Source organism: Mytilus edulis, chromosome 8 (genome assembly GCF_963676685.1).
Source record: "Mytilus edulis chromosome 8, xbMytEdul2.2, whole genome shotgun sequence".
Lineage (NCBI taxonomy): Eukaryota > Metazoa > Mollusca > Bivalvia > Mytilida > Mytilidae > Mytilus > Mytilus edulis.
Window position 1 is genome coordinate 69568679 of NC_092351.1, and position 72089 is coordinate 69640767.

General features: G+C 31.7%; 1 protein-coding gene across 1 annotated transcript; it reads right to left on the reverse strand.

The window, feature by feature from the left end:
• Positions 1-1248: 1248 nt before the first annotated feature.
• Positions 1249-59504, reverse strand: LOC139486134 (sodium-dependent proline transporter-like). Its single transcript, XM_071270855.1, has 15 exons — positions 59336-59504; positions 19037-19160; positions 17693-17824; positions 16710-16934; positions 16259-16418; positions 15334-15472; positions 13271-13405; positions 12552-12655; positions 11798-11922; positions 11388-11503; positions 9327-9458; positions 8337-8436; positions 5053-5162; positions 3864-4016; positions 1249-2915 (listed from the first exon to the last, which is right to left on the reverse strand). The coding sequence occupies exons 1-15, from the start codon at positions 59348-59350 to the stop codon at positions 2721-2723; spliced, it is 1965 nt and encodes a 654-aa protein (XP_071126956.1). The 5' UTR covers positions 59351-59504; the 3' UTR covers positions 1249-2720.
• Positions 59505-72089: the final 12585 nt, after the last annotated feature.

Genomic DNA, 72089 nt, shown 5'->3' on the forward strand with positions numbered 1-72089 from the left:
ATGTATATCTGGCCATATTTAACATTACCCAACAATCCTGACTTTTGACACATGTCTACATCTGTTGTACTGTCAGGGCACTTTTCAGAACCATAAGATAAATCCCCATAAAATGCATCCAAATAATACCTTTGCTGTATGACGACTCCAATATTCCAAACTACCGACTGTTAATCAAGTTCCCCAGGCTCATCTACCTCAAATTTTGTGCAGTCCAAAATCATAACGCAGCCCGGAATTTTTTAAAAAGTATATCAGGTAGACATCATGCTTGTAATTCGTTCTTTGTTGGGTTCATATAAATTTTGAAAATATTTTTTTGACGTGACAGTCCGATGTTAAGGCATGTGACCACTTTTTCCGTAATTTGTTTTTTTGGTATTTTGAACAAAAACGCAAGTTTTGTGAAAACGGCACCTGTCAAATCCATAATATTATACATCTTGTACCAGCTACAGTTACTGGAATGATTTCGATAGAAAAAAAATGGTGTCTCATCGAATTGATTGGGTCATTTGTTGTATCTGTGTCTAACTAGAAACTTTAAATTTATAAGATCGTGTCTTTTATCAATATCTTTTCAAAAATATTAAGTCCTGTTTACTATTTTTCTGTGTGTTTAACATCACCAGCCTCAAGCAATCCGGACCCACTATCTGTCAAGTCTACTGATTGCTTATTTCTTTACGACTATAAATGCATGTGCTGTAAATATACGACTGACATTCCCAATGGGATAATAAAGGGTTATAAAGGTGTGGGCTAAATCCAAAATGTACAATTACTTGAAATTTAGAAATTGAAATGCTACTAAAATTTACTATAGTTTTCTCAATTGCGTTAAGGAAGTATGATATTGACTCTTTCGTCATATTGGATCGCAAATTACTTCAACTTAAATTTATAGTAAAATGAACAAAGTGGTAGATCACAATCCCACGGAGTTGCTAAAATTCTGATAAAAGTTATCTTTTTTGTGCAAGCTGTAGCTTGAAAACAAACGCGATTAACTTTACGCATTATCAATTTTTTTGGAGAAAAAACACAATAAAAACTCTCTTTGACAAAGTAAGAATAATTTTGTTAATCTTTTGTTTATACCTCTATATTACCTTATTGTGTCTATTAACCTTTCTGCATGGTAAAATTATAACGAAAAGAATGCAGTTGATAAAAAAAGGAACTATCTAATGAATGAAAGATACGTATGATGGTTGGTAAAGGGGTGTTAACACAAACTGATTCCAGTTCCATAGGAAATAGTTTTATTAAAAATATGCATGCAACAATATAAAATATAGTGTAATATATAATGTGTAAAATGATTAAGTTAAAAGTCATAATATGCATTTATATTTGACCAACGATCTACATACTAGTATCGGTTCTTAAAAAATACAAATGAAACATTATTTATTTTCCCCAACATTTTTTAACCAAATTAACCAGTTCGGAATTTTTGATGCTGGAATAAAACGCCAAAGAAACACAGTAAATTAAAGGATTAAAACATATAAAAAACGGTATGTTACCTTACATTACAACTTCTGTAACTGTAATATTCAAGCACATGGTTTAGTAAAATATATGTTGCGTTATAAAGATAGCTCTTAATTTAGTTAGAGTATTATGTACTTTTATGTATTTTTTTTTAAAACCTTTTAAATAATTTTACAGAAAAAAGTTGTTGCTAATAATTAAAACCACATATTTTATGGATACAAGGTTCATCAATATATAATACACTAACATAGTTGTTTTCCCTATTAATACCTGAAGGTATACAGAATTATTTGTATACAACGCACGAAATCTTATAAAGGAAATCAGTATACATTGTACTACATCTTTTTTATGTTCTTTGATTTCATGTCGTTGGAAGTCCCTTTTTTGTTTTGAATTTCAGTAATATGTTTAAAAGATCACATCAAATGCCCATAAGTAGAGGTGAATAATTAATCGCATTGCACCAGTCATCATTAAACAGAAACAACTGCTATTAAAGTCGTATATGCTTACTTAAGTGAAAAAGTGCTGATATAGTGCTTCCATGGTTATCTCCAACGATTGCATATCATTACCTATATCACTTTTGGACAAGAAAAAATGATATCATAGTTATTGGTGAATGTCATTCTATTTTGAATTAAATTGTGTACCTTCATAAATGTAAATACATGTATCACAGTTTGATTTTCCACACCTTTTTACTGTTGAAATACTGTTGGAAATGCTCGTCTGGCCAAATTCAAGTGTTGATTTAATAGTTTCCTATGGTTGTTACATTGTCGTTTACATATGTATTTAGGTTGCCGAGTGGTCTAGAGCGCTGGCAATGGTACAGGCGTGTGTTGTCTCGATATCCCAAATAGCATGAGTTCGAAACCCGACAAGGGAAGAATCAAACTTTACTTTCGCAAATTTGCAGATTTAACATTATTGTTATAATATTTAGAGTAATTATTAATATGATATATATATATAGAGGCGAATATTTTTATATCAATTAATCCAACATATTTACAAATATCACAGACGACTACCTTTAGGAAATAATCATTCTGCAAGTAGTTCAGTATTGTTTTTATATTTTTTCCCGAATGTCATTTAAGCGTTTTACTGAGCGTTTATTTATATTCACAAATTGATTATGCATACAGCTATACTTGACACATAGTTAGTGTATATGTATATGTATATGTAAGTGGATTTATTGACATTTACAGTCTAATTTGATCATTAGCAATGTATTTGACTTTTTTATCTCCTACATAAGCCAAGTTGTCTTTTCCGTTTGATGCAACATTTCTGTGTCTTACTGCGTTTATTGGCTCATATCGCTTGCGAGGATCTTCAGCACGGTCCTCGTCAAGAGCAGGTCCCCATTCAGGCTGCTTCCTCAAAGCTCCAGGGAACTAAAATACAAAAGCCTTTTATCATAAATACACAAAAAGTTCTAAAATGCACTATTTATAATGTTATAACATACAAATAATATATAAAAAAAGGTATCTTTATCATGTGTGTAAATTGATGTACTGTTTTAAAGATTTACGATATTAACTGATTAATAGGGAAATCAAGATAACAGGTAGTACCAGAATCAAATGATTTGGCGCAAAGAAAAGAATATGACTTACGTTTTCTTTTGAAAATGCCTGAACCAAGTCAGGAACCTTGCAGTTGTTATACATATTCCGTTGGTAAATAGCGTATATGAATATGTGGCTGTTATATCTTCCTCGTGTATAACTGACTAGAAATTGTTTCAGATAGGTGGGCTGTTCTATCTTCCTCAAGCAAAATTGACAAGAGGTTACTCGACTGTTCAACATTCCTCAGGTAAAATTGGCATTATATAGCTTTTATCTAAATGCTCTCACTTGTTTCTTTGTGAGGATTTTCTTTCTTCTAGTTTAATCTCGGACATATATGTGGTTATTATAGACCTGTGTCGAACACAATTAAGGCTATGCATCATACGTTTTAAGACATTATTTAAAATACAAGAATGGTTTATTTATCTGAAATTGCATGGTTGTGTCTTCATCTGAATTTTGAAACATTTTACACATTTAAAAGTCAATACAATCTTAATTTTACTGCATTATACCATTCCCTGAAATAGCTTAAAGTTATCCTGAAATGAAACACAAAAATATTTCAAAGCGGTTGTCATACAACATTAATGGAAAAATCACCCTGCAAGAATAGAAAATAAAATTAGAGTAAATACCTTTTATGTTATTATTTATAATGTATATATGAAATCTCATTTATCATTTACTTATTAAGAAATATCTTTTGTTTTAGGACTTCAACAGATTTTCCACTTTTCCACTTACAAAAGTTAATATACTTACACCGTATCGGATGCTCTGTACGATGAAGCCTAATACAATGAGTGCTAATGGAGAGCATACCATTAACCAACCAAGAGCTTCGGCGTAGCCAGGGAATACATAATCTCCATAGTAGGCAGGAGCATAATTAACACCAGACATAACCACGATAAACTATAACAGAATTTCAATGTCATGGTTATACAAATAGCAAGATAAGAAAATAAACGTTATCAAAATTTAAAACGTTATAGTGCATTCCCCGAATCTAATTTTTTCGATTCTAAAAAATATTATCAATGAACAGTCAATTTTAGAATTAGTTTTATCGTAGAAATAAAACCCCATAAAAATCATACACAACTGAATTTCCTGATTGTACAAAATTATGGCATACAGTTTGGTATGTTTAAGGTTTTTATGATGTTGTTAATTGCCCCCTGTATCGTTCATGCTCTTTAGCTATTATGGGTTGAGTTAATTAAATATCATCATCACTGTTAAATTTATACAGACTAAAAGATATTTACCAGCCTAGTATTGTGTGATGTTTTATCTTTATTTATCGTAAGAGATGTTGTTTTTTGTCTTTTTGTTTTTTTGTTTTGGTCCTGATATAGTTTTTATAATTGATTTGGTAATCTTAATTGGCATCATATCCCCTTTACACAATATTTTTAAATCATAAAAATATTCTACAACCAGGAACATCAATATAGATATACTATTCACAGTTACAACACTGCTTGAATAAATGATGATTAATTGCCTCCACGCTTAAAAACAGTATTTATTTAGTAATTCACTCTGTAAATTTGTATTTGTTTGTGTTTGCTCATCAGTAACATGCATTGCACACTATAAGTATTTTACAAATATTGATAATTGATATATACCTTAAGCGACTACATTTAATATGAATAGAGCCTTTATAGGATGAGTGCCACTTGCTGACTTAGGAAGCCGACATTTTTGAATTCCGGAAGGTAACGACATGTAATTTCTCCAATATAAATCGAAAAACCGTCACATTTGGCACATAGAAATCTTCTTTTTATCAAATTTTATTATATTCTTAGGCGACCAAGACACAAAAACACCCGGTGTTTATGTTTGACCCCGGAAGCATACCAATGACGTCACCTAGTTTTTAATGTTCAGTACTTTGGTTTATAACTACCACTATGAACATTTCATATTGAATACTTACAATGATGGCCACAGGTGTGATAAACGGCCACGTGATATACCAGTAAATCCAAAAGGCTGGATGCTGTTTGCCAACCATCATCTCAATATCATGTTTGAAATTATTAATGCCTAGAAAAAACATTAAAATATCATAAAAACTAAAAACGAAATGAAGGTAATAATTTTCCCTCAGAAAAAGTCATATCGTGGATCTCGTTGTTTAATACATTTAGCGTATTATTCTGATGATGTCGGGATATGGGTATTTATTCGAATCTTAACAGGAAGGTGTGATAATATTAAAAAACTAACACGGATAAAAATTATAAACAATGGCAAAATGTTCAGGCTTAAATTTTAATCTTTATTATGAGACGTTGATGCAAGCATACGATCTGTATTGTGTGTTGTACTATAAGAGGCAAAGAATGTTTAACGTTTGTATTATACACATGTGTTAACACGTTAATTATGAGCTCGGAAAGTGGAGTAGTTCGTGTATTTTTCTGAATAAGGTTTAAACAATTTTTCAAACAAATATAATTTACTATTGGTTAGCAATTGTTAGCTTTCACTATCCATTAGATTAACAATTAACTGTTGGTTATATTGATAATCTAGAATATCAATTAAAGGTGGAGCACGAATGGTGTGTTGATTAATTCCTTTGATGAGTAGTTTATATATTTAAGAGTGACATCCCTTTGTACTATGTTCACACTGCCAAAAAGTCTATTTAACGATGTGTTAATTGTCTCCCTTAAAAATGTTCATATTTTTTTTTATGTTTACATATAGTGTTTCGATTAGATTTACAATTTCAATAGATTTTTTTTATTGGTTTATTTAAGACATTTATGTATCGATAATTTGTATTCATTTGTTTTGAAACGTTTAAAGTTGTTATATTATCCTGTCATACAGTTTAGTCATTTTAGCGTTATTTTTAACATTCCAATATAAGCGGGAGAGTTGGCATGTCATATAACCAGGTTCAATCAACCATTGTTCTTAAAAAGTCAGGAGTATGGCAGATTTTATCACATAGACCGTTTCTATGAATGTTGGCGTTATATTTTGAAGCACCTCACAGTGTTTCTTTTTTTCCGTTTTTGTTTTTCGCCTCTTATAATTGATGTAAAATAAAATAAAAATGTGTTTTCTTCAGTTTCGGTTTGTGACCCGGATTTGTTTTAGTTAAATCGATTTATGACTATTGAAAACAGCGGTATACTACTATTGCCTTTATTTATATAAGAATATAAAAATCATGTCATAATTTTATAAATATTATTTAGGTACATTAATTTCTAAGTATTAATAATCTCCGACCGTTCAAGACCCTTATGGATAGTCTACGTAGGTTAAAGTGCCTTAATATAGTTGCATTACTTGATTCCACTTGTTTTTTCCTCAATGATAATTAGACTAGTTCAAATTGAGTTACTCTCTTTATTTAGATTTTTTTATGGTGAAACACCCCTAACACAAACACTTATAGGATACACATATGCGCAAACACAAGAACAGAGCACCATATCAACTACTAAATCCAGAAACTTCAAACCTATGGCAACAACTTTAGTGAGAAATCATATTTGGAACCTACACAAAGGATTTACACTTTTTTGAAAAAGACTATATATGAAAACCAAATTATATCATCTCCGTAAAATGAAAAAAATGTTTGGAAAATTAACCAGAGTTATCTTACATTAATCACAATGAGGAGCTTTCATTTTTTTTTTAATTTGAGCTGAATCTACGTAGAACAATTTTCCAATAAAAATAAAAGTGCTTGTACTTTTATTCATTTATCAGGACTTCGTTAGCCAAAGGAGTAGGTTCAGTAAGACCCCTTTTTGGCCCCAAAATATAGCAGTTTTACAAAATTGTTAAAACGTTAACTTTTAGTTGTTCATTAGACAGTAGAATGCTTCTGCTACATAAATATGGGCTGTTTTTGACAATACAATGCAAATTTATCCGGTACTAGCACCATTAAGTCATGCTAAATTACTGAAATCTTCATAATTCTAGCATTTTAGTTAAATTTTAGACGGTTTTCGTGTAAAACGAAAGTGGCCGCATTCGTGTTCATCTATAATAGTAAAACGTAAGTTGTATTTGATGATAATACATAACATATATAAAGGTTGGGGATGAACACGGATGCGCCCACTTTCATTTTTACCAAAAACCAACTGAAAAATGACATTTTTCGGCATATTTGGTAGATTTTTCATATTTGAGCTTGAATCGGATCGTTTTTAATGACTAAATCTGTTAAAATCTTCCACATAAACTAATTAATTCAAATAAAATAGACACTTAAGTGTTTAAAAAGTGATCAAAATCTTTCGTCAGATGAACCTGAAATTTGAGGCCAAAATCGGTCCTTACCATACTCCTTTACTAATTCAGTTTGATATAATGATTTTTTCTGACAATAGATAAACATGGTAATACTCACCCATATTATTATTCATTGCAACAAATACTGTTTGTGCATTTGGGCGAGATTCGGGTCCTTTTGTTTCAGTAAATCATTACTTTTATTTAATTATTTCTTACTGCTGTTTCATTTAATTACTAATAGCGCAGTAATATAACACACAAATGCTTCAGTCTGTAATCATTGCACAAACTGTTTTATTATGTCACCCTGATAGAGGTCGGGTGACATATTGTTATTGTTCCATTCTTTTATAACTTATAATTATAATTATTCCACACTTTTTTTCCCCGACTATTTCTCAGAATTGAATGGACCAATGATAATGGAACTTTACCATAATGTTAACCCCCATGTGCAGATGTGCAATCGGGGGTTGGCACTTTCAAGATGGCTACCGTTGTCATAGAAACAGAAAGAATGTGAAAAATTGGAAAGTCTTCCAAACTGAATGAAACTTTGTGGAAATGTTACTTGGCATAAGAAGACATACCATCCATCTTTGGAATTTTCAAAATAGCCGCCATTGCCATAGAAACGGTACAAATATGAAAATTTTCAAAATGCTTTAAACTATCTGAAAATTAGCAGAATGATGTATATATATCTAGTGTTAAAAAATTTCGAAATGGCTGCCACTTAGTGGCAATTGGTGAACCAGGGTGACATCAGCTATTGCTCGCAATGGCAATTCTAGTTCATATTCCTTTTATGAAAGTTATTTTAAATGCATTTCAAATCCAGCTCATCATTTCTCATACATACAAGTCATGTATCTGCTAAGACAGATAACATTTGGTACAATCTACTCGTTTTGAATCCTTTGTTGTTTGTTATATGTTACTCACCATAAACATAGCATATCCCAACCAGTTCACACAAACTGACAATCATAAGGTTGTAACTTCCCGAATACCAATCTATCAGTGTCAATAGGTATATTCCGCCCTGGAAATGTATTTTTCTATTGTTAGGTATATTTATATCATGAGGTTGGTAATAGTCTATGCTTACATTTAGTGCATATAATACCAATATTTTACAATTAAGGCCAAACATCCCCTTATATATAAATCAAATTTATGAAACAAGCAGTCATCGATTGGTACATAAACAATTAATATACAGGTGAAAGAACTGCTGTAAATGAAAATATGGTAAATCAGTCATATCCATGTGAGACATGCTTGTACAATTAATGAAACACTGGGATAACCATCTTTCCAAAATACCACTTTTACAAGGATCTACACTCCTTGAAATTAATCAAATATTCCACGGTAGATAGACCCACTTTCTGTTGTTACCAAAACCTCTTTACTAAAATAATAATGTATTCGAATCATATGGACATTGGATTATAAAACAATGACTATTTGGTTGATAAATGTCTGTTTTGCATCAAATCGTAATTAAGACAGGTATATTGAGGACTAAAATAGAACTCAATATATACATGTACCACCCTCATTTGTACAAAAGAGACACGCATTGTCGAATTTAAAACGTACTACATCGCTAGGAGAAAATGCAAATATATACTTTTTAAGATAGTAACCTTGATATCTGAATACATTTTTTAATTATTAGATAGTTCTCTTTAAAAATTAATGTATTCTTTGAAACATATACATTGTTTATACAAAAAATCAACTATAATCAAGTTGATCAGGGTTTCATTTAAAAAAAACTCCTACATTGATTATACAACAAAATCAACTATGATCAAGTTCATCAGGGTTTCATTTAAAAAAAAATCCCTGTCTTTTTCTGTCTAGTTCTTCAACAATGTGTGTTACGAGATGTAGAGATATATGAAATATAGATGTTTGACATACCTTGCAAACTTGAGGCATACCCAACAAAAAGCCAATGACACAGAGAATAAAGGTGAACAGTGTCTTCTTAGGTCTGAGGAATGCTGGAAACGCATCAATAAAACCACTTATGACAGTTTCCATCATTGCAAACTATAATAAATATTAAATCTTTTAGTGGGTATTGCTGTAGTGTTGTAATCTTTAACTGCACGTTGATACATATTTCTATTAGGACGTCTCTATAAATAAACCCTCCAAACCATACTTAGACGAAGAAAGCGCATGGATGATACAAATGTATATCTTCCTACTCTCACAGTCTACATTCAACAAAGCAGGTTTAAAAAGTACGGACATAATATGACCGGTCTTCAGTCCTTTTGATAAAATGGTAATGATTTAAAAATTATGTAGAGATTCAATACTGCCAAACACAGATAACAGAAACATGCATTTTTAATTATCAACTAATTTTGCAACACACAGAGCAGAAGTTTAGACAACATAAATTCACAAAAACATAAAGTTTTGATGTAGGTTTAGCTTACCCGGAATTAATCGTATTGCTGTCTTGGTGAAATTTAAATGAATCAAAATAAGACCTGTTTAGGAACGGGAACTGCATTGATGTAATTCTAACATACATATACTGGGTCTATACCGTTATATCATTGGCCCAGTAGGCAGTATTGATTTGGTCCTGACATGATTTCTAACATACTTTTTTAAATTCGACATTGATAAATTAAGAAATTGATAAGAAAATAAAGTTCAAACTCTCTCATGCAAAGTTGACCTTAGATATATTTGGCTATTCCTTCTAGGTCACTTTGAGTAAAAGAGGGACGAAAGATATCAAAGGGACGGTCAAACTCATAGATCTAAAATTAACTGACAACGCCATGGCTAAAAAAAAACAACAAAAAAAACAGACAAATAATAGTACAGAAGACACAACAAAGAAAACTAAAGACTAAGCAATACTGGGGTGATCTCAGGTGCTCCGGAAGGGTAAGCAGATCCTGCTCCACATGTGGCATCCGTCGTGTTGCTTATGTTATTACAAATCCGGTAAATAGTCTAATTCGGTAGGTCACATTCGTGAAAAGGGAAGGGTATTGTAGTTACGACATTAGGAACATATCCGATTTCATCTGTGAAACGGTTATTTCATAACGGTCAACCAACTCGTGATGGCGGCTGTAAAATTCACGAAGGGATGATTTCAACTTCAACTTTTGGTATTCTTGATTTAATAGCTTCCTTAAGAGAAGTAATATATACAGCTCCTGAAGTATTCAAGATTTTATACATCCTATGTTTTTGTTTGGATTTGAGCATTGTGAAGTCTATAACACGTTTCAAAATTTTTAAAATACTATTTTCATCATTTCGCTTTGATGGTACTTTATGAAAACATTTGCAATAAGATTTTATATTTATTTTTTTACTAAAGTCATCGTTTAAACCTTAACACCGCAAAATGATATTCAAAATTATACACCGAATACCTAGTGATGGACACAACTTCTAGATCTATAAGCCTTCTCGATGAAGAAAGAATAACTGAAATGACATGTTGTACTCTATGATCCATATCCGTTTCCGTCATGTTCATTGTCAAGTTGAAGTAAGATAAGTTAAGGAAGTCGCTACTCAGTTTCAAAATAACAAGCTTTTCTAAACACTAGTATATATTGATACGGGATTAGTAAAGGAACAGAAAGAGCAAAAAAATATATAGGTCAATGTGCTTGTTTTCGAGATATTAGCCATTGATATTTTGGCGGGAAAATGTTCTCTCTTGATTTTTATAACTATATCATTGACAAGTTAAAGTTCTCAAAAACTATTAAAAAAACGAATGTTATAAGACTTTTACAGATGGTTTATAATTATACATGTAAAAGATTTATAAAAAGAAAAATGGGGGTCAATGGACAAAATCTTTTAAGGCATTAAAATGGATAAAACCAGAGGATTTCGAAAATCTATCAAAAATTCCATAACATGACAAGCAAACATCATTAAAGAACATTACTTATAGCCATAAGTGTCTTAAATTTAAAGCACACTCACCTGACTGTCAAGTCCTAAAGTGAAAATCATGAAGAAAAACAGGAACGAGAAAAATGCTGGAGCAGCAGGCATCCTAGCAATACCTTCGGGATACGCAATAAACGCCAATCCTGGGCCTTAAATAAATATGTTATTTACTGAAAATAATTTACGAGATTATCTATAAATAAACTAATGTAACTACTTGGTTTGGGGCACATCGATAATGATGCATGCTCTATAATTTGTAATAAAACTACTGTCCTAAAATCATGTTTATTGCTTTCGGTTTATGCACTTTACAAAAATGCTCTTGCTATCACCTAGATGTGATCTTTCTGTACGGTTTTATGAGATATATTTTAGTTAAAACTGATATTAATTAATGTATAATATATGCAGAGAAACTTAAAACCTTTACAAAGTCTTACCAGAATCAACAACATCTTTGACATCCCTGTTTAGCGTATGTGCCATAAATCCAAGTAACGAAAACACGGCGAAACCAGCAAACACACTAGTACAACAGTTTATCAAGGTCACCAAGAAAGCATCTCTGAAAATAAGGTAGATCAGAAAGGGTTAAAATTATTTAAAACCAAAATGAAATAAAATTTGAAGAAACAGTAGTTTTTTTTTCAAACGTCGTAATAACTTTTTATCACACGTATATGTATGTACTAAATAAATAAAAACGGATAATAATCACAAAGAACGTAATGCATTTGTAAATAGTATAATGTAGAAATAACTACGCTAACCACAAGTCCATGTATCAACATTTAACAAAAACCGCCCTTGTGAAAGAACGAATTACCGAAGCATCCCCACACATTAAAAATAAAAATATATGTGTGAACAGTTTCAATAAAATAAAATTAACTTTAATGTATATTGTATAAACCTAAAAACGAACAAGTCCCATATCCCATAAACCTATAATTGACAACAATAGTCAATTTATATTTCCACGAAAGAACAGTATTGAAAACTGTTACCGAGCATCTTTGAAGTATATTTAAGAACCTGATAATGTAAAACGCTTTAAAACACCGTGAACTTTATTTTAAATGATTTACCGTATAGTTGGTTATTTTCGCGGGGTGTAAATTTTCGCTTATTCAATGAAAATCGAGAAATTTTACAACCACGAAAATAACCCGCTACAAGGTATAAAATACACACCTGATGGTATTGTTCTTAAATCTATTGTAGCTCGACATTGTAAGCAAACCTCCAAAAGCCACACCAAGGGAATAAAATATCTGTGTAGCGGCATCACCCCATACCTACAATTATAACATGTGTAGTTGTATAGGTGAAGTGCAAGGACGTGTACCTTTATTATAAGCTAATTCAGTTAGAATGAGCAACTTATTGTTTTATCATTTTATTAAGTGGACGACCTCAAAATTATAAAATTTGCAATCACTAGATTTTTTACCACATTTGAGGAAGGACAATTGTTAGTACTTCTTTCTGTTTTTATACCCACTATAGTGCAAATGCATTATCTTTACACCGGTACTACTTTTTAGACAAATAGAATATTCATAAGCGAATAAAACATATATACATGTAGCTATTATTGTTAAATAACTATTAGACATGCAGCAAGCAGATTGGTCCTTTATGCCATAATTTCTACCTTGTGATTACCGATACATTATGCCAATCAATGAGGTACAATTTGCCAAATGCTTTCATTTTTAACGATTTCTTCTGGTATATTTAAAACCTCAGCATTTTTAAATCTACTATCTAAATTTTAATCCAGTGCAGTGGATGTTAAATACTTAATATTGGAAGGTATTTTCTACGTTATTTTCAAAATTTCAGAAATCGAGTAGTACATGTATTCCCGTTAATGCCTCTTAATTAATTATTTTCCCCTAATAACTTACCTTGGGGTCTTTAAGTTTTTGCCAGTCTGGTATCATGTAAAACTCGATTCCTTTTTCAAATCCTTCTAATGTCAAGCCGCGGATTAACAAAATAACTAAGACAATGTATGGAAAAGTTGCCGTGAAGTAAACAACCTAAAACGAAAGACAAACATGAAGCGTAGTTCTAATTGTAAAAGAATGCTTGTTACTATTTCTAATATGTATAACTGAAAATTGACTTGTCAATTCTGCCAAAAAACGATTTTCTTATTAAGTACTTCATATAAAGCAAACATACACATAAATGATTTAGTAATTGTTCTTATAAATAAATCACGTATGTTTCTATTACAAATAAATTCAAAATTATTTTTAGCCAGTGATAATTTCGTAGTACTTGAATGATTTAAGATGGGCACATTAGTCGTTAATTTTGCCTAGAAAATAAAATTAAAAAAAACCGTAATGTACGGGCACATTGAATTGGTTGTTAATTTAGCTTAGAAAAGAAAAAAATTAGTTTACCACGACTCCACTTGAAAGTGTTTCACGAAACGCCGGAGCAGTGAATACAACCGATCAATAGATAATAATAAAATTGATTTCTGTTTAGCGTCCAGTGGCAAATTAAATACAAATTAAGGACTATAACATATTATTGTGATATGAATAGGAACCCAGCCGATTTTTAACATGTTAGTTCACAAGACACGTCACATTACTTAGGCCAACTAGTCTTTGGTCTAACTACTAAATGTCGTGTGCTTAGTAAAGAAAAAGAAAGTAAATGCTTAGTTCTCCTTTTCATAGGCAAAACTTTAAGGAACTGTTGGTCCTCAATGCTCTTCAACTTCGTACTTTTTAGGCCTTTTTAAGTTTCTTTTATTATTCGATCGTCACTGAAGTCTTTTGTAGACGAAACACGCGTCTGTCGCAAATACAAAATTTCAATCATGGTATGTGTTTATTTTCAAGTCTTTATTTTGCCCGACGCGGATCGAACCATGGCCACGAGGTCCCACAGTCGAGGCGAACATGATACCACAAGACTACTCTTACTGATGATGTTATCAATTAATAAAGAAATATGTCTTTGAATATTTAATTCATAATCCTTAGACTGGCTGTTTAAAATATGACATGCACATGCAATTGAAAACGAGATATACCTCTACAAATGTAATATAATAAAGAAATTAATAGGAGACCCAGTAAGGTAGATGAAAAATGAATTTATGTCACTCCCCAAAGAACAGAAAATGTTCAGATCTTTCAGAAAGGTCTTTAGAAAAGAAGATAGAGTAGCTTATTGCAATGATAATGATTCATTTCTGCTAGGACCTTTTATTGGTCATAAACATTAGAGGTGTTTGTTATATAAAGGTCCGTTTTTACTTTTATTCTCAAAATCATTTCCTTTATTTTGACTTTTATCCTATTCATCTAGAATGTGATTACTGACGCTATGTATATAGAAACATGTAGTTTGTACAATAATATTAATAGCATTCAATAATATCACAGTCGGGAATAAAAATGAATCCAGCTAATCATAGACAAATGTGTTGTGCATGCTAAAATCTGCACCACACGTTTATATGAAGTCTGTTTCGAAAATGTAATAGTGGTGACGGTAAAATACTTTTAATATGATTATTAACTATTGTCTCCACAAATGAACTTCTCTATCCATTCCATTGGTCAATAAAGGCGAGCAATTAGTTTTATAAAATTCCTCTTTTATTTATCTTTGAGTTCGATATTTTAAATTTTGAATGCATATTCCCATGACGTAATTGAAAGTTAGACAAAGTTATTCTTATAACTATATTTTACTGCAGACGCTGACGACGGAAAGTATGATACCTAAGTCTCGCTTATGTGACAATACGTATATATAACAGACTCGACACAAAATATACTAGTAATTTGAAATTAAGGAAAGAAAGATTAAAATGAAAATCCCACATATCAATATCATATATTTTTTTGTTATGGAAACATAAAAGTGTTTGTTTGTTTAATTTAAATTGTCATTTGTCTGATGTGTCTCATTATTTGGGGTCTAATTCGACCTTTACCTTTCCGGATGATTTGATGCCCTTCATCAAGCAGAAGAAAATAACAACCCATGTTAATAGTAAACATATCACCAACTTCAAACTAACACCTCCAAAATCACCAAATCCGTTTGCCTCATGCAGCCGTAAGACATATCGTCTGAAATAAGACAAACCTGCAGTTATGTTACAGCATTTAATCAATGTATTACTGATTGATTTGTAGAAACCTGGTGCTTCAATTAATGTTGATTAGAAATACTATTCAATATAGTAAAAATAATCACAAACAGATATTGACGGGACATCATTTGAGAGTAATGATTTATACACTGTATATGAAGTTGGTTGACAATTTCGTACGTTTACTTATCTGTGATTTTTTTTATGCTCATGTTAACTTCTTACAATATTTCTACGTCTATTACGTTTCAAAGATACATTGTAAAAATACAAAAGATTGGTAGACAATGTCTATTTGGGACAACACTTATTTAAGGACTCACAACTAAAGAACTCTTTTGTTGATTATAAACACAATTCTACCAACTATAATTTCTTGGACTTTAATTTGTTAAATGTATAAATTAACAGTTAATTGAAAAAAAAAGATCAGATTAAAAAAGAAACAAAGTCTTTTAGAAACCTAACTGTCAATTTTAACAACCGATTAGTTAACAAACACATAAAAATGCTTGTTGACAAAAAAACAAACCCATACAAGACAATTATAGATAATTATTTATTTTTATAAGAGACAGACGAAGTAAAAAAATAAACCGCAAACAGAAACATTGGTTCACAGTTCATCCCCAGTTAATCAAAACCATTCCACACCAAAAGGAATAACATAATTCCTGTTAACTTGGATTCATAAGGAAAAACAAAGTCATTGTGCGTCGCGATCATACATAATTCCATGGATATTTATACAATTCTTACTTACTCAAAGTATTCCGCACTAGGTAGTTTCAGATCCTTATCACAGGATGTCGTATTTTGGATAAGAATAGATGAATTAAGATCATTATAAGTAGTGTAGTTCACAGAAAAGGATTCTGACAAGTTTGCTAGCAAACTGGTTAAACAGTTCGTATGCTTTAATTCTGCAATAGAATATAACATAATCAAACTTAACAGAGAGAAAACATCGAAAACCAAACATGACATCCTAAATGATATACAATAAATATAAAATATTTACAGTTGTTATTTCTCACTTGAGTTATTTCTATTGCTGTCTGGATAGTTTCATGGCAGTCATTAAATATGCAGATTTTTAAACAATGACAAAGTTTGAAAAGAACAAAAAAAAAAAAAATAATGAAAGGATGCCAAACAAACAAACTTTGAACTAAGTTCTACTGTATTTTAGATAAATGTTGATATTAACTCACCCATTGCCGATTTAATTTTATCTGTTTCATTTGTCATACTATCGAACTTTGGGTATGGTTCTTCTCTGCAGAGGTCTGATGCCCATTCGTGGTCGCAGTGTTGCCACGGTAGATCGCCATCCATGTTTACAAATGAAACCATCATATAGTAAACGGAATACATGATGATAACATTATAGTAAGTACAAACCATGGCGCTTATCAAGACCATGGCCCATCCAACTCCTAAAATTTTTATCATTATAATAATGATTATTCTAAAGTGAAAATTAAAATTTATGTAGATACATCTATATGTCTTTTTTGTTTGTTTCATCTAGTTACTATAAAATTAGAAAACAAAGTCTAGTTTGATAAGACGAGAAGTTGAACATATGTAAGTAATACTAGGTGCTAATAACTACATATAAATCAACTCTGTTTTTTTTTTTAAATCATATTGTTTTTGAAAATTGGACCATGAATATTGTTTTATTGAGAACATTTCTCTTGATTCCTAATTCCAACTTTTCAATAAATCTTATATTTGATATTGAGTTACTCTTGTAGCTGTGCATTCCGTTTTTTTAAATAAAATATGTTTACACTAATAGCTATTGAAAGAAATGTGTTGTTTAGTGTAAGACAAAAGTTGGGCTTATTTTATGTCGTTTCATTAAAGCTTCATTGACATATATCTCAAATATTCCTCAAAAAACGTAATAATAAATCCCCTCCCCAAACAAAAATCAATAGAAATCAAACGGATTATTCATCGTTTTTATTGCAGTCTAGGAAGGTATGAGTAGTGCTTAGAAGTAAAATAAGGAGAGAAAAAAAAAACCTTCAATCAAAAATCGGAATTAAAATACCGTTGTGACACATATTTTTTCAGATGCAAAAACAAATCTCAGATTGTGCAACGTGTTTGTCTTATTCTTTGAATACACAATTTCAAATATGCAGAAGACTAACTTATGGAAGGTAATATATATGTTTCTTACCCATGAAAAAAGGGCTTACTGTCCAAACAGTAATAGGCCCCTGAGATGCAAACTGTCCAAAGGACAACTCAAAGAAATACAGTGGTATTCCAGCAATAACCAACATAATGGCATATGGAATGAGGAAAGCACCTGTAGAAATACGAAAACATTTCATTTTTTATTTCAAGAAAAATTGTGAAGAATCTCTATGTATATAACCTAAGCGGTATTTGGCACAACTTTTTGGAATTTTTAGTCCTCAATGCTATTCAACTTTGTATTTGTTTGCTTTATAACCTTTTGATCTGAGCGTCACTGATGAGTCTTATGTAGACGAAACGCGCGTCTGACGTATTAAATTATAATCCTGGTACCATTGACAACTTTTTATATTCACAAAAGTTAAATCTAATGAACAACTTATCACCTTACTTCTATAGGAAAACATCTTGTAATTCGTATATTTTATAATATTTATTAACTGTTTATATAATTTGATACGCCAGACGCGCGTTTCGTCTACATAAGAATCATCAGTGACGCTCAGATCACAAAAGTTAGTAAGCCAAACAAGTATAAAGTTAAAGAGCATGAAGAACCTCATAACTGTCTGTTTCAGATAGATCCATAACGGTTTCCTCTTTCATCATTGGTAATTATATTACTTGTATATATAATGGAAGTCATACTTGTAAAGATATCAATTACTTGTTTCGCACTTATAATTCCTTGTAGTTGTACAGAGAACACAACCGATTGTAAACGTATTTCCAGAATTTCATATAACATTATATGGGCTTTACAAAGTGTAAACAACTACTAATCTAACCCTTAACTTTCTGATATCTACCTGTATTTTAAAGGCTTTCTTATAGCAGAAATGATTTTTGAAACACATCATGTATGTCTTTTTCCTGATTTATGAACGTTCGATATTTATATTTACGGAATAAAGAGAAACATAATAATTGACCAACTATTTGATTTGATTTTTTGTATGGACACAATCTATGACAATCGATCTTTGGAGAGAAAAAGCATTTCACAGACATTATTTTTGTACATGTATGTTATTTCAACAAAATGTAAGTATACATGTAGAAATGTCCGACCTGGAAATAATGAGAACAAGTTAATACCTTTAATACAAAATATAGCACAAAGGAAAAGTTTTTTTAAATCTTAAATTAACTTTAAAATTGTGAGTACACGTACTTGATGAATTGCAAAATTTTATTAAAAATAGTGGGCCATTTACATTAATTTACTAGGTAGAAACCTAACATCAAACTCATCACTTAAAGTGCAGATTTTTATTTTTTTTTTATCTTAGTTTGACAATTTGCCGTAAATAAGTTGTACCTCCGCCATTTCTGTAACACAGATACGGAAACCGCCATACATTTCCCAAACCTACAGAAAAGCCAATACATGATAGGATGAAGTCCAAACGTCCAGACCAGTTCCCTCTATCTAAAATCTCCTTCTGGAAAATAGTGTATATTAAACAGTTAGTTGTCGGGAATCAATTCTTAACAAATTTTTATTAAAATAAGTATAATGAACTTTGTTATTAAGAGCCAAGTTAAGCAATATTTTGCAAACCAGATTTGGTAAATCAATTGAAAAAACTCACAACAGTATTGCAATGATTTTAAAATATCATGAGTAATTTAAATCACAGGTGTAAATTCATTATGAAGAATCAGACGAATTGAACCAGTTTTTGTTGAACATATTTAATTACTCAGATGTTTTATTAAGCTTAGTATCATAATTATCTAGATAGCACATCAGTCAATTCAATGGCAACAACTAAAGCAAGAAATACAACAATTCACATATGGTTTGTTTTTGATTATTGTATGAGGTTTTGTTGGTGTGTTTTTGATAAACGTGTGAGTTTTTGTTGGTGTGTTAATGATTAACTTGTGAGGTTGATTTCGTTTGATTTTGATTTACATGTGATGTTATGTGTGTGTGTTATTGGTCATTATCGCTATTTTGTGCATTTTTCTTTTGATCTTTTTTTGTGATAATTTTCATTTCATGCTTCTCGCTTGAGGTGGAAAAATTATCGCTAGAAACTAAGGAGGCCACGTGGCGTTGCTAACGAAATTGACATGAAATTGGCAACGTCGCATAGGTAAAATAGCGATAAACAGATTATCATTGGTCATCTCAACTCGATTGCTCTTCTCTCTTTCGCTGTACCAGCTCAAGCGAGAAAATTAATCTCGTTGAGATGATCAACGATAATCTATAAATGTGTAAGAAAGTTGTGTTGGTGTGTTTTTATTTCACGTGTGATATTGTGTTGGTGTGTTTTTGATTAACGTGTGAGGTTATGTTGGAGCTTTTGATTAACATGTGATGTTGTGTTGTAGTGGTTTTTTTTTATTAACGTGTAAGCTTGTGTTGTATTTGATTAACGCATTAAGTTTTTTTGGTGTGTTTTTGATTACGGTAGAGATTATATTAGTGTTTTTGATTAACGTGTGAGTTTTTGATTGACTTGTGAGGGTATGTTGGTGTTTTTGATTAACTTGTGAGGTTTTGTTGATGTGTATTTGATTAATGTATGAGGTTGTTTTGGTGTGTGTTTGATGATTACTAATATGTTGGTGTTTTTAAGTAGTGTGTAAGGTTGTGTTGGTGTGTTTTTGATTAAATTGTGAGCTTGTGGTGTTGTGCGTTTGATAAATGTGTGAGGTGATGTTGGTCTTTTACATTACGGTTGTGTTGGTGTAATTTTGAGTAACGTGTAATATTGTGTTGGTGTGTTTTTGATTCAAATGTAATATTGTGTGGGTGAGATTTTGATTAATGTCTGAGGTTGTGATTGAGTTTTTGATTAACATGTGATGTTGTGTTTCTTTATTTGTATGTAAGCTTGTGTTGGTGTGTATTTGATTAATGAATGAGGTTGTTTTTGGTGTGGGTTTGATGATTAATAATATTTTGTTCTTTTAAAGTAACGAGTAGGGTTGAGTTGGTGTGTTTCTGATTCACGTGTGATGTTGTGTTGGTGTGATTTTGCTTAACGTGAAAACGTGTGAGGTTGTCTCGGTGCGATTTAGTACCGATTATATGCTTCTCTAAACAGTGTATGATATTAAAAACACCTTTTTGTTATTTAGGCAACAATATACATGTGGTTTTCAATTTATTACGAAAACAACATCATTTTCCTCTCTGTTGATCCGCAGCTACCAAACAGTAACGTATGGCGTCAGAAATGTAAACATGTTTGCAAGTCTGTAAAACCTGATCCGACATTTAACCGACAACCTGTAAAGGTCAATTTTGTGAGGCACATATATATTGAAATAATAGAAATCAACAACAATACGAAAAGAATTTAAACATAATATGATCCGTGGTATGAAATATGAATTGGTGTCAACACAATCATAAAACGACGCATTATTGTTTTATAACCCACATATTGAATAGTTGTTTAAAGACTATGTTCTTCATAACTATGACGAAGAGCTTTTTGATCTTGAAACAAAATGTTAATTTTTTTGATAGCAACCAAGATAAAGGTAATTTCCACACAACTAGATTCAGGTCATCCTCTTTTTATCTGTTTACATTTATTATTACATTGTTTTTTTATATTTCAGAACATACATTTAATGCATAATAAACAAACAAAAGATGATTGCAGTATTTTGAAGAAAAGAGTGCAAGGCTAGGTTACACTTTGTGTCACAGATATTTGAACAGTTACCATGGACATGAGGAAAACACTAACTCTCCTAATTTCTTATTAGTGAGGTACTATTGTACTGGTTTGTTTCTCTAACATTATAAGATTAAATGTTATTTAGATACAGTGATAGTTATCCATAAGATGCGTTCCAAAAATAATTGTTTTTAAATCGTACTATTAATATTGTGATGTAAAATACAAAAATCTATTGATGCGGTAGTATACCCCTGACATACGTTCAAATACATACGAGTGACAATATAGCCATCCCTTGTTTTATTAATTTATATTGTTGATATGAATTGAGATGAATGTTAAATCAAACGACACACACTGGTTTAGTCAACATGAGATGCACCAACCCATCGGAAAAAAATAACCATAATTAAATTATATCAGTCTTTTGATTTCATAAAGCATGATTTATTGGGAATATTTATACTTATACTTATATCCATAAAGACAATTTTCGCCACTCAATACATGGAACTGGTCCCCTCCCAATTAACTGTTTAAAGCCAGTGATTTGATCAAATAATTATCCAAATACACTGTCACTATGTCCATGCATATATGATACTGATAGGATCTAATTTGCTGGATTTTCATGGCTAAAGGTTTAACAGAATAAATTATGGTTGTTTGTACATCATGGAAAAGAAAAGATTTTAGACCACAATCAGTACATGCACAGCAAAAGTACAATGGACAGCACTTATATTGCTACTCTATCTCAAAGACAGAGTGAGGTCTTCAATACGTTGCAACACCCACATATCTAAACATGTATGAAAAAAAACCATATCTTAACATGTATGAACTATAACACCCACATATCTAAACACGTAAGAACAAAAACACCCACATATCTAAACATGTAAGAACAAAAACACCCACATATCTAAACACGTAAGAACAAAAACACCCACATATCTAAACATGTAAGAACAAAATCACCCACAAATCTTAACATGTAAGAATAAAAACACCCAGTTATCGTAACATATATGAACAAAAACACCCAGTTATCTAAACATGCATTCAAATGTATCAAAAAGTATGTGAGATGATAATGTTTTTAGTATACTCTCATCATCATTACCAATTTTTCAGTAATCATTTCAGTCACCCTTATTTGACATAACTCCTAAAGTATTGTAAATTTAGAAATATTGTCAGCTCGTATCAACATTATATTGTTGTATACTGTTATACGGAGCGGACTTTATAAGTTTGATTTTTCATTTAACTTTGAGTAAAAAAAATCTTTCACAATAATTGATTGATCAAACGACTTATTATTTTTTCTCGGTTTTTATCGACAATATTTCATTTTCGCTGGCTAAGCAAAAATTTATTTTATACACATATTCTACGTGAATTGCTGTACATTAGAATAAAAGTATACCATAACAAATTCTTGTCCTACACGGTCCAGAATATAAAATATGTTTAATTTATGTGTGTCAAACATTTGATACGCTAAGCATAAATTATAAGGGTAATTAGCATTAGATTAGGATGCCTTCACACGAAGCATCGAGTATCATTCTCAATGACATAATTAAGTACTCAGATTGGAAAACATTTGAAAGATTGTGTGTGGATTATGATCATAATGTCACGATGATTCTTCTGCAATATCAAAAACAACTATAATCAAAATATTGGAATGAAACGACTCCTTTACAATGTATATTTATCGTCAAATATGCAATTATTTTATAAGCTTTAAAAAAGCGTTTAATCCTCAAAATACTTTAGAATTGGACATCAGGAATTCAATCCCCAAACTCGATTTCTCTGCAAAACGTAAATTGTATATTTGTGTCAGTTAATCGGCTTGGCGGATGACTGTATTTATTTTGGTATTAATAAAGAAATCATCCAAAACATATCTTATTATCATCCAAATAAAAGTAGTGTGTTTATCATTTAATCTAACGATGAACACGAAGGGAAAGATTAGTTTGAACGTTGAGCTGGTTTGAGACATTATCTCTGACACCTTTTTAACGTTGGTTATAAAAAGTGGTTCCGTCAGTTCTGTCTATCGAAGAATTAGATAACTCCAAGACCCACTACCGTAAGCCAATCATATAAACGTCTTCCCTAATATATAAATCATATAATGATTTTATTGAAATATCATACTAGTAATTTGATCTGCATCGACATTTTTATTAACAGTTAAATCGTCGTATTGAATTCGTTCTATAAACACACTTAATCATCCTCTTATTTGAGCTGTAAATCACTCAAACAAGAAAAAACAAAGTGTTAAGTGTGACACAGATAAACATGAAACCAGCAAATTCTACCAGTTTACTAGTTCTCAAATCATTAAATGTGTGCACGTCTTTTTCGGCTGTACTTATATCGGACTATGTATCAAAGGTCTTAATTCCAACTTTAGACAATCCATTCAATAACAGTCTAAAAGAACAATATTTCAAAGCCCCCCCCCCCCCCCCCCCCCCCCCACCAAAAAAAGTACACAATAGTTGTTCTACTCACAAAAAACTGCTGTCATAAACATGACAACAATAAATCTATTTGAAATAGTACTTTGATTTCACAAGATTAGATTTTATGACAGCAACATATTAATAAATCTTGAATGCATCTACTTTATATAAATCATACTAGTTTGTGTAAATAATAAGAAGTAATACACGGATGATGTTTACAATAAGCCAGTGCTCAAACAGCAGAAGTCTTTATAAATAAATAAGATATTTAAATAATGAAGACTGTATAAGCATAAAAGTTATTTGCAAATTGTCCATCCAGTTTAAACAAACGTTCAGAAGAAACAATTTAAAAATATGACAACACACTTAATTAATTAAAAGTACCTTGACATACATTACTCAATGTATCCTACACTTTGTCGTTATGTGAATCTACAAGAATTGGTATTCATCGTTATATGAGTAGACAAATATACTTATGTTACACTGTCTCAATTGTATTTTTAAAGAAATACTAGTACTGTTAAATGATTTAATTATGTGTGTCAAGGATTTAATACAGTTAGCAACAATAGAAACTCTAATAAACATAAAATTAAGATGCCTTCACACGAAGCAATGTGTATCAGTCTTGTATGAAAAGTCATATTAAGTAGTCATTTTTCAAAATAATAAAATATTGCAAGTTGCGCATGTTTACAATGCATGGAGATAATTACTTTTATACACTCAAAACAACTATACAAAACCGGAATTAAAAGCCTCCGCAAGCCTACCTTTCCCCTTGCTGAAAAGTCGAGCGGTATTTTTGTATTGTTATTCAAAATTAAATTGTATTTACTTTTAATAAATGTTGAATAATTTCACAAGGCTGGGCATGCTTTCATGCCTCATTTATTGTACTCCTTAAAAACCAATTTGGAAAGTCTATAGATCCAATTAATTAGATGAATGACGTAATATAGAAACTTTGCATGACTGGCATGCACAAACAACAGTTAATCCATCGGAGGGTAAAATTAATATCTATATACAAATATATAGAATATAATGAAATATTGTGTATCTCTATAAGATATCAACTTCAAAATATTTATATAAATAAACTCATCAAAGATACCAGGATTCAAATTTTGTATTTGTGCCAGACGCGCGTTTCATCTACAAAAGACTCATCAGTGACGCTCGAAGCGAAAAGTAAAAAGGCAAAATAAATTATAAAGTTGAAGAGCATTGAGAACCAAACATTTCTAAAAAAAAACTTGTTAAATACAGCCAAGGTTATCTATTCCTGAGGTAGAAAAAGAAAGCCTTAGTACTTAAAAGTTCAAAGTTAATTGATGAATTAACAAAGAAAAAGAGGACGTGCCGATGAACTAACAGAGAAGAATAGGTGCTGGTGAACAAACAGAGAAGAATAGGTGCTGTTGATGACCTAACAGAGAAGAATAGGTGCTGATGAACTAACAGAAAAGAAAAGGTGCTGATGAACAAACAGAGAAGAATAGGTGCTGTTGATGACCTAACAGAGAAGAATATGTGCTGATGAACTAACAGAAAAGAAAAGGTGCTGATGAACTAACAGAGAAGAATATGTGCTGATGATGAACTAACAGAGAAGAATAGGTGCTGTTAAAATAACATAGAAGAATGGGTGATGTTGAACTAACAGAGAAGGATAGGTGCTGATGATGAACTAACAGAGAAAAATAAGTGCTGTTGAACTAACAGAGAAGAATAGGTGCTGATGAACTAACAGAGAAGAATAGGTGCTGATGAACTAACAGAAAAGAAAAGGTGCTGATGAACTAACTGAGAAAAATATGTGCTGATGAACTAACAGAGAAGAACAGGTTCTGTTGAACTAACAGAGAAGAATATGTGCTGATGAACAAACAGAGAAGAATAGGTGCTGTTGAACTCAGAGAAGAAAAGGTGCTGATGAACTAACAGCGAAGAATAGTTGTTGATGAACTAGCAGAGAACAATAGGTGCTGATGAACTAACAAATAAATAAAGACATATATAAAAACTTCTTTTTCTAAAAGGTGTAACAATGGCCGCAGGCTTTGTCTTGTTTAGTTAAGTTTATTTCAGAATGTTTAGACTCTATAACACAAATAATTACTCACTCAAAAACGGTGAACATTATTAGATGTTAAATTGTAAAATAAAATCTTTTAGCATAATGTAAAAAATGAGTGGGCGCTGTATGTTTGCAAACGACACAACTTTACTATAGTGAAGGAGGCTGTAAACAAATGTCAGCCACAGCGCGGCCTTCCACGATGATGAAAACCACCCACTATATTGTTTTAACTATAAAAAGGCTATGGAATTACAAAATTTGTATATAAACAAAAAAGAAATAGAGAACAACAACATGTTTAATCTGAATAAAAAAGAAAACATCAACATTTGATTGTCTTTATTTGCCTTATTGCCTTAAATAAAACTTTATATTTTATAGAATATCGTATGTCCACATTGTTATGTTTACGTTAATAAATAAATTTGGTGTTTTTACTGTCTTCTGATTGGTTAAAATTATTAGCTTTATTTTTAATGCTGTCAATTTTGATGGCGACACGCCCACTCTGACGTTGTGTATTCATACGCCAACATGTGTGTACGTTGTTATTGTTTATATAAATAATACAAAAAGTTCTTTGAGCCTTATTTTTGATAGAAATTTATTTATAATGAATGGCAATAATTTATTTTGACTTTATTGAACCATAAAACTAATATTTGACTCTTCACATTTTACATAATCCGCTTCGCGGATTATTCAATGTGAAGAGTCAAAAATTAGTTTTATGGTTCAATAAATTCAAAATAGATAATAGCCATTCATAAAATGATTGTTTCTTCAAATAAATCTTAAAGTCCTCCCTTCGGTATGAGTGCTCAAAGATCTAATGCGAAAGCTACCCGTATAATATATCTGTTTAATTCAGGTATCGTTAAACCATATAAGACATAGGTTAAATAAGCTATTTTAAAGCTTTTCTTTCATTTCATGACAAACATCTATTATATGTTTGCATATTAAATGACTATAAAGACCTTGATACAATTTTTATATGTGTGTACTACATATTTTGGAGACTATTTGAAAGTTTACAAAGAGGTGAATAAACATTGCATGACTTGGCTTTTTCTACGACAACATCATTTGATCAATTCAAATGTGAAATTGAAATCCATATAAGATATCTAAACTGTAAAAAAAGTTTTCTCTTTTTAATGTCAAGTACTCTCAACAATGCAACGAATGGGATGAAAACAATTGTGTCAATTTACAATAAATGAGAACATAAGAAGGGAGTTATATTCTATACAAGTTGTTACACCTCACAATTCAGAATATTCTTTATATAACCTAAACTGAGTTGAACCAGTTTGCCATTACCGTTGAAGTACATATACCCACTAAAAGTTGTAGTACCCACAAAAGTTGTAGTACCCACAAAAGTTGTAGTACCCACTAAAAGTTGTAGTACCCACAAAAGTTGTAGTACCCACTAAAAGTTGTAGTACCCACAAAAGTTGTAGTACCCACTAAAAGTTGTAGTACCCACTAAAAGTTCTCTCTCTTCTTCATCATTGGGATCTTTTACGTATCTTTTACGTAGCTGTCGTATCCGTACATGAGTATTGACAAATGACACCATCAAACTAACTTGGCGTACATACATAACATTAACCCAATTGTAAAAAAATAATGTAGGCGTCAATGGACTAACTGGAAAATAAAGTAGCCAGTATTTCTCTCTCTCTCTCAATATAGGGATGCAGATGCGTGTAAATATCATGATCCTGATGAAGTTTATTCCACAACCAGTAGGTACTGAAATCGAACGTTTTTATTCGTAAAGGAGACCATTGAACGATTAAACACTGCATTGAAAACAAATAATTATTATTTTGGATAACTTTTACAAAACTGGTGTTCTACCATGATGTAAATATTAGGAGTTGGGGTATTGTTGCCAATGAACTTAAAGTCACATAAAGCTCCAACAATAACCAAGTGTCATACCTTGTAATAAGCTACATGTATTTAAAATATTAGAAAAATAACATCGTCCCATGAATGAATGACACATTTGGAGGACAGGAACCAACAAGAACCACTGAATATTAAGTTCGTGCACATAACACTATGACAAGGGTCTTCAACATGCTAATAAGCGCTCTATTCTTCCATTTCATTGGAAATTGGTGTAAAATATTTACTTATGAACTGTGAAAATCAGTTCAAAATGGCTTCGCACAAAATAAAAACAGAGAGCATAAAGACAGCTTGTATCAGAGAGAACTAGGACTGTGTGAAAGCTGATTCAAAGCTTTATTTCAACTAATAAATAAGTTGACAGGATGTAAATATTTATTTGTCATTCCTTTAGAATTCATATCAAACTCGTTTTAAAGTGTTAGAAAGTCATAAAACGTTATGTCATATTAACTATATAGATATAGGAAGATGTGGTGTGAGTGCCAATGAGACAACTCTCCATACAAATAACAATTTAAAAAGTAAACCATTATAGGTTAAAGTACGGCCTTCAACACGGAGCCTTAGCTCACACCGAACAACAAGCTATAAAGGGCCCCAAAATTACTAGTGTAAAACCATTCAAACGGGAAAACCAACGGTCTAATCTATATTATACTATATATAATTTATATGAAAAACTTTAGGTTTTCAAGTATGAACATAACATATTGATAAAATTCCTACACGCAATCAAGCGATTCCTAAACGAATCAACACACACGTATGAGAATGACATATATGATATATTTATAATTATATAAAGGCTAGCAAGAGATGTTTATCCTGCTTATGAGAACGTTGATTGTTTCAAGATATTCTAATTTCCATGCATTATTTTTTTGTACACTCAACGGAGTTGGTTGACATATTGTTATTCTACGGTTTTTTTTAAATATTTATTATTTTTCTTCTACTTTATTGACTGGCACATACAGATATTTTATTTGAGTTTGTAATTTCCAAAATGGCCAGCAATTACAAATCTAGTTTCTATATCTGCTCGGTATTATGAGTTTATAAGTTACATTGATACAGTACCTGTATTAAGTAGTTATTGTTTGTATGGATCATTGGTATACAGACATACAGTACTAGATTATTCCCATTAGATATAAATATATGTTTTAAACGAATGTCATATTTAACAAATAGCAAAAACTAAACATTATAATAAGTATAAAATTGACTATATTTTTGCGTGAACCCCTCGCTATATGTGGGTGAGTTTTGGTAGCTTCTATGTTACATTCAGATATCATTGGAAACAAGATTTTAGGAACGTCACGAATTTTTTTCGAACAATTAAACAAAATCTATGTCTTCGATACGGTTCCTCAATGGATAGGCTAGTACCATGTGACATTGTATATTTCAACAAGGTCTATTTGTAGATCGGAAAGTAAAATATTAAAATCATTTATTTATTATAATTTTCACAGAACATATGCGTTTGGCGTTAATGTTTGTTAAATATCTAGTATAAATTGAATGATAATAATCAAAGTACTGAAGTACTGAACATAGAATGACTGCAATTTCTTGTGGATGGTCAAAAGCACTTGTCTAAAAAAAAAGGACAATCATCCTTATACCTGAAAGTGAAGTTAAGGCACATATATATATTTTTTCTGAGATAAATTCGTGTGTTGAGGATGAATACATGACAGGCAATTTAATCTCACCGAAATAACTATTATATTGTAGTGATTCAAATCAGTATACTCTTGGTTTTTATAATATATTATATTAATAACAGTAACATGTACATATAATTTTCATCCATTTGTATATCATTCTATCCTACTATTCTAAATAAATAATAGTGCAGTGCAAGTGCATGGTGGACCCTCTTCTAGTAATGTTATTACAAGCAATATTCTGGGACATAGTATATTATCAGTATACTATTTCAATGTCTATTCCAGGTTTTAAACACACAACGCATACAGTTTTGTCTTAAAATATAAATCATATAAGTGTGTTTCCTTTATTACATAAGTGTATTGTTGCCACAGACATTTCTACCCACGCGACTTCCGTTTTTGACTGATAACAGAACGCAAAATATTTTACGTTTACCACGTGATATTTTGTATTTCCATCATAGACCGAGCAAATGTCGGAAAATAGGAGGAAAATTAACAAAATGATTATAAAATATGTATCTTAGGTCGAAAGCATATAGTACTCGGAAAGATAAATAAAAAAAAAACATTTAAAAACAATATGTATATATGTCTGTCCAAATTTTTTTAATTTCATTAGAAGATATTAGCCGATCAAGGGACAATTCATTAGAATTATTATGTTTAAACTGAAACTAATAAATAAATATACACGATAACGCAAATGCATGTTACAATCTAGAATATCAGTGCGTGTGTTTTTCATTTACTATTTCTTGCGCCGTAAAGAACACAACGTACATCCATAAATATTAATCTTGCATTAATTCTTATCCAAATTCAGGACAGGCCAGAAAGCTTAAAATGCGGCTTTAGAAAATGGTTTTCATTGTTATTCTAACCTAGTTGTTTCTCTTCTCTTTTATTTTTAGTAACTGTCCTATCATAAACTTGCAATTTTCTACGACAGGAATAGATCACGTTAGCTGTAATAGCCAAAATATTCGGAACTGGAGTCTACAGTCCACAATTTTCATCATGTTATCTATGTCAAGGTAATTGAAAATTACTAAATATATCTTTTGATATGAACTATTTTTTAAAGTATGTTCAGCAAGGTATTTATAACTACGGTGGCAGAATGCGGCCATGAAAGAAAAAAAAATTATGTTGTTCCCTCAAGATACTTTGTCGTTCCCTCAAGATGTTATGTCGTTCCCACAAGATAGTTATCTCGTTCCCTCAAGATACTATGTCGTTCCCTCAAGATAGTTATCTCGTTCCCTCAAGATAGTTATCTCGTTCCTTCAAGATACTATGTCGTTCCCTCAAGATGTTATGTTGTTCCCTCAAGATAGTTATCTAGTTCCCTCAAGATGCTATGTCGTTCCCTCAAGATACTATGTCGTTCCCTCAAGATGTTATGTTTTCCCTCAATATAGTTATCTCGTTCCCTCAAGATACTATGTCGTTCCCTCAAGATAGTTATCTCGTTCCCTCAAGATAGTTATCTCGTTCCCTCAAGATAGTTATCTCGTTCCCTCAAGATTTTAAAATTGTATTGATATATGATTCATTTCGCCCTTCGAAGCGGAACTGTAGACGTGACCAGATCCCAAAAGTAGAATATTTGCATAATAATAATGATATTATAATTCTGTATTAAAGAGAATAACTGAGAGGGGATAGGAGGGGTCCTGATCCAGAAATCCCGGGCTTAAAAACACGAAATCTCGAAATCCCGAATTTAAATAAAGTAAATCCCGACGTCCCGTAATCCGAAAAAAAGAATTCCCGGATCCGAAAGGGTCAATCGCGAAATCCCGAGCTTAAAAACACCCGATCCCGGAGTCCCAGTAAAGGTAGCACTCCACAGTTAGATGTGTAGTTTCGCATTTTGGCCCCTGAGGATTTTTCAAATATAAGAGCTAGTGTGCAATAAAATTCATTTTGGATAGCAGGGTATTAAAATAGCCTTCGTATTGGGTTTATATGAACATCAAGATCATATAATGTATGTAATATAGGCTGTTTTCTGTATGACAGTCCGTATTTGTATGTCCATACCATACATTGGTCCGGCAATTTTTGTAATGTTTTTTTCCAACTTTTTGTCGCACGAACTTTGTGATTAGATTTTTCGAAAAAATTAGGCGAAAGACACCCATTTTTGATTTGATCATTAGGAAGATTTATGAAAACAGTGTCTAAAAAGGTATCACTCAAAAGCAATGAAATTCTAATTTGATCCAAATTTTGGGGGGATATGTGACATGTTCACCCCCCTTTTTGCAATATTTTATGGTAAATAAATGCAGAATGTTGCCATGGATACACAGAAAAGGAATTATTTTTCACCCTTTTAACATTTGAAAATTAAATCTATGGAAGATATTGATTACATGCATATGCACATGTACAACATAAACAGTTAGGTTAATGTATTAGAAATCCAGGAATAGGAGATGATAAAACATTCTGTGGCTCATTGTTAATTTTATTTTCTAAGGGGTGGTAAAGGGTTATTTTCGTGCAACGTTTTTGGCCTTTTCATTTTACGTGTCTTCGTGATTTGGTGTTTTATTTCTCGTTTTCTCGTGTTTGGTTCGATGTGCGTGCTTCGTATTTCCCCTTATTTTTTTTCCGTGTTTCGTGTCGGTGGTCTTAATTTCTCGTTCTTGCATTGTTCCGCATTTGATTAAGAAGTGAATTGGAAGTAACTCCACGTCTTTACTCCACCGTTTCGAAGTTGGAAATAAATAAAATCAATATAATTGTATTGCTATGTTGAGGGAACGAAATAACTATCTTGAGGGAACGACATAGTATCTTGAGGGAACGACATAACATCTTGAGGGAACGACATAGTATCGTGAGGGAACGAGATAATTATCTTGAGGGAACAAGATAACTATCTTGAGGGAACGACATAGTATCTTGAGGGAACGAGATAACTATCTTGAGGGAACGAGATAACTATCTTGAGGGAACGACATAGTATCTTGAGGGAACGACATAGTATCTTGAGGGAACGACATAGTATCTTGAGGGAACGAGATAACTATCTTGTGGGAACGACATAACATCTTGAGGGAACGACATAGTATCTTGAGGGAACAACATAATTTTTTTTCCTTTCATGGCCGCATTCTGCCACCGTATATAACACAGTGCTTTAAATTGCATTGTGCAGAATTATACAAACAATTACATATCTTCAATAGAGATAACATCTGCATTACCTCATTTCTTTTTCGTGCAATATCAGGTTAAATAATGAAAATTCCATTTTGATGTTAAGAAATTGTATATTTCTATAGCTAATTGTATTGCTCTGTAATAAGTAGGACGTGAAGACGATTATCAATCTGATCGTCTCGTGATGTCTCGTGATGTCTCGGTGAGGGTCATATTGACCCGGAATCTTACTTCCACAAGTTAAAGCGTGATATTTAAAGGAACAAATGTATGTCCACAGAATTTACTTTAATCTACTAATTCTATTCAGTATATGCTAAAACGTTATTCAGCTAAAACACTAAAATATGTATTGAATAAAAATACAATCTATGGAACCGTTATAAAGTATCAGCTTTTTGAGTGTTTTGACTGGACACCATAGCTAAATATAACTAATAATATAAAGACTGTTAATATAATTTGCGTGTCGAATCTATCAACGAAATCGTAATTTCTGCAACTTGCTTCTCTTGTTTCAGCATTTGAAACTGACATTCGTTTTCAACTTCGTACTTTGTTTGGCCTTTTTAACTTTTTTGGATTCGAGCGTCACTGATATGTCTTTTGTAGACGAAACGCGCGTCTGGCGTATATACTAAATTTAGTCCTGGAATCTATGAGTTTATTCTTTCACTGGACATTTCTTACGCAACCGCAACCCAACTCCAACAAAGGGTTACTAGTAATCTATGGTGGCCAGATGCGGTCATTTTGCCTTTTCGCGTTTTCGTGTTTTCTTCCTTAACTTTGCAAACGCGAAATCGGGAAATCGGGAAATCGAGAAATCGAGAAATTGAGAAATAGGGAAATCGAGAAACAGGGAAAACGAGAAATAGGGAAATCGGAAAATCGAGAAATCGAGAAAGCAAAAACGCGAAAACACAAAAGTGAAAACGCGAAAACGCGAAATGCATTTCTTGATTTTGCGTTTTTGCTTTCTTGATTTCCCGATTTCCCGATTTCCCAATTTCTCGATTTCTCGATTTCTCGATTTCTCGATTTCTCGATTTCTCGATTTCCCGATTTCCCGATTTCTCAATTTCTCGATTTTGCTTTCTCGATTTCTCGATTTCCCTATTTCGCGTTGGAAAATTGAGAGGAGAAATCGCGAAAACACGAAAAGGGGAAATGGCCGCATCCGGCCATCATATTAATCAAAGACCGAATGGGAAAGAATTCAGTCGAGGTTGAATTATTCACTTTCAAACCAATAATACAATAACATCAGCAATGTTTTGAGCTCTTAATGACAAAATTGAATAAACTGGCAGCTAATAGCGAACATTAGTATCATTGAAAAGTTCTATTTCTAAATTATCATTTTTCAATGTTGCAGACAATATAGTTGTATTATGCCCCTTTAAAACTCTTTATGGCAAAATGTAACGAAATGAAATATAAATCGAGATGAAAATGAATATTCAGGAACACAAAACAACTCACGATTGTCGAACGACTGTTGCACGACCGACTTGCGACAGACCCACGACAGTAAAATTATATTTTTTTTTGTCGTGTACCCATCGTGGACATGTCGTAGCTGATGTGACCACTCGAAATATTTTTTTTGACATTTTGCACAACAGTACCACGATAACTACTTTATAGATATTTCACGACAAAAAAATCGTGCGATCTGTTGTGACCGGGGCTTAAGACAACAGTTAACAACACCTTGAAAAAGGCCAAAATAGATTAACATAAAAATGAATTGAAAGATTAAAAAACTGAGGACAATACTGAATGTACTTAAAATGACATTAAAAGGGGTGAAGAGGGGGTGGGTGGACAATATCATGTAAAACAACACCTCTCGGTTTTGGCAAAAACAGTTAACAACATCAGTGGGTTGAAAACTGTTAACAGTTTAAATTTATCTCAGACAACAGTTACATGTAACAAAACCTTGAAAAAGGTCAAAACAGATTAACATAAAAATGTATTGCCCCCTTTCCACTCCTTTAACATGTTCATTACATGCAAGTTTACTTTTAAGCAATTTAAAACTATTTCACTTTGTTACATGTAATGTAAGCGATATTATAGTATATGTAATTAATAACTAATAGATATAGGAAGATGTGGTGTGAGTGCCAATGAGACAACTCTCCATACAAATAACAATTTAAAAAGTAAACCATTATAGGTTAAAGTACGGCCTTCAACACGGAGCCTTAGCTCACACCGAACAACAAGCTATAAAGGACAATTTAGCCTTTTATATTCATATTGAATTTTCTACAAAAACTTATTGTTACATGAATTATATTATTTTAGATATTTTATATTAAAGCAAAAAGTTCGAATGTAATTCAGGCATAATAGATATAAGAAGGATACAAAGTCATTATGATATCCGATATGTGTATATACATGTCGTCATGAGGTTTCTATTTTTAATTAAAAAAAGCACAATACGATGTTTTAAAAAGGTTGAAATTATGCAAGTCAAAAGCCGTAAGACTGTCGAACTCGAGACGCATATCAACATGTTTTTGTCGTGTTTCTTAAGGTTCAATCAACCTATTTAAAAATAGTTATTTCTTATGCAGTAAAAATGCTGCAATTTGATTGGTTAATTACCCCGGTGTAGATTACACCCCACCCTAATTCACGGGATGAATAAAATTTTGCCAAAAACTAAAAAAAAATACAAAAGTTTACAAAAAAAAGATCAAATGTCGAAAAAAAGAAAAAAAGAAGTAAAATATCAAAACTTAAAACAAAATCGAGGATCAAAATTTGAAAAAAATTTAAATCTCAACTCGGCCGATTCCAAGGAGAGTAGCGGATTCTACCAAGGATTGGCAAATGGGATTTGTTCAAAAGACATACATTCGTTATCTTTGTGTAATCAGGGGTGTACGGAATCGTCTGCACCTCAGGGTGTATGAATTTTCAACAACGGTGAAAAATTCTGTGCCCCCTGGTTACACCAATATAACTAATATTTGCGTTTTTGACTGAATGAACGTATTTCGCATAATTACGCGTCTATTATCGAGTGCAAAATAACATTCCTTATCGCTTGTTATATAAATGTTATATATTATTCAAGGAAATAATTTTAAAGAACATAGAATCAAATTCAAAACAGTGTGGCTGTGGCCATTGATTGACACATTAAATTCATCCATTGACTGGGACAATTTACGTGAATGTTTGTCTGTAACGACCACTGTTCACGATGTACCTACGATAGACATTTAAACTGTGGGGTCACCAAAGGTTTCTTAACGCCTTTAATTATGAAATAATTCGAAAAATTAATCAGGAATAACCTTTATGTTTTGATTTATATAATTGATATAAATCAAAACATCGTGTTATTTCTGATTAATTTTTCGAATTACTTTATTAAGGTGTTGAGAACCTTTGGCGACCCCATAGTTTAAGTGTCTTTAAAAAGTACATAGTGAGCAGTGGTCGTTACATACAAACGTTCACCTAAATTGTCCCAGTCAATGGATGAATTTAATGTGTCAATCAATGGCCACAGCAACACTGTTTTGAATTTCATTCTAGATAAATGATATAAACATTTTTGTTTCGTAAGAAATATATGTGTCAATTACAACCCATGAATACCGAAAATGTGTGTTAACACATGCGGAAGAAAATGTCGGGAACGTTTTTTTTCAATAAAAGCGGGAAAATATGAATGAAACTCAAATCCAATCTATTATAACAATCAATTATTAGAGAAGAGCGTCCATAATGCACTTGCACTGCACTATTATTAGAATAATAAAATAGAATTGTATACAAATGAATGATAATTTGCCTGTAGAATTATTTTAAAAGATGATCTACTATATGTATAACAGCTTTACAAATATTAATATAACATATAAGAACAAACCAGAGTATACTGATAACAAATGATTATATCACTACACTATAAAAAGTTATAACGGTGAGGGTGAATTCTCTGTCATTTATTCATCATCCACACACGAACTTTTCTCATAAAACAATATATCTATGTACCTTAACCTGACATTCAGGTACAGAGATGTGTTTTTCTGAGGCAAGTACTTGTGATCCAAAAGAACTTGAGGTCATCCGATGTTCAGTATGTCATTACTTTGATTTCTCTTTAGCTATGTCTTCTCTTTGAGCATCACTGTATATATTACATAAGTATGTTTTGAACAAGTTTTTTTTTAAATTTTCCAGGGGCTAGTAATCTATTAGACAGTGATATCTGATTTGTGAAATTACAAAAGACCTTTTTTTTTAACAGCGTTGATCCTTTTTGGAAAATCTGTACCGTGAATAGAGGGAAGAAGTCAAGGTTCGTAGAACATTAGTTAATATCTATACATACATAAGTAAACAAATATGCACTAAAAATCAAGATTTCAATATAAGTTTAAAATAACTTTTGACAAAGAAGTAATCGAAGCATGCAAATTTAAGTATTTTATTTTGAAAATATTCGACATTAGAATTAAAGTGAATTAGGTAAATGAAAAGTTGAAGTAGTGTGCACAGGTTTAACAAAATATAGAGTTATACTAAGTTTCAGACTCTTTTACAGATATATCGAGATCATGATTAATTCCAACAAGTCGTTCGCCATATAAATGATAATTATATTTATTGCAGTTTAAGGTGGCTCGGGCCTATTCGAAGTTTCTATCAGAAGTGCCGTATTTTTTGTTATTTTCCCTATTTTTTTTCGACAAATTTGATTCACTTGCTGTAATTTTCACCTTTCGTTTTTATCAATTTAAAAAGATCTCAAATGTAAACGTCTGCAGTATGTTCAAAAGAAGTTTAAATGCCTAGCTACCGAGAATACGAGACGTTTCCACGACATAAGGTAATACATTGTATTTTAAACCTCGACCTTGTTTATTTAGTTTTATACTTTTGTGATAAAAGAATGATAAATTTGGCTATATCGCTACTACTGAATTTCTATCATCATTGTATCTATGAGGGTATTCATCCGGGTTCTTCATATCTGTATTCTTTAATTCTTTTATGCCAATTTTTCTATTCTTAATTTCTGTCAATTTATATATTTTGTCCATTATTCTGTATTCTGTAAATCAGGTTCTAATCCTCACCAATGAAATTTGCACAAATGACTAATAGACGACGATTTGACTTTAAGGGAGAAGGGGCTATTATACGGATGCAAGAACGTGCAATAAAAGGATGGGACACAGTTAAATACTCAACAATATAAACAAGCAGTTTCGTTTGCGATGGGAAATATATCAAGCCAAACGTCATCTTTTTATTATTATTCATTAACTAACATTCAAGAAATAATTATAATTTATCAAATTTTATCACTTTTTTCACATTTCCCAACCAATTGGGAAAAAATATTCTCTTCACTAGTAAAACAACTGTTCTCTCGGCAAATGGTTGGTCGAAATTTCAATTATGAGGTCTAATTTCTTGATTTCTTTGGAATTTCCTAATGTGACGTCATGATAAAAAGACGATCATGCATGATGTCATAATAATAGTTTATTGATCAGTAATACACCGGTTACTATTTTCTATTTAATTGCAGATTTCTAATGATAGATAAGTAAGAGAAAATTATTTAAGCTCCTTTTGTCTCATATCATATTTTACATTTTCGGAGGAAAATATATTTTATCTGAGTATGTAATGTTATTAGAAAGTAAAATATTAACAGTTTTTTTATATCAACTTTTTTTCCAGTATCAGTTAATAACAATATGACACTTAACAAATATGTGTAAATAAATGATAATTTAGGGCGATTTTCTATTCAAAATTTTGCATTTAAGCAACATTATACAATCAGCATTATATATATTTTAACGCCTACTGAGAATAAAAAAAAAAATCATAACCAGAAAGTGAATAATTTCCACCTTTCGTTTTTATCAATTTAAAAAGATCTCAAATGCATACGTCCGCAGAATGTTTAAAAGAAAACATAAGGTGCAGTTTAAATGCATAGCTACCGAGATTACGAGACTAAGAGTTACGAGACTTTTCCACGTAATAAGAATTTGTTACACTACACGAAATCCCGGATTTATAGAGGTATGCAAATGTTATGTAAATGTATTCAGAGACCGACATTTACATATATTTACAAACCACTGCATTTAGTTTATCTTGTCCTTACATGTTGTAAATATTAATATTTCTTGTGCTATACCCTCCTATGGGCGGTTATGAGAGACCGCGGTTTATAAAATATCTTAACACCTAATCAAACCATTTTGCAGTTAAGAATTTATATATATTTATGACCGTCGCAAAACTTTTGCAAACTTATGTATTTGTATACCTCTGCAAATGGAAATCTTTGTCATGTATTTTTCTATGATGTAAATTTATCCGCAAATGTGTTTCTTTGTCTAGGTAGCAAAGCATCATCATTCAAATGATTTTATATGGGTTATAAAGTGTAAGGTGCATCTACATTTTCCTGGTATGTAAACCAATTCAAAACCAGAACTTTATAGAGGGGTGTAAAGCATCATTTCCTTTAATCTACAGAGACCTGTCAAATGTATTGTAAAGGAATAATTTTGTTAGTCTTTATTGTCGGTTGAAATGTATGTCAAATCAGAACATATCAAAAGCCTTTGAACATATTCCGAAATGTATGGTAAATACATAGATTTGCAGACAATTTGTTTAACTGAGAAATGTGGTCAAATGATAATATCAATGACATGTGTAAATATATTGGGCATATGTAACTTTAAATACATATGCAAAGAAATGATAAAGAAAGATATTTCAGACAGCTAGAAATGTATGTGTAAATATATTGGGCATATGTAACTTTGAATACATATGCAAAGAAATGATAAAGAAAGATATTTCAGACAGCTAGAAATGTATGTGTAAATATATTGGGCATATGTAACTTTGAATACATATGCAAAGAAATGATAAAGAAAGATATTTCAGACAGCTAGAAATGTATGGTAAATAGATATATTTGCTTTTAATTTGCTACTATATTTGAAAGGTGCAGATTATATTTACAAATATTTCCATAGCATTAGTGGTCAAGCTATGATATGACAAAAGAGGGACGAAAGATACCAAAGGGACAGTCAAACTCATAAATCTAAAACAAACTGACAACGCCATGGCTAAAAATAAAAAAGACAAACAGAAAAACAATAGTACACACGACACAACATAGAAAACTAAAGAATAAACAACACGAACCCCACCAAAAACTAGGGGTGATCTCAGGTGCTCCGGAAGGGTAAGCAGATCCTGCTCCACATGTGGCACCCGTCGTGTTGCTTAAGTGATTACAAATCCGGTAAATAGTCTAATTCGGTAGGTCATATTCATGAAAGGGAAGGGGATTGTAGTTACGACGTAAGGAACATATCCGATATCATTTGTGAAACGGTTATTCCATAAATATCGCTGCTTTGGGATTGGTTTTGGCATATTGGTAATATCATTTATTATACATGTATTTTAATAATTTCTCGAGCTCTGTTTGGTGTACTGCGTAAATTACTTTATCCATCAAAATCTTGTTTCTCGGTAAGTTATGATGGTTCATTTGCATAAAACGATCGTTTCCTTCGAGTATCGCTTTGAAACTTCTGGAATTGCACGAGTCATAATTCACTCTGTTTATAAAACATATAATTTTTTTTAAAGAGACATATACTACAATATGTATTATATATGTTACTGCAGAGACATATATACTATATATATATAAGTACGTCTGAAATTGCGAAAGCAAATTTACAGATCTAACATTGTTGGGTTGATGTTTAAGACGAGTTGTAGTATATATATATATATATATATATATTATGTCTCTGGTTACTGCATGATAGTTATAATACATATATACAAATTAAGCCTGAACAATATTAGATATGCGGCCTCATTTTAAATTCAAATCGGTACCATTCGGAAGGTTATCGATCGATTTATCAAGTTTTTATAAAAAGTCCAAGTTTCTCAAATAGAAATATTCCTTCATCGGTAGAATAGTTGTCACATAATATTTGACACAAAACATATCTTGAGAGAATGTTTTTTTAAGAATCGGCTAGTTTGCACACATACTTAAACGTTAAATCTATTGACGAATATTTCAGTTTTGTAATATTTGTTTTCCTTATCCGTTAAGTCCAGTCACGAGATGTTGAACTCCGTGTGCTTTATGAAGCTCTCTCTGCAAAAACTTTCTTGTGTGTGAGAATGAAAGTTAAACACTACAAACAAAGAACCATGGAGTCACGTGTCATAATTGACACACAATTTACCAATGAAATCAAACAAAATTGATAGATAATATCCCTCCATCGACGAGATGTCGCCCTTCCTCCGATCAACGGGGTTTATCAGCAGTTAAATGTGACAATTATCACCTTTCACAGAAAGATCTGGTCCGAAAAGATCAATAGAAGACCACCGCTAGTATCAATATCCATCAATATAAGGCACAAACAATTATCATTTCTTTATGATTAATAACATCATACATTGTCTTAAAACAATGCTCCCGTTGTCATTTGATTGTGTTGTTTTTAAATACGCAAAACTGAAATAAGTTATCGAACTATCAGTCATTCGATATCTCATTTATCGCCTATTCCATCCTAAAATTTTACAGCTTCCATATGTACTTTGACAGGAATCGTTTTTTTTCTGTCATGATCAAATAAGTTTTAATTTTTTTAATTTTTTATTTTTTCTGCAATAATTACATTTAACATACTTTGCACACTTTTTAATTGAAATAACATTGAAACAAGAATCGATGTCACAAAGTCATTTTGTTTTAACATAATTCAAGAAGATTTGTAAACGACAAATACATATTACAATTACTCTTCAATCTTTTGAATCTCTCTCTGGCAAATTTCAAACAAAAGAAAAGTATATAAAACATCTTTTAGGCTTGGATCAGCATCTCAAAAACCTACAGGTCTACACAACATAAACTATACACACAACACAAAAAACAAATGACAGTCACAATACAAGTACATGTAACTTACTCAAACAGAAGGTACAAAAATCTATCTTACAAAAACAGTGGAGTCGGAAACATATATTATTGTACTTGCTTTCCATACAGGCGGGAAAAAAAGGAAAGAGGGGCAAAATACATAAACTATCGTTATAGTTAAATCGCATTGATAAATGTTTAAAACTCTAAATAAGTTGATATATTAAAGAATATTTTCCAATAAAAAGATAAAACAAAAAAGTGACAAGCCTCTGTGTCTATGAATATATCAAGGCACATTTCTGATTTTACAATCTTTAACTTGTATCATGCATGCTTTGGTACCTGGCGGATAAAAGTATTCGTCCCATTGGCTATCATACAACATCTTTTTTTACATACAAATCCTCCGTTCACGATGTTGTAATACCTATGCAGGTTGAACTTCAATTTAGAGGTTTATATATTGAAGTTTTAGTTCTTTGGGTACCAAACGTGACCTTTAGAATTTAATTACTATAATTTTTAATTAGTTAATTATGCAAGTTGCAAATCTGGCAGAATCTATCATAAATTAAAAGTCATTGTATGGAATGCTACCAAAATATAGTGTGTTCAAATGTAAAAAGAAATGTTAAAGTGAACTGCTTTTACGGAAGCGTATTAGCGCCACACATTTTTTTTTTTAATTTTTTCTTCCTATGTTTGCGTTAAACGCAAACCTTTGCGTTACAACGCAAACCTTTTGCGTTATATAACGCAAACCTTATAACGCAAACGTTTGCGTTAAAACGCAAACCTTTTGCGTTATAACGCAAACCTTTGCGTTAAAACGTAAACCTTTGCGTTATAACGCAAACATTTGTTTCATCTTATTTCTTATTTAAGATTCAAAGGAAACAGTAATTATTAATATAGGAGGCTGTATATAATAAAATTTATCACCTTTGTAGTAATTGCAAAGTAAACTGCTGGAATAATTAGATCATATCAATGACTAATAATGAGCAGAATAATATAAGAAGATGTGGTATGAGTGCCAATGAGAAAACTCTTCATCTAAGTCACTATTCGTAAAAGTAAACCATCATAGGCCAAATTACGGTCTTCAACACGGAGCATTGGCTCACAATAAACAACAAACTATAAAGGTCCCCAAAAACGATATCCAAGTTACTACTAGTATATATATTACAAAGAAAATTGAGTAAATTGAGGTTATACCTAAGAAAAAAATCAACCCTGCTAATATAGCTATAACCGAATATAAATATACTTCCAAGGTAAGCTCCGTTTGAGAACTGTGTAAAGTAGGTTACATTCAAACAAGCTACCCTTTGGCAATAAATGTATAGAATGAAGATGTTTTATTAATAAAATTATGTTCTCTCTATTCAAATTGCTACCCAATCATCTTAAAAATACTTCATTATATTGAAATGAAAATTCAATGACTTTCTATCAAAGAATCTTGATCATATTCTGAGATTTAAAAAAAAAAATTTCCTTATTAATAATTCATTTTAAAGCAGAAAGATCATTTTGTCTATTTGACTTGGAGGTTTCACAATTGTATGACATTATTTTTGATCTTTCAATTTTAATATGACTATATACTAAACTATATCTATTTTCTTGTTAAATTATATACTTTTCTGATGCACAAATCAGTCTTAATTTATGTATAATTGTACTTCAATTATTCCATTATTCCTATGCATATTTATTATAATGATTTGGCCTTGTTTGTGTGTTTCTTTTTTATCTACTAGTAAATCACATCCGAAATGAATGACAGACGGACATATATACAAAACTTAATGAATAATTGAAACAAAGATATTTGCGTTATAACGCAAAGGTTTGTGTTATAGCGCAAAGGTTTGCGTTATATCGCAAAGGTTTGCGTTATATCGCAAAGGTTTGCGTTATAACGCAAAGGTTTGCGTCAAAAGGTTTGCGTTATATCACAAAGGTTTGCGTTATAACGCAAACATAGGAAGAAAAATTAAAAAAAAAATGTGTGTCGCTAATACGCTTCCGTAGCTTTTGGCAAGAGACACACACTCATTTCACGATTGTATCTATACTTATAATCAATGCACATAAGTTATGGACTAGTACTGCACCCGTGTTAACTAGCATTGGGGGTCGCATGTCATTGTCCAGATACATTTGTACTAGCAATAGTGTTTTTTTATTGTATTTTTTTGTGTGTGTGTTTTTTGTTTTTTGTTTTTTCTTTGAGGGGGGCTGTAAAACTATTTAAGTTTGGTGAACCTATGGTCTAGTTTGTTAGGACAACAGTTGTGCGCTCGAAAAAAAAATGCAGTTGCTATTTTCATCAACTAAGATAAATATTGGGATGCCCCTGACCACTATTACAATTTTTCAGTAAAAGAAAGAATGTTGACACACATCATATGCTATGAAAATTCAAAGACGATTCAAGTAGATCAAATAAAAATTTACCGAGCGTTCCGAGAAGGATAAAGAGTATTCTAAGGGTTGCAAGCGCAACATGAGTTTAAGGGCTGTCAATCCTTCTAAGATTGCTACTAGATACAGTCTTAGCAGATAAGAATAATCTTAGCACTAAGATTGTGCCAAAACTGATTTATGACAGACTGAATGCTTCGTTTTTATCAACCAAGTTTCATTAACCATTTACACAAAAAAAAAATAAGTTTGAATGTTAACAACACAAAGACAAAAGTACAGCAATAAAAAATGCTACCCAAGACGGCAGAGTAGAGAGGAGACATGCAACAACGCCAGCAGATGAATACCATGAACGGAAAAGTAAAAAATAACCTAAGCCTAGAACTTAATTGTTGTTAAATGAAAGTCATAAAATGAACTATCCAAATATAAATCTTGTTTATTGTAAATAATGATAATCAAACTTAATATGAACGTAACTTTTATTGTAAATCGTGTCTTTTTTGTCATGTAATTTAAATTAATGAGAGAAAATAATATATTCCAAATCTATTTGTTCCTATGAATTACGGCTTCTTTCTTTTAAGAGTCATAGGATAAAAGAGGGCCTAGAAAAGGAGGGAGGTGGGTATTAATTCTTAATATTATTTACGCTATGCATGTTTTCTTTATTCTATACAAATTTTGCACGTTATTCTCTATTCTTTATATTCTAGAAGTCCACTATTCTTTATTCTTAAATTGTTAGCCTATCTTTTTCTTTTCTATTTATTTTTTTCATTTTCAATGCAGTTTCGTGTTCCCCTGCAAGTGGTCAATTTTTCTTTGTATTCCACAGCTGTGTACTAATATCAAGATAACACGATACTGAATGGCATATCTCCCGATTTCTAATTTTTTTTACACACACTTTTACTTTGAATCGAGTTACATCGGAATGAAACAGATATTTTGTCTAGTGTTGTAGACTATATGTTTATAAAGCAATCTATGGAATTGCAAAAATAAGCTCCACATTGGTCAATTATATACTTATAATATAGAATAGAATAGGATAGAATAGAATAGAATATTTTTATTAACCAAATAAGGGCCCCAGGAGGGCATATAGCATACAGACAATATTATTATAAACAATAACATATGCAATACACAGACAATACAAGATATATAACAAGTGTTAACAAATTAATAAAATAAAAGTAGCAATGTATTATTATTCAATGAATACTTTGTTGACATCAGTGACTCAAGTGCACCCGGTAAGTGCATTTTCACTTTGAATAGACCAACAAGAGGCATTAGTAGTTTGTGGGGAGAAAATATAAAAAAAAATTAAAAAAAAAAACAATTTAAGCACTCGCACATTTGACCATGAGGTATACTGCAAATAACAAGTATTATTGTATAGCAATATAATATTTCCCACAGAACGTAACCAAAAGTAAGCGTGCAATAAATTCTAATATTGCACTAGTTCAATAAATTTTCAAAATTCATGACGTCATCAACGTTTAAATCTTAGTTTAAGCCAATTTTTACTGTCAAATATTATATTGCTATACAATAAAAGGGTTATTGCATGAATATTGGGGAATATTGTCCCTCGTAGAACATATATTGCACTCTCAAGCTCGTGCAATATAAAATTCTACTCGGGACAATATTCCCCAATATTCATGCAATAACTCTCTATTATTTAATAAAGAATATTTAGTATGACTTATCTGCAGAAAGCACGAAGAGTCGGTGCTTAAAGGGAAGTCCCTATTTGTACTTAATGCAGATGAGTCAAACTCCTAAATTATTTAATTTTTTTTTTAAAAACATATATTTAGGATTATAGATTCTGGGTCCAGCCAGCAAGGATCATCAAGGAACGGTGCCAGAGAATTTTAAATTCTTCTTATGATCTGTGCAGGCTTAACAGGGTATCCAAATTCATATTAAAGAGTTATATTAAAATTAGTTATTGTAGATTATGTTGTCCTTCAATTCTTAGTATCTTCTATATATTTATAAAATGCAAATAGTACATTGGGATCCTCATTATTCATTATCCAAATTAATTTGTTATTAATATTTAAATTTTGAAAGTTTGGACATGATTTTAATATATTTTGCATCAATTCCTCTCTTTTTAATAAATGCGTGTCACATTTAAATAAAAAATGAACTTCACCCTCAACCTCACCTGAGGTGCACCTGAGACAAATTCGGTTTTGTCGAAGAGTACCCTGGTATCTACCAGATTCAATTTGCAACTTGTGAGTAGATATTCTTAATCTAGTTATACATTTCCTTTGCTCAAAATGTCGCATTATTGACAAATAATTTTCAAAACCGACGTTGCACTTAAATGTTACATAAGTTCGTAGTTTACCATCTTTATGTATATCTAGCTGTTTTTTTCACAATGCAGTATAGTATCCCTTAACAATCTGACCACAGTGTAGTTTAAATGTTGAATATTTTTTCGGAAGATGCTTTTCTATGCCTGACATTTTTTCCCTTAAAATAGTACTTGATCCATACCAAGAGGTTTTTTTTATATTTTTCAATAGATGGCTTTGTTCTTTTATACGGAGAAAGACTAAAAACTAACGTAATATCCAGGATTGTATACTGAATCCATGCATCTAAGATGCATGCTTTTTGTATTAATTGTTATTAGCTTTCAACTAATTGTCAGTAACTGCGAATAGTCTAAGATCTGTACTTGAAGTCTTTTGGTTGTTCGGATGTATAAGTACCCTTCCATGTCCACTCTGTTTTTCTGAGATGTATTCAATTTGTATTCATCTGGTGAGATAAGTGAACACAACAGGGATCCAGTTTATGCCCAAGGTTAAGGGAGGATTGGCTCCTTTAAACGAGTTTTAACCTCGCCACATTGTGTATGTTCCTGTCCTGAGTCAAGTAGCCTGTAATTCAGTTTGTTGTTATGTAACATATTTGTTTTTCGTTCATTATTTCGGACATGAATTAGTTCGTAAGTTTTCTCGTTTGAATTGTTTTACATAAATATTATGTCATTTCGGGGCCTTTTTTAGCTGACTTTTTGCGATACGGGCTTTGCTCATTGATGAAGGCAGTTCAGTGACCTATTGATGTAAATTTCATTGTCATTTGGTCTCTTGTGGAGAGTTGGCGATCAAACCACATCCCCTTATTCATATATATATATAGAAACACATATGTCATCGTCCTTGGTTTTTTTTTATATACATTGCTTCAAAGTTGACCGATACGCTTAGAATTTGGCAGAAAACGTGTGACGTTATACAAATATAGCCTTTGTATGAGGTCGATACAAGGATATATTGACCTGAAAGAAGTAATAACTATATTGACTGAGGACGAAGTCCGAGGTCGATATACTTCTTTGGGTCAATATATACTGTATTGACCTCATACAAAGGCTGTATTTATTATATTATTAATTTCCGACCATGTTTGTATCAAAATCGTCATTTAGGTTTGTTGGATCTTTATAGATATTACATTGTCTCCTTGACAATAACAACATATTAGTTGTTATTTCATTTACTTTTTTTTGACATCTTATGTATTTGAAGATTTTTTTTCGTCAAATAATCGATCACAGATATCATTTGTTTCAAAAGGTTAAACAATATCCTGAAATTCATTACATGACGTCACAAAGTATATCGGTTTTTAGATATTCTAAAAATAACCGTGCAATATGCTTTTTGCCGGTCAATATGCTTTTGCTATCCGCCGTTTTCTCTCTACCTTGGAAAATATAGTTTAACATGCGAATCAAATTTGATAAAATATACGAATTAATAATATTACGGAATAACGTAATTTGGTAAACATTGATATTGAGGTACACTTTGAATTGATTGATAGATGGTTGCTTAAAGTCCCGGTGGCAAATATTTCATGCATTTACAGGACGATACAGTGCAATTTGAATTGTTGTGTCTGACAAACACATTTTGTGCAGCAGTCAAGAAAGGTTAAACATTCTGTTAGTTGTGATAATTAAAAAGAAAATCAACATCCTGATACAATACAAAATACAGGATAGATACTCTGTTTGATGTAAACGGGTGGGTTGTGTGCGTAGTTAGTCGGATCCAGCCATTTAAAAAAAGGGTGGGTCCCAACCCAGAGTAAAAGGGGGGGGGGTCCAACTATATGCTCCCATTCAAATGCATTGATCGGCAAAATAAAGGTGGGTTCCAACCCCCGGAACCCCCCCCCCCCACCCTATCCTTGGATCCGCCACTGATCAGTGCCGACACACTTCTGATGACATTGAGTAAAAACAAAAAGAGACTCAAAGACAAACACCAGTTTTAAAACAAGTATACGACATATACATGAGGATGACAGTAAACCGGATGTATTTTACATTTATTTATGACTTGCTATTTTTTACCGGATTTCCAGTCCCGTTATTGATTTATTGTTGTACTGCTGACGAGCGGGCGGGCTGATCCAATCGTTTCCGTTCGGTAAACTACGAACCTTTCATCCAAAGGTTTTCAAATTTTAATATGTAGTTACTTATGACAAAATGGAGGTAGATTTCGATATTGGCGATTAACATTTACATCATTCAGCAACAATATTATATAAGTTTGAAATAATTAAATGTCAATCTTGATAAGAAAATGTTTTAAAAATTTGGAGCCTTCGATTGGAACAAATACATGTACTGCATGGGAATATTTCTTGAGATCATTATATCTTTAAATAGGATAAAGTCAAGATTGGAAAACAAAAAGGACAAAGATTTTCTATATCTATTCTGAATTGAATAAATATTTTCATATATAACTGTATATATATATAATCAGATTAATATAATAGAAGGAAGTTTATGGAAATTGATGTATTTTTTTACATTTATGTTGGTCATGTTTATTCTTGTTGAAACACGAAATACAGAGATTATATTCAATTTAAAGGTTACATTATTTGCTTTGCATCGAATTTATTAAATCTGCTATATATGAGAAGCGGAGAAACGAGAATGCTTGTTTTTATATACAAAAGATAATTGTTTTAAAATACTTTTTTGTATATAATTTCAACATATTTCTATATAATAAGCTTGTAAACGTGTACATTCTACTTTTAAATATGAAATGGTGTTTATCCTCAACAGAATTCAGATACAAATTATGCTACTGTTCTAATTTCTTCTTTAATTTTTTAGCACGTAAACTTTTAAATTATTTGCCTTTTTCAAAGTATTAACACATTTTCATGAATACAAACTGCATGTTTAATTATAAAAATAATCCCTATGTCTTTATCTGCTATATTCTTGGCTTGCGTCTAATTGGCATGATTTGTACATGTTTATATTATTAATCTCTTTAGAACGTCTGGATTTTATTATACCCATTTAGCGTTATTAGATCAATTTTGGTAATTAACACATACGGTTTTCCTTTTAAGGAACCCTGTAGTGCTAAAAGATGAACCGTTTCACAGTCGGGAAAATCCATTCATTTACATACAAGTGACATATTTACCACCTATTGAGGGATACTTGATTAATGCTCTTTCTTTATTGTATTATTAGGCATTTTCAATTGTTATCATAATCATTCTGATAAAATACATGTACATGTATGTGCATACTCGTGTATTTTCAAATTATACGATCATGCAAAACATTGAAAACACACGCCTTGGCTTAAGTTATATTGAAGAAAAAAAATCAATTATTCTCTTGATTAAAATAAGAAAAGATCACAAATAAGCAGAAACTAAACTAACTTTTTCCACACCAATATTGGTACTTTACCTTGGGTTGAGAAAACGTACCGCTTTTATCGATTTGATCATTATTTATTCTGGTTTAGAGTTTATTCTAATAATTATAATGTCATTGAATTACGTCGTCTTTTTTTCATTTTTGAAGTACAAAAAGTAATAAAGTAATGCTGCTTACAATTTAGTGCAGTGTTATTATATTAGTGCAGTTCTCCCTACACCTAAGATTCGTGTAGCATTTGCAGCTGGACGTTTACACAAATCAATCCATCAACCCATTCATTATGTGTCTTTAAGCTATAAAAAAAAGTATCAATTTACTATTACAATTCGTCGTATAAGTTAACGTTTCCGTTCTGATACAAACAAGCATATCGAATTGTAAACCCTGCTGTAAGGAAAGATAAATACATTTTACAGCATTTGTGTTTTTTTTTATACCAGCAAGATCTTAAAAAATCCTCACTCAAGTTTTAAATAGTTTCCTTGGTTCTGGATAAAAGCATTTAAGATTTTTTTAACCATTCAAATAGAAAAAAATATCATCGGTCCGACATTTAAAAAGCAACCTGCCATTTTTAATATCATAACTTCAAAAAGTTCTGGTTTGGATTCGGGAAGAACAATATCTACTTAATCAATTCAAATATTTTCACGGTCTCTGAAACCATCAATACGTAAAATTTCTTATAATATATAAGACACTTTCTAATTTTTTGGGAGTTAAGAAAAATACATTTCTTTACATATATGAACGATATCAACAAACGTTTACAAATATTACACAAACATTTGACAGCATTTACATTGGTTGTAAATGTTTTATAAACCGCGGTCTCTCAAAACTTTGCATACGTCTGTAAAGATGTGTTGCAAATATCAATATTTATCAAAATAACTACAATACTGGAAAGTATTAATAAATAAAATACATTTCTTTACATACGTGAACGATATCGACAAACGTTTGCAAATATTACACAAACATTTGACAGCATTTACATTGGTTGTAAATGTTTTATAAACCGCGGTCTCTCAAAACTTTGCACACGTGTGTAAAGATATATTGCAAATATCAATATTTATCAAAATAACTACAATACTGGAAAGTATTAGTAAATAAAATACATTTCTTTACATACGTGAACGATATCGACAAACGTTTGCAAATATTACACAATCATTTGACAGCATTTACATTGGTTGTAAATGTTTTATAAACCGCGGTCTCTCAAAACTTTGCATACGTCTGTAAAGATATGTTGCAAATATTCAATATTTATCAAAATAACTATAATACTGGAAAGTATTAGTAAATAAAATACATTTCTTTACATACGTGAACGATATCGACAAACGTTTGCAAATATTACACAAACATTTGACAGCATTTACATTGGTTGTAAATGTTTTATAAACCGCGGTCACTCAAAACTTTGCGTACGTCTGTAAAGATATGTCGCAAATATCAATATTTATCAAAATAACTATAATACTGTAAAGTATTAGTAAATAAAATACATTTCTTTACATACATGAACGATATCGACAAACGTTTGCAAATATAACACAAACATTTGTCAGCATTTACATTGGTCGTAAATGTTTTATAAACCGCGGTCTCTCAAAACTGCCCACACCTCTGTAAATCAGTTATGCAAATTTTAAACTTTGCATATATCTCCTATCTTGGAAAGTGCATGCAAATCTATGGCATTTCTTTACATATCTTTGGAGAATGACTAAAGCTATGGAAATAAAATAATTATCTTTAGCATATCTTTGACGACCTCCTAAATAATGTCAAAGGAATAATTCATTTACATATACATTAGCAGGTCCGCAAATATATCTTGCAGAAAAGTAGTTACATTTGTCAAACATTTACATGACTGTCCAAATTGTTGTAAATCTGCCTTTTCGTGTAGTGTTATAAGATATAAAAATTGTACTTTAAAACCTAGACAGTATTTATTTAGTTTTATACTTGTGTGATAAAAGAATAATGAATTTGGCTATATCGCTACTACTGAATTTCTATGATCATTGTATCTATGAGGGTATTCATCCGGGTTATTCATATCTGTATTCTTTATTTTTTTATGCCAATTTTTCTATTCTTAATTTCTGTCAATTTATATATTTTGTCCATTATTCTCTATTCTGTAAATCAGGTTCAAATCCTCACCAATGAAATTTGCACAAATGACTAATTGACGACGATACGACTTTAGGGGAGAAGGGGCTATTATACAGATGCAAGAACGTGCAATAAAAGGATGGGACACAGTTAAGTACTCAACAATATAAACAAGCAGTTTATTTTATTTTATCGTTTGCGATGGTAAATATATCAAGCCAAACATCTTGTCATTTATATTTATGAACTAACATTCAACAAATATATAATATATATATATATATATAATTTCTCAAATTTTATCACTATTTTCACATTTCCCAACCAATTGAGAATAAATATTCTCCTCATTAGTGAAACAACTGTTCTCTCGGCAAATGGTTGGTCGAAATTTCAATTACGACGTCAAATTTCTTGATTTCTTTTGAATTTCCTAATGTGACGTCATGATAAAAAGGCGACCATGCATGACGTCACATATAAAGATTTCTGCAAATCTTTGAAAAGAAAAGGTAAACTTGTTTAGATATTGTCTTTAAATCAGCAGAGAAACAGATTCCACTACTATCTCTCGTGTATTACGATATTTCACCACTATCAAGTAAATTTTAAATATTTAAAAAGCTCGGCAAACCTCGCGTTTTAAATTTTAACTGTCTCGAGTGGAGAAATATCGTAATACACTTGATGCAGTGGTAAAATCTATATAACCACAACCTGATTTGATTGGAAATCTAGTACTTTAATACTTAAACTGGAACCCATGCATAGCCTTTATCAATAATAAGAGATTTTTTTGTCAATACGCGAAAATTGGTACCTAGGAAATAAATGAATCCAGAGTACTGTGAAAAAAAATTGCGAAATTTCAAAATTATCCATTGCTATCGCAAAACAAACATCAAGAGATCACTGTAGGGTTTCCAGTGCAGTAGCTATAGGAATCCTAAATGACCCTGACAAAAATTTTGCAATCAAATACAAGGACACTGCAAAATATCAATATATGAATATAAAAAGAAACATTCTACTAAGGCCGGGACATACCTATGACCAACATATATAAAGCTGACTATGCGGTTTGGGTTTTGATCATTGTTGAAGGCCGTACGATGACTTACAGTAGTTAAAACTTTTATGTCATCTAGTCTCTGTTGGAGAATTTGCATTGGCAATCATACCACATCTTATACTTTTCATATATTCCTGACATGGGATGGGCAAATAGTACAAGCAATGGGGTTTAACCTAAAAAAAAAAAAGATCTTTAAAGAGGGATTTCAAAAATTATCCTAAGGGTGCAAACGAGAACAAGAAAGCATCAAGCTTACCAGTATTAGATATGTCTCAAAACTTCCAGCAAAGATGGCAAATCTTTGTGTTGTGCATTGTCAGAAGAATAACAGCAATTTTTTTATTCTATGCAAGGAGTGAACAAGAGCTTGGGCAGTCTTGTGCTTTGTGGTTCCAAAAAATACTTCTAAATTTCAAATGAATTGGTTCAGGCATTCTGATGTTTTGAAATGGAAATAAAACTAGGTAAGAACTGCACACCTTGGACTCCTAAAGGTTGGACACGAAAAAGCTGCACGAGATCAAACTGACATGTCTGGAAATTTTTAAAACACATTCAATCATGTTTACATATAAAATCTTTAAATAAGCTAATAATACATAAGTATGTAAAAGTAAACAAATAGATCACAATTATTGTTTATTGTGGGCCACTCTCCTATTGGTGCTTGTCTCTTTAACACCACACATATTTTCGCTTTGGTGTTTGTTCAAAAGCCTTTATCAGTTTTTTTTTGCTACCTTCATTACATCTGCTTTATACTGTGGTATATTGTGGAATCCTTTTCGGTATCGGATATCGGATATGATATCAAGTGTTTAATGTAGTTGATTAAATGAGGATATTGCTTTGAGTGCGCAACAATGCTTTCTTTGGTCTGGTGTCCTGTAACTATGTCCTTGCTGTCTCTGTTCAGCATTTCTACATATTGATTCAGAGCAAGGTTATTGTTCTTTCCCCTTGAATGTTTACTGTTCTGTTTAAAACCAATCTATCTCTTTGTTCTTAACTGATTAAGCTTCTTCTGAAGGAGCAGTCAAATGAATGCAGCCAATGACATATTATATATTTTTTTGTTTTGGTGAAAACTGATAGTTCATATTTTGCTGACCTCACATATCTCCTCCCATCTGTCCGAAACATATCAGTATTTAAAAAACACACTCATCAACAATACTTGACCTTTTTGTTCACAGTTCTTTTCATTGAAATCAGATGGGAGTTCTATAAATCCTTCCATTTCAAGTGTAATGAAGTATTTTATAAATAAATACAACAGCAGGCATCAAATATAGTAAAGTATAACAGTTTGTATCAAATCGATTTGACAAACAATAATTGTATCCAGGAGTCAAAACACACAACTTACTAAAAATTCAAACAAAGACACAAAAAAAAGCTGTCAAGGAGTGCAGAGAATGAAGGCTGATGTAGTAGATAGTACATACAGTAAAGTTAAAAATAATTTCATACACACTTCCCCGAAGTACACATTAAGTTATATATAATTCAGTGGCGGATTCAGAGGGGGGCGTAGAGGGCGTACACCCCCCTTTGCTCGGACTATTTTGTAAAATGATTAATCAGACTAGACTTCGTGAACTTTGCCATTTCCCGTGTACTCTTTATTTTATTTGTATGCGACAATTCTTTAACCATAAAGATATTTTTCGCTGGAATCTACTGATTATCAAAGTCATGTGTCTATGACTCGCTATGGTGGAGTTGACCAGTGCATCGAAAAAGTCGTCGCTCAGTCATTTTAATATTTAAATTACAGTAACACATTGCTTTTGCTGAGGATGATAATCATGACACCTTCAAAGCGACACATGATTGAGCAAGAACGTATTGACTTCTATTTCATTATTCCACCAAACAGAAAGTAATACTCTATATATACAGACTATTACACTCTCATGACAAAAAAGTTCCCCATCAATATTAAACACCTACGAAAACATGTTTAACCCCAAACGCCCCAGCCTATTTTAAAATAACATAGCTGAATAATGATCCCCAGTCAGTATAAGCTCTACATTCATTTTAAGTCTATTGTACGAACAATTTGATTTGAGTAGACAAGTCTTAGATATTGGAGAGAAAAAAATTGATTCTGATTATTGCCTCAAACAAAAATTCTGGTCGTATTTGGATTGAAAACAAAAATCTTGTCCACATTTTTGCTATTAGAAACGAAAATTTCCAACAGAATTATTAAGCATACAATGAACATGTTAATAATAAACAGCTGCGCCATGAGCGCATGATACGCCCGTCGTCTTGTGTGAAAGTTTTATGCAACCATCATAAATAGTTTCTGAGAAAGTTTTAAGCAATAACCATGTATTGTTTTTGAGATACGGCGGAACATATTTCCCCTCCCCCTTCCATCTTTTTTTTTACAAAAAATCTAAATATCACTAAAATAAAATTTTGAATCATCACCAAAAAGTATACAGATCTTTAGATTAATGTAACAAAGAAGTGTGTAAATTTTTAAGCAATTATAATAAACCGTTTTTAAGATACGGCGCGACATGTAAAAAAACCTCCCCCTTTTTTACAAAATACTCAATAACTCAAAAATGAAATTTTGAATCATCACCAAAAAGTATACAGATCTTAAGATTAATATAACTAAGAAGTGTGTAAAGTTTTAAGCAATAATCAAAAATCGTTTTTGATATACGGTGCGACATGTGAAAAAAAAAAAAACCCCTGTTTTAGTTACAAAGTGCTGTAAATCAAAAAGTTTTCATCTTATTTTCACCAAAAAGTATACAGATCATTTGACCATCATAAGAGACAACTATAATAATTTTCATGAAATTTGGATAAGTCGTTCTCAAGTTACGGTGCGACATGTTTACACCGGACAGACAGACGGACAGACGGACAGACAGACAGACGGATTGACACCGGACATTTGTATAACATAATACGTCTCGTCAAAATTTTGACGGGCGTATAAAAGCGTGCATATTTTATTTTGTGGCAAGAGTTTGCATGTCTGGCCGTCATATCTGTTTCGCCGAACTGATATATTGAATACTTTTTTCAAGACCAGACTGCAACCTGCCTGCTGGGTGTGGCCATTATGTCTCAATTTGTCGGCCGTCAATCATAACTTCGTTGTCATTTCAGACTCATTATTAGCCTTTGGTTGATTTGTAAACCCTCACTTCACTTAATTATGTTGGGTGAGATATATCAACCAAACATTTGGATAAAAATTGCTTGTTTGTCTTTTTTAACTCGTGACTGTCGTATTTTAAATTTAATCATATAGCCCGGCGTATATCTTGTTTACAACACGAAATTTGTGAGGTTATGATAAATTTATTACTTGCAACAAACCGGCGAGAATTTTCCATGTCTTTTTTTTTACTGATAAGTCCCATGCACATCAAATTTATCAGAACATAGCTTTGGATCCATACTACTAGTATCATTTAATGATAGACAATAATAGGGAGAATACAGCATCGAAAATATCCAACACTTACACTTAACAGCAACTACAAAATATACATGTTATATATGTTAAAATATTCGCCCCCCCCCCTTTCCAAAATCCAGGATCCGCCCCTGCATTTACAAGGGTATGCAATATGAAACCAACACCATAAAACACACGTGTGTTCGAAATGTACCTCTGGACACAACCAATATCAACATATTAAGTAAAACGATAGGATCGAATATCTAAATGCTTACATGTATGTGCACGCCTGCACTTTGTAATTTTAAGCTTGGAGATCTACTAATGTAGTAAACAGTTAGTAGAATGCAATCATGACTTCATTGAAAGTTACATAACGTGTACTTCAAAGGGAACGTCTGATAAGAATATCTCATTCGAGAAAAATAATAAAAAACATTTTAATCTTTGAACATGTAAATGCAAATACATAAATTAGGTATCAGATATGGTAAATGCTTGGAAACACAATAAATTATAATTATCGTGAAATGGACGTCAAGATTTGCACCAAAATGTTTTAAGCTTGAATTCGTTTGTATTCTATATACAAAATATACTCTAATCTTGAAACAAATTGTCAACAATTTTTCTTTGGGAAAACCGTAGATAAAATTAATTTGTAGTAACGAGATTCCTGACTAAATCATAAAAAATCTAAAAGCAAATTAATTAGGAAAAATACAAACCGTAAATAAGAACCTAAGGAACATCAAAGTCCAGAAAAAGAAAATGAAAGTAAAAAAAGAAAAATAAGAAGAAAGCCAAAAGATCAACGATACAGCGAAATAATCTGTTTGAATTAGCCTTTTGTTGTTATTTTTCTATTTTCTCTCTGTGTCTACTTGATCGTCATTAGTTTATATTTTTGGTATTTTTCACTCTCTGTCTTCTTGACCGTCATTGGTTATACTTTTTGTATTTTTCTCTCTCTGTTTACTTGACCGTCAATGGTTATACTTTTGGTATATTTCTCTCTCTGTCTTCTTGACCGTCATTGGTTATACTTTTGGTATTTTTCTCTCTCTGTCTTCTTGACCGACATTGGTTTATACTTTTGGTATTATCCACTATCTGTCTTCTTGACCGTCATAGGTTAAACTTTTGGTATTTTTGTCTCTCTGTCTTTTTGACCGTCATTGGTTATACTGTTATACTTTTGGTATTTTTCTCTCTCTGTCTTCTTGACCGTCATTTGTTATACTTTTGGTATTATCCACTCTCTGTCTTCTTGACCGTCATTGGTTATACTTTTTGTATTGTTCGGCTGTAAAGGCTCTTTAACATTTGTATATGCTAGGGATAATCAACTACTAGCAACTTTCACTCGATTATCACTGAAGGCAATTTATGTCGAAATTAAATTTGGTACCATAAATTTGGAATTTCGAGACAAAAATGATGTTCAGGAAGAACATTTGATTTTTTTTTAACCAGAACTGACCACCCACAACTGTGAAAGGCCTGGAAACACACAAGTCATCGTAATTGTACTCTTATATGATGTTTCGTCAATATAAGACAACTCTCTATCAGAGATACACACGTCTTTTTAATTATAATGCGTATATATATATATGTTCAGACGTAGTTATATAATGAGCAACTGATTATTGAATCAGATGAAATTGCAGAATGTTGAACGAAGGTATTGTGTTTTGCAAAAGTAGTTTGTGTTGATACACATTGTACTTTTAAAAACGTCGACATCTTCAGCAAAAAAAGTCAAACAATATAACTTTAAAACATAGATTTGTTTACCATATTTAGAGGTAATGTAAGGGTTTAACGAACATACTTTACAGCTTAAAAAGTCAGTCTGGAGTTTTAATCGTTTTTTAAACTGTAAATTGCATTCAACATAGTAATAAGGCTTATAATTGAAGCGTGCAAAATATAACATAAAATGAAAGCAATAAATTTAATAAGTACATTAAAGTTGAACAGAAGAAGTGATTGGACTAATTAGATGTCTAAAACGTTGAAACGGTGTCTTTCAAATAGTTTATAACATACACAACTTTTTTAACAGTTTTTGTTATATCTTTTATGCTGATTTAAAAGGTCCTTTTGATTAAAATTGATTGAATAGAATACCCGATAAAGACTTGAAAGATGTTCAGCGTTTTAAATACTCATATTTTTGTACCCCAGACACGGACGTCCTTAACCAAGTTTCGCATATATAACGTTTTGGAAAATTTGGGCTTCTTTGCTCTTCACAATCGCTATTGATTTGACATATGAACTCTTTTGAAATGCACGTCTGGCGTACTAAATTCTTTTGTCAAAAACAAATAATTATTATGAAATAGCAACAATGACAAACCCTCCTTGGGATGTATTCAGTAAATAAAAGAGATGTAACTCAAAAGCACAGGAAAATAAAACAGTCAAGCATAAGAAATCTATATTGCTATTAGCCGACATCAATACACTTGAAAGAAAAGAATGAAACAGATAAAATATCTAATTTTTTACATGATTAGGAGATACTTTAATGTATCATCGACAAAAGTATCCAGGGAGCTTTCGTATGAGCATGATCAACAGGTTGCCATTTCAAATAGGGAAAGAAAGACGTATATAAATGTATATATCATTTATCCTCGACTCTTACCCTATTTTTTGCATTCATTCATAGCAAAATAAAAACAAGAAATATTATGTATACTTGTCAATCTTACCTCTTTCTGTCCCATTCTTTTAGCTCAGTATACAGAAGTTTAACAAAATAAAACGAAATAACTAAAATAATAATCCAGCGATCAGTTTATGAAAAAGTTGGCAAAAACAAGTACATTTTTTAAGTCATGTGACCATTGACGGTTCGTTGGACAGAATTTCGTTTCACCTAAACAGTCATATGATATACAATGGGTAAAAAGTTTGTATATCTTTACATGTATTGGTTTAAATGCAGTATGCGTTAATCGATACTAAAATACTATATAATGTTAAAATATGTTTATGCAAATATGCATAATTCAAATAAGATAAATAGCAAAAGAATGTTAAGGTATAGTGCTTTAAAAGCGTTATTTTGTAAGATTCATTGTATGACTAACATTCATTTCGTCTATTTTGATGTCGAAGAAAGAGGCCTGAACATGACCAGTTTGCCCGAAGACCTCAACATAAACACAACTTGCATCACCAACATAAAATCTCCCAGTGCCGGTACGGATGCTGCACATAACGGTTGGTCATTAAACCGAGTCATTACCTCTGAGTGTGATTAGATTAAGAAGGAGATGCAACTGATGAAGAAAGATTATGATGGATCGGTCAAAGAGCTCGAGACAAAGTTGATGGACAGAGTGGGGAGGTCTAAATGGGTCTCTGTCAACGGTGGTAAGATAAACAACGACATAGATATGCCACACCATTCTATTCATAATCTTCCCAGATGGCAATAGACAGCAATGGCATGGAACAATGGAAGAGAAATACAATGGATTAATGAGATTCATACAAACAAAAAACAAGAACATCCAGCAAAACCTGGAAGTTCTTAAAGGGAAACTTCGCAAAAAAATCAAAAATTGATATTATGTTCATTCTGTATAAAAATGTTCAAATTCATAGATATTAAAGTTTTATTCCGCTAGATAAGCGATCACCATCGATTTTAAATTTAGAGTATCAATTCTCCGAGATCCGCCATCTTGTCTTCTTTCCCGATGAATAAAAACGATATGTCTATAAACCACAAAGAAACAAAACTACAGTAACCGATGTAGTCGTAATTGCGTGTCGATATCTTGTCAATCGTACGGTTGTTTAATACGACTAACTAACTTGATACGGAAAATATTCTTACTTTTTTTAAATTACCATGGTCTGTTGTTTTTAAACTGTTGATATTGGAATTAGGTGAAAAGTCAAAGTTGAAATCATAAATAAGTGTTCCGTGAAAATTGTTTTCGAAAATCTAATTTGTTCATAATTCTTTAAAGTAATAAACTTTTTTCAAATATATTTTGATCTTCCCTTATCTGATCACCAGCATGGCTAAAGGTATTACTTCCAAAGGTATTGTGAGGGGTGTGAGGTGACACGTCCAGGTATTCAAGCGATTTCCTGTCGGGCTTGCAAGTTCATGCATCGTTTCACTTCTGCAGGTATTGATCAGTGTACACGGCTGATAACTTATAACTTATAACTTTCCATTTTGAACTATCAGATGTATAATATACAACTCTGTCTTACTTGTCGACTCATTACTAAACTCATACGCTTGTTTATAAATAACATTTCTGGTGTAAAGAATATAATTCATAATATATAAATAATACCCAAAAAATAAGATTTGATGAAATTAAAATCTATTTAAATATTTTTTCCAAGGGTGAATTTGGGAAAATGTAATATATAGTCATTGTCAATAGTGAAGGACAGATTGGAACAGACCAGAAATATTGATTTAAAAAAATGTACGCACTTGCCGACGATTCGTTTATACGACTGGATATAAAGTTACGGAACTATAGCGCAATTTAAAATATATACGTGTATACATTGAACATAAGAAAAAAACATATATTTTGAATAAATAGGGGTAAAAGTGTTGTAAATAGACTAGCCAACGTATGCCAACAGTATGTAATCATCGAATGTCGATAGACTACAGTTGTATACCAAAAGAAGAAGAGAACCAATTTGATTTAAATACAGGTCGATGTATAACTTTTGCTTTGGTTCATTGAAGCTGTGGACCTAGGAAAATCACAGATTTATATTTCAATAAGATTGTTCTCAAACAAAGGAAGGAATTCGTCATCACAATTGATATATATGCCACTGGACGAACACTAATTATCCCCAGGGGATGTGAATATTTTGCTGGGAAACTTTTGAGTATCAAAGTTTCAAATTAATTTCGGGATTTATTTTCTTTCTTGGTATTCAATAACCGAAAAAAGAATAAATTACTTGTTCGCTAAATAGGGATATTCTTGTCAGATAAAAGAATTTTAGTTATATTTAAAAAATAGGGAAATATGACATTAAATTGGTTCTGTCTTTTTTTAAACATCGTTAAAACGATGTGTGTCTAAGGTGAACGCCACAAGAACCCTGTAATACTAGTACGAGAGTATAGCATGTAAACATTCCTTCTCAATAATATGGTTGTATTGGAAAACTTTTCATACAGATTGACAACTCATTGTCCGATCTGCATGTAATATTTGCCACATGACGCCCATAGTTCTTTCTACCATCATCACCTTATTCCGTGATATTGCTGTAAACATCGATGGTTCACACCCAAACAAAATGGGAGTAATGAACCTTCAGAGCTTCTCCGTGTTATACACTTGTGAAATATATAGACGAAATTTCTGTATTGAAATGAATCTACATCTCACAAACAGGATTTTCAAATAACGATTTTGAGTAATCACCTTACAAACCAATATAAACGTATGGCAAGATATAACCATGAAGGAATTTAGTTTGTGTCAGAACTCATCTCACTATATCATAAACGTATACGTATATATATGCATACAGTTTCAAATATCAAGAACAAGCGTTCAATGTCGATAGTCTGTTCTCTAACTGTTCAGAGTTAGACATGTCACTTGTTCATTCTTGGAAGCCTTCATATTCCCCGTCTAACGATGGGAACTCTTTCTGATTGTGTTGACTATAAATGCTCCCCTAACGGGAGGGATTGTACCTGATATTCATATGATGAAGACATAATCTTTCAATCAGTTTAATTGAGGTCTGGAGCTGGCATGTCAGTTAACTGCTAGTAGTCTGTTGTTATTTTTGTATTATTGTCATTTTATTTATTTTCTTTTGTTACATCTTTTGACATCGGACTCGGACTTCTCTTGAACTGAATTTTAATGTGCGTATTGTTATTCTTTTACTTTTCTACATTGGCTAGAGGTATAGGGGGAGGGTTGAGATCTCATAAACATGTTTAACCCCGCCGCAATTTTGCGCCTGTCCCAAGTCAGGAGCCTCTGGCCTTTGTTAGTCTTGTATGATTTTAAATTTTAGTTTCTTGTGTATAATTCGGAGTTTAGTATGACGTCCATTATCACTGTACTATTATGCATATTTTAGGGGCCAGTTGAAGGACACCTACGGGTGCGGGAATTCTCGCTACATTGAAGACCCATTGGTTGCCTTCGGCTGTTGTTTGCTCTATGGTCGGGTGGTTGTCGCTTTGACATATTCACCATTTCCTTTCTCAATTTTATTGTATGGTAATTCTGTCGTTTATCTGTACAAGCGGTTGCATTTCCTCTCCTTTCCCAACAAACAAACGAACGAAACGCAACTAGTCTGATTTCTCTGGAGCTCATCCTCAATGGCTCTTATACGTCAGGAAACTTACATGTATACTAATAATGATTGTTTCATGAACAACGATGTATGAACGAACTATTATAAATTCGTCAATATCTGTAATGCATGACTAAAGTATAACTTTTATTACAACTACTGTATTACTTATTTGGATTAATGACGGCTATCATGTTCAACATTGCACAACTATTATCATAGAATTTTAAAAAAAATCCTCAAAAATCCTCAAAAGATATAAATGCCTTAGCTTAGATAATTAGTATTCTTTTCACAAAAAGTTCGTGTAAATGATTGTCAAATGAATTTAATTATGTAAGAATAAAATGTTAAAAAGAAACTAAAAAAAAATTATGCATGTTGTATGTTGTATTTTTTTGTCAATTAAAAACTTTAAAATTGCAATAGTTTTATTAGCATTTAAACACAGCCAGATTTGAATACAAGTTAAGAAATTCCGGTAAAGTCAATGATATCAAACAGATGTACAATGGTATATCAAATTGGGTAATATTGCATTTAGTTTTTATTAAAGATTAAAACTACTATTTTTGCTTCATATTTGAATCTTTACGCCAATTGCCGCTAAGAAAGTAATCAAAAATTGTTTCCTTTTATTTTTATACACTTTCGGAATTACGAATCTGAATTTTATTTTCAATTAATTTACACAATTTAATTATTGTATCTTTATTCTCATCGTGTATTTAATCTTAGTGTATTAACATCATGACAGCATATACTCTAATCCTTTCTATTTATCCTTTCCAAATAACAACATTTATACCTGTGTACGCTTGAACTCACACCTGCGGCTAAATAGCTACAAGGTAAACGAATTGACCTCAAGCCGAGAAATATACAGTGACCTTTACAAAATAATATACACACTCTGCTCACACATTAGTTGCATTGAAATGATTATCAAAACAATAACGGTAACAAGTTGCTTTCTTTAAAAAAAGAAATGCAATCGTAAACCCAAATGCTTGTTTGGCATTATATATATATTAGATAATTGTTTAATAAAGATGTATTGTCTTATATTACTTTTGTTGTGCATAAGAATTAGAAACTGACATTGCCTGTTTAGTGGTTTAAATAATGTAATACCGGCTTCACACATCAACGTATAGATCCGACGTACGTCGGCCGAGGTAAATAAAATCATGCACGCTACCAAAACGCTAGTAATTTTGATGCATTCAACCTGTCAATCATATCTGTATCGTGTGCACAACGAGCTTAAAGCGTGTATTGGGTGTGCGTAAAGCGTACCTTAGCGTTTCTCCTGGTCTTCCTACATTCCCAACTGCAGGTCTGTCTATATGTGAATGTTTGTCAATAAGTCTGTCACATTCGCCCGTCTGTTTACATGTTTACCAGTCCGTCTATGTCCACTGGTTCGTCTACATGTTCACTAGCTTTGAAATAGCATTCGGTAAGTGCGATTATTTCAGTGATTTGTGTCTATTGTTTTTATGTAAGTGATTATTGTGCACCGTACCCATAATTTTAGGGACGCGAATTGCAACTGATATTTTACAGTTTTTTCTTGCGATGTGTTGTCCTTAAGGTTTGGTTCATTTGGGAGGGTTGGGTTTATGGCCACCACATTGTTTATGTGCCAATGTCCATTCTAAAGCCAGAAACATGTAGTACAGTGGTTGTTGCATGTTCATAATTCGTGTCGGTCAAGTTGTTTTCGTAAATTATTTTGTTATCAATAAGGCTGTTTAGTTTTGTTTGATTTTTGTTTTTAAATCTTAATGGTCGGGGCATTTAATAGCCGACTAAATAGTAGTTTTTTTTTCATTTTTGGAGGCCGCTCGGTGGCCTTTAAAGACTTACTACCACGTCATTGTAACTCTGGTTGGTATTTGTATCATTAGTGCTGGCCATGGTCGATCCTATATGCACCTTTGAGGCAGGCGGGATATGTTTGTAGATCTTGTACAGCTCAAACTAATGTGAATAGTTCCTGTACTTCTATGTCTAGTCCCATGTTGCATGGTTAGAGAGGGTGTAATATCTTCTGTAGGTTTGATGAAGTTTCACCCGTATCGGACTTCTTTTCCTAAATGAAAGCTTTAAGGCGACGAGTATTTTTGTATGCAATGTGCCCTTAACGTGTCTAAAACTTATCTGTAGCGTTTTCAACGCTCGTGTAGCGTGTATATTATGTGCGTGCAGTTTACAGGTACATGTATATACGTTTGACAAACGCTTGAGCTGAATGATTTTTTTGATGTTCCATTAAAATTTTCCTGAAGTAAAAGCGTTCACCAAGCATATACCTTTGCATTTCGACGTACTTCAAACTTATGGAACGCGTGTTTAAACGCTTGCGTAAAGTTCCTCTGGTGAGCAACTAAGTTACGCATACGATGATACGGACTTTGTTAATTTTCTTTTTTGACTGATTGTTTTACATTGTCATTTCGGGGCCTTTTATAGCCGACTATGCGGTACGTGCTTTGCCTGTTGTTGAAGGCCGTACGGTGACCCATAGTTTGTATTTCTGTGTTATTTTGGTTTCTTGCAGATAGTTGTCTCATTGACACCAAACCCGATATCTTCTTTTTTTATATTCGATATCTTATCGCCGACCTGGTTAAGTCTGCTAAAAATGCATGCATGATTCATTTTTAGGTTATCAGTCGTAATTAAAGTGGCACATTTAATTCGTTGTTTCATTGCTTGAAGTATCATTTCTTACATCTGCATGGTCAAATGTGTATTTTTTTAAAATAAATTTTAGATTTAGATTTCAGTCACGGTTATTTTTCCCCCTTCATATTGAATATCTATACTTATCAGTCGCATTTTAATGACGAAAAGGATTCAGAGGTTATTATAAAAAGTAAATAATGTTGCAATATTTAAACAAAGAAAATAACTTTAAATTTGCAATATTAATGAAAATAAATACGGACATAACTTTCATAATTAATTTCAATAAACGATTTTTTTTAAATCCTCGTTTTTACACCTATTTGAGGCACGTATTTATGATTATATTTCCATGTCCTTGGTCTATCCTAGACGTAAAATTTCAAAAAGTGCTAATACTTTTTTTAAAGATATTATTTTTAATTGTTCTCGTTCAAAATATTTTATTTTTTCATATTCAATATCTATTTAATTTTATTTTTAATAACCCTTTTTTTTTTTTTTTATTAAAGTTGCAATATTTAACCAAAAAAAATAACTGTAATTTAATCATATGCAAGAAAGACTTCCCTTTAATTTCAGTATAAAAAAATAAATAGCTTGCTTTTTACAACATGTACATCTTCACTAAACGTAAAATATAAAATAAAATGCTACCAAAACTCTTTCTAAAGATTTTATTTTTAATTATTCTCGTTCAGAATATAAAGCGCATTGTTTTCATGAAATCTTATCTCATATCTAAACACAGCTGGTTACATCGTTTGACTAATTAAAATACTACGCATGTAGGTTAATATTAGCAGCTTGTAATCGTGTGCAAGAAAATATTATATCATAATAAATTTCAGATCATACGTAAAATATCTCTATAGCAACTTAAGATGCTAATGCATATTCAAGATTTGTAAGCTATTGCGCATGCATTTGAAAGGTGGTCATAGCTATTGCGCATGTATTTGAGAGGTGGTCATAGAAAGACCAGAAGTGTTCCGACTAACATCCGGTGTTCCGAAAGACTACATCACTCGTCCAATATATACTGCGTAAACCCTCAGGGGTTTACGCAAATAGAACTGAAATATTTTCAGTTCAATATCAGTAAAAATGTTCAATAAATATTTTATGAAAAAAATCTCAACAATAATTAATTAAATTTATTCAAAAACATTTACTAGAGATAATTTTATAGGAGTTTAATTCAATCAATACAAAACGGTATATATATGCATATTCACTTTCGTTCATTCTTATATTGTGGTTTATAACTTCGACCATTCGTCAGCTGTGCGCTTTTAATTACGTATATTGTCGATAAGCTATAAGAGTTAAACAGATTTTATTTTTTCCCAGAATTCCATAAATCGGGCTAATACGTCACGACCCACTCGAGAATTCAACCAAAAAAGTTACAAATACTTGATTTTCTCCGTTATTAGAAGGAATATAAATTTAAAACTTTGCAAATGTGTTTTTTATGTTAAGATGAACATAATTAGATGATAAGTAAAAAATCGCGGAATTTCCCTTTAAGGTTTTTGTATGAATTGGTGAAAGATCAAAACGTTGATCCGTTAACGATTTAGCATTTGACATCATCAAATTATTGATCGAATAATGACACAATTGAATGTTTCGAATAAACCTTCAGTGCTTTACATTATCCCAACCTTTTCAGTTGAAGTTAATTGTCCAGAAAATAAATATAGGTTAGATATAAAAAAAAAAAAAAGTTGTGGTATGATTGCCAATGAGACAACTCTCCACAAGAGACCAAAATGACACAGGAATTAACAACTATAGGTCACCGCAGTGTTTGTTTTGAACCTGTATGTCTGATTATCTATTCCAATAATTGATTGACAAAAGAGGGACGAAAGATACCAGAGAGACAGTCAAACTCATAAATCGAAATAAACTGACAACGCCTGCCTAAAAATGAAAGAAGACAAACAGACAAAATAATAAAACACATGACACAACATAGAAAACTAAAGAATAACCAACACGAACTCCACCAATAATTAGGGGTGATCTCATGTGCTCCGGAAGGGTTAGCAGATCCTCTCCACATGTGGCACCCGTCGTGTTGCTTATGTTATAACAAATCCGGTATATAGTCTAATTCGGTAAGTCATATTCATGAAAGGACAAGGACAAGAAGTACCCTCTATCTTTATTGTAGCTCTTTGATTCCTATCCAAATTCGCCTTTGCTAGACCATTTAGATTCGGTACACGTCCTGGTCGGTCTTCTGAAGACCGAACTATAGAAAGAACTATATTTCTGCTAGTTGTTGACATCCTTGAGATGTTAGGTCAGGGTCAAGTGTTTAACAATTTGGAAACGGTGAATACTGCTTCAGTCTTTAGACGGATACGGATCAAGGTATTTGTGTTCCATTAATATTCTCTTGATTATGCAGATTTGTACCAGGTCCCGTAAAGTTTGTGCCCTTCAAAAGTCATCTCCAACGGTGAGATGTTGATCAGTTTGTTCATGAAATAGCCACCATAATTACTCAATAACTGATATTTTCTTGAAACATGTTCTTACCAACCATCAAAGTCTTTTGCTAATCATCATATTAAAGTAGCTATGATAGTTATCCCCTACGTTTTACTTTTGTATTTAATCTAATTTAAATACATGGAAATTGAAGACAACTCTTACAATGGGTTCTAGTTAAAGGTGACATACGCATACTCTTGTTCAATTTAAATTTCCCACATCGCTGATCAATTTGTTATTGCGTTTATTGTGATGAATGTTCATGCGTATGTTTGTGTTTTACTTCTGTCACGTAGGGTTGTCATTTTAGCAATATAGTGTAGCATTGTATTATAATCTGGAGATTTGACTAGCCATAAAACTTGGTTAATTCCAGCATTAATGATACAATAAAATGTTTTTTTACCAAGTCAGGAATATGACAGTTGTTATCCATTCGTTTGACGTGTATGAGCTTTTGATTTTGTCATTTGTTAGGGACTTTGCGTTTTGAATTTTCCTCGGAGTTCAGTATTTTTGTGATTTAACTTTTTCCTACAAAAAAAGGTCCAAATTTGGGTTCTGACATTCTTATCAATAACACAACCTAAAACTTTTAGAGTTTGTAAAAAAACGTTCGTATCAAGAGAGATAATCTAAACAATTTGAACAGTGTTTCATTCATCCCAAAGCAATATAGCTAATTATTATTTGCCTTGCACATTGTTGTACGCCATACTTTGATTGTTAAAACAAATCCATCGTTTTATCAAAACTAGGCGAAATCAACTGTTACAGAAAGGGAATGGTTCACTCAAACTGATTTTTTCACACAAGAAAATATTAAAGTTTTAACGCAACTTTATAATTTTGTACCGTTGATGTATTTCGACATTTTCCGAACTATTTTAGGATGTCGAGAATATAGAAAGGTATAGCACACAATATTACAAAAATGATTTCTGGATTATGTTGGAAAGGTCGACACTATAAATAGAGTGTTACTAACATTTGTATAATATCTTCTTATGAAATAATTGTTTACGATTCTATTTACACGAATATGTGTATTTGAATTAAAAAGGAGAGCGAAATAAAGGCAACAGTAGTGTACCCTCTTGAATAGTCATCAGTCGATTAAAAGAAAACAAAACATATTCTTCTGAGAACGAACCCGAGCGAAAATGTTAACTGGACGAACAGAACCAACACCATGAAAAGTGTTGACTATTAAAGTTTCAAAATGTTTGTACAGGACGATGTTATGGTACATGTAAAGTAATATAAAAAAATAAAAACGACAAGATAAAATACTGATTAAAGTTTAAGAGTAGCAATTGCACGATGAAAATTATATTCTTTGTTAAAGAAAGTACTATAAAGATAGATTTTGATGGCATAAATTGAGTCTTTGGTCGTTTAAAGTGAAATGCAGCTGCATATTCTAATACTTACTGTATTAACTGTTATAATTATTCATACTCAAATTATAGTATTGAACTTTAAGAGTTATGTGCAAATCATTCACGATCTCGAAAATTTTCATTTACGACATTGAAAACAGTAAAAGATGAAAGATGGATCTGTGCATAGCATTAGCTTGATTTTTTACCCTTTATTGCGTTATTAAAAAAAATGAATCAGATACACCCTTTTGCATTCATATGTGTGTTAACGACAGTTTTTGGCTTTAAACAAATAAATAAAAAAAAAAACAGGTAACATATCATAATGTGTTTATTTTGAGACCTTTCCTCTCTTTCTGACATTACAAATGCACATTACTAAAGTATAGGTCAAATGAAATACCTTAAGGTTTGTAATTTGTCATTATAACAGAGTGTTTGTGTTTGAGCTACAAAGTATCGGATAAAGGCCGAATTATGTGCAGATCTGTTCTTTTTTCAATAAAAGCCCCTTTCCCTTGAGACGCAACATATAAAAATCTTCTCCACTTAATCAACTGGGCAAAATAAAATTAAACTTATAAACAGCCACAATTTTTAGTAGAGTATCTTGATTGGAAAATGCATCTGATAAACCATCAAACCAACATGGCCACCAGGGCTAAAAATAGAACATAGGGGTTTACTATATAAGTCTATGGGAAAATTATAAAAAAAGAAACAAAAAAAAAGAACATTTAAATTTGAACAGTAATTTAAATAATTATAAGAAGTCTTCAGTAAACTGATACAAGGTTACACTATGATGACCTTCTTTCAATTTTACTACTGGGCCAAATTAAACCATATTTGGTCCCTATCATTATTGGGCTATCTACTACTATTTATTATGGTTTTAATCGTATTTTACATGATTTCCAAAACCACACTAGAAATAGGTGACCGACACAGGCTCTTCAGAGCCTCTAGATTTATTATTACGTATTTCTTTACAAGTCTGTACCTTTGCCTTTGATCGTCTCATTCTGTCTACAGTGAAAGAGGGTCTACAGAAATACTGTACAACTGTTAACTCACAAAGTGGTATGGCATACTAAATTATAATCCTGGTACCTTTGATAACTATTAACCATATGTGGATCCTAAAAAACCTATAAAGAAGTTCTCGATAATTTTAAATCTCGATCTTTTTCTGAAATTTGTTCTATCAAAACTTTTGATTTTTTAACCCTGTATACCACCATTTCCCATGTGAAATTGAAAAATCGTCTAAAAGAAATAATCTACAATGCTTTTCAACACAAAAATGGTAGCATAAGCTATACATTTATTATTTTAGGATACCATACGGTATATTTTGTTAATAGTGAACAAAAAGGTAAAACATGCTAGACAGAGGAACAAGACTTAGTGATCAGTTTGCTGGAGGCTTTTTTTTTTATTGACAACACATTAATATTTTGTTGAATTCGGAGGTAGACTTTTTCAACATTTTGTCGGCATTCCTATATGAACTGTGCACCACTCCTTGTTGACCTCTTCTTATTTTTATATGAATTGGAGCTCCTCCAGACACTTGTAAAAAAAAGAAGATCAAAGAAGCCAGGTCATTTTATCCACATTAAGATATATTTATGATGTTCTTTCCATTAAAAATCTAAACATTTCTGATTGGGTTCCCTTATTTATTATCCAGAACTAGAAATAAATGAAACAGACACGGCTTCCCCTGTCTCATTTTTGGACGTTTACCTCGAATTTGACATACACGGCATCTCTGTACCAGAATCTATGACAAACGAGATGATTGTAATTTTGAAATTATCGATTTCCTCCACAGTGTTGCAATATACTAACTTCACCTACATATGGGATATACTTTTCCCAACTCATTCGGTATTCAAGTTTATGCAGCAACTACTCAGACTTTGTAAAGCGTCACCGGTGTCTGAGCAGATAGTTGATGAATTAGGGATATGTCAAAGAACGTCTCGTCCTCTTTCTAAAAAAAATCATCGGAAGTAACCAAGACCTTGTTGATAATATTCCGTCTCAACTACACATATAATACACGATGGTCTTTAAGTATAGATTCTTGGTACTGACGTTGTTTATCATCTTAATTACTTGTCATATATTATTTTATTTGTCTTTATGATATAACTTTTACCGTTTAGTCTGTTTTTGTGATATCCATTTGACGTGGCTTTGAACTTATACATCCCGTCATTGTGTTATTGTTCTATGATATGTTTTGTATTCTTGTCTTTCATTTTAGCTCATATGCTTAGTATATACACCTTTTAGTGTTTCTTTGTTACAATCCCATTGCTTTACTTGTATATCCCGTCATTATTATATCATAAAAAAAAAAATGTTTATCTTTGATTTTTGCTAATATGCTTTGTCTATATGCCTTTTTGTGTTTCTTTGATACATATGACGTGGCTCTGTACTTATACATCCCGTCATTGTTTTATTGTGCCATGTAAACGTTGGTTTATATATTTGTTTGTGCTATAGGGATTAAGATAATAACACAATT

Excerpts from the sequence above, each read along its gene's own strand:
- LOC139486134 (XM_071270855.1), bottom strand. Across the intron at positions 16,935-17,692 it reads AGTAAGCCCTTTTTTCATGG|GAGTTGGATGGGCCATGGTC; the intron begins GTAAGAAACATA and ends TAAAAATTTTAG. Across the intron at positions 11,504-11,797 it reads CAAAGATGTTGTTGATTCTG|GCCCAGGATTGGCGTTTATT; the intron begins GTAAGACTTTGT and ends TATTTATTTAAG.